Source organism: Quercus robur, chromosome 8 (genome assembly GCF_932294415.1).
Source record: "Quercus robur chromosome 8, dhQueRobu3.1, whole genome shotgun sequence".
Taxonomy (NCBI): Eukaryota; Viridiplantae; Streptophyta; class Magnoliopsida; order Fagales; family Fagaceae; genus Quercus; species Quercus robur.
Window position 1 is genome coordinate 67,076,449 of NC_065541.1, and position 52,504 is coordinate 67,128,952.

Sequence of the window (52,504 nt, forward strand, 5' to 3'; positions counted from 1 at the left end):
AATTTGCCTGCCGTTACACCGAATGCGCACTTTCCCGGATTGAGTTTCATGTTGTAGGATCGAAGTGTGCTGAATGTTTCCTTGAGATCTTCCAAGTGGTCTTCCTCCTTCCGGCTCTTCACCAGCATGTCGTCGACATAGACTTGGACATTCCTCCCGATTTGCTGTGCGAACATCTTGTTCATTAATCTCTGGTATGTTGCCCCTGCATTCTTCAGGCCGAATGGCATTACTTTGTAACAGAAGAGTCCTTGACTGGTTACAAACGAAGTCTTCTCCTGATCGTCCTCGTGCATGCGGATCTGGTTATAACCCGAGAAAGCATCCATGAAGCTTAGCAATTGGTGTTGAGCCGTCGAGTCTACTAGGATGTCGACCCTTGGAAGGGGATAGCTATCTTTGGGGCATGCTTTGTTAAGATCGGTGAAGTCTACGCACATCCGCCATTTGCCGCTCGTTTTCTTCACCATTACCACATTCGCCAGCCAATCGAGGTAGTAGACTTCCTTGATGAAGCTTGCCTCTTGGAGTTTGCGGACCTCTTCCGCTATTGCTTGGTCTCGTTCCGGGGCGAATACTCTTTTCTTTTGTCGGACGGGTGGAAACGAGGGCAACACATTCAACTTATGTACCATGACCGAGGGATCGATTCCTGGCATATCGTCATGGCTCCAGGCGAACACATCCTTATTGCTTCTCAAGAAAGCTACGAGCTCTTGACAGATTGCGGGTTTGGCAAGCGTTCCGATCTTGGTGGTTCGGTCTGGATTGGAACTGTCGAGAGTTATCTCCTCTAGCTTCTCTGTAGGTTCTGTCGTCGTTTGGTGTTCTTCTATGTTCAAGGCCTGGATCTGGTCTTCCACCTCCATCATAGCTACGTAGCATTCTCGTGCGGCAATTTGACTTCCGCGTAGCTCTCCTACCCCATACTTCGTTGGGAACTTGATCATCAGGTGGTAAGTTGATGTTGCCGCCTTCCACGAGTTGAGCGTGGGTCGTCCAATAATAGCATTGTAGGCTGACGAGCAATCGACCACCAAGAATGTTACGTCCTTGGTGATTTGTTAGGGGTAATCTCCTACTGTCACCGATAACGTGACTGCGCCCAAAGGGAATATCCTACTCCCTCCGAAACCAACGAGCGGGGCGTTTGTCGGTATTAGCTGCTCCCTGTCAATCCTCATTTGTTGGAACGCCGGATAATACAAGATGTCGGCCGAACTACCGTTGTCGACCAACACTCGGTGGATATTGTAGTCGCCTGCCCACAAGGTGACGACGAGGGCATCGTCGTGTGGATGGTGTAGGCGTCTTGCATCCTCTTCCGAGAACCCGATAATGGGGCCTTCCCTTCTTGCCATCTTTGGCACTGTACCCGCCAACTGGACATTCTGTACCATCCGAAGGTATGTTTTGCGAGCCTTTTTTGACGATCCGGCCGCGGCTGTTCCTCCAATTATCATACTTATTTCCCCTAATGGGGGCCTTGGTCGCTCATTTTCTCGACGGGGGTGTTGTTCTTGTGGGTGTTGCTCCGTTCTCTCCTTGCTGACGAACTTCTTCAGCTTCCCTTGTCGGATAAGGGCTTCGATTTGTTGCTTCAAGTCGTAGCAATCGGCCGTGTCGTGGCCATGGTCACGATGGAAGCGGCAATATTTGTCTCTGGACCTTTTGTTGGGATCACTCTTCAGCTTTCCCGGAAACGTCAGGGATCCTTCGTCCTTAATCTGCATTAGGACTTGGTCTATCGGAGCAGTCAACGGGGTGAAACTTGTGAACCTTGCGCCCATATGTTTTGGGCGTCTCTCCTCCCTTCGGTCTCCCATCCTTCCTTTCTTCCGCCCCTGGTCCTGTCGGGGATCCTCTTGTCTGTCTCTTTTCTTGGGTCTATCTTCTCGGGCTAATAGTGCGTCTTCAGCGTTCATATACTTGGTGGCCCTGTAAAGCACCTCCGACATGGTCTTTGGGTCATTTTTGTATAGGGAAAACAAAAACTTACCCCCCTTCAGCCCGTTCGTGAACGCTGCCACTAGTATCTTGTCATCGGCTTCGTCGATCGAGAGCGCTTTTTTATTGAAGCGTGATATGTAGGCCCGTAACGTCTCCTCCTCTCTCTGCTTGATGTTCATTAAACAAGCCGTGGATTTCTTATACCGATGTCCTCCGATGAAGTGCGTAGTGAATTGAGCGCTCAGCTCCTTGAAGGTGCCGATGGAGTTTGGTGTTAGCCGGCTGAACCAAATCCTTGCTGCGCCCTTTAGGGTTGTAGGGAACGCCCTGCACATAATTGCGTCTGCCACTCCCTGAAGGTGCATCAGGGTCTTGAAGGTCTCTAGGTGATCGAGAGGGTCCTTGATTCCGTCATAACTATCCATACTTGGCATGCAGAATTTACTTGGCAGGGGGAAGGAATTGACGGATGCTGTAAATGGCGAGTCAGTCCGGTTGACAAGGTCGTCAAGATCATTGGACACTCGCCCCTTGAGAGCGTTCATCAGTACTTCCATCTGTTCCTTCATCGCCTGCATCTCCGCGATGATGGGTTGTGGAGCTGTATCCGTCACTGAAGGGATGCTAGCGTCCCGTCGCACTTGTTTGCTTGGGGCGTTACTCTCCTGTGGTCCATCATGGTTCCTCCTTTCAGCGCTGGTTCCTTCTTGATCCGCTCCTTGGTTATTGACGGCCGCACTCTTTTGGTTCAGCTGCTCTTCTAGGTCGTGGTTTTGTTTTGTGAGGCGCTCCACGGCTGCGGCGAGCGTCCTGACCTGTCTCTCAAGGGCAGTCGTAGGGGCTTCCCCTTCCTGAACGTCGTTAGTGGTTGCCATCGAGCATGTGAGTACCATGTAACTCCTTTGTCTAGGAAGCGATAGTGCGCTATGTCACTTGATCCCCACAGACGGCGCCAACTGATGACGTCGAAAATTGTCACCAATGGGTCACACCGTACTCGTGACTCGAATCGAACCTGCACGACAGAAGCAATCGAAAGAATCCTTCAGAGAGCACTGGTGTGGTGCCGGCCAAAGGCTCTCCGACGATCAAGTTAGAATTCTTCTGTTTTACTTAGAGCGTTAGAGTGGGTCAATTAAAGCGTACCTCGATTTCTGAGGGTGGCAGGCCTTTTATAGTGATGAAGGGTTGACTTTTCTCATTGGTTTCCAAATCTTTTCAATGTGGGACTCTCATACAAATTCCCTTGAGCGTAGTGAGTCAAGATTTCCGTTTTCGGATCATAGGGCTTTTCTAGGCGATAGAGATTTTGGATCATGGGCCCTTACTGTGCCTGTCAGCGATGGGCCTTCAAAGCGCGTGGGATAATCCTTGCACAGGCCCAACAGTCCCAACCCGTCGCTTCAGGTAGGCCCGTCATACCCGTCAGGCAGGGCCGTCATGCCCGTCAGGGAGGCCCGTCAGGCCGTTCAGGTGGACCCGTCATGCCCATCAGGTGGGCCCGTCAGTCCCGTCAGGTGGGCCCGTAAGTCCCGTCAGGTAGGCCTTATATCTTACCATCTTCAGAAATAATTGCAATTTGAAACGCAAATTCGTTAATCATACTCTTATGTATATAGAATGAGTATCAAAACTACATTGTGAGGATAGTTCCTCGTATTTGAAGTTCAATTTCTGTGGTATTGTACTAAGTTGGATATGGGATTATTTCTGAAGAAGAAAATTCAAAAGGATATCTACCCATAGAATAAAGGAGATCAATCACTTTTCTATTTTATCTCAAATTACAGTGAATATCACTCACAGACTAATTTCATGAAAAATTTCACATGTCATTTTTTTTGAGAACCAGATTTTCAATGTCATTTGAGTTGCTCAAACCTCGCAGTCTTTAGCTTAGCATCCCAAAATTCATTTGATCTTTGCTTATAAGGAGCACATAAATCATTCTGCCAAACTTAAACTACTAGTATTTGCATAAATTGGGTGAGACATTCTGATCTATTAATATCAAGAATCATGGAAGGTTAATGCAGACATGTTGACATCCCAATCCCATACTTATTTGGGATTTGATTTGAAGAACATCAAACGCCAAAAAAAATTAAACAGAATAAATAAAAGACGAAAAGTTCTGCTTCTTACAATAGAATTTGTTAAAAAAAACAATTGAAATTGGATTGAGCATTTTCACCTTTGAGATACAGAAAACAATTAGAAAGCTCTAGGGCCCGTTTGATCATAGTTTTCAAAAATTGTTGTTTAAAAAGATGTGAAAACTGTAGTTTAAAAAGTGTTGTTAAAAAATGTGTTTTTAGTGTGAATAAAACAAAAAAATGTGTTTAATATCATGGTTTAAACAACATTTTTTAGTATTCAAAAAATATAAAATACGTGTTTGGTATATGTGTTTTAAATGATAAAAAAAGCTGACGAAAGTACAAAATAAATATATTTTAAATCAGGAGAGATAACATGGCTGACCAAAATATTTTTAAAAAAATTGACCAAAGTATGAAAAAGCTGACCTGAGCACTAGTGTTTGTTGTTTAATATAATTATGGAATTGCTATTGAGCAGTAGTATTTGTTGTTTAATATAATTATGGAATTGCTATTGAGCAGTAGTATTTGTTGTTTAAAAATTGTCCGGAGGTGATTTCAAAAATGGGTTTTTTGACATTGGTTTTTTGAACAATATTTTCCAAACAACAAGGAACAGGACTAATACACCAAACACAATTTTTTGGTTTTTAGACACTAGTGTTTAGTGTTTAAACACTAAACACTAGTGTTTAAACATGGTGACCAAACGGCGCCCTAGCCTCTAAAGCAGCAGCAAAGAAGTATGCATTATCCTATGTCTAGCTTGAACTGTAGGTGGCATGGTATATCATGATTCGGAGGATATAGGGGAGCCTGATTCATAGTTTTATCATGATTCGGAAGAGAGATGGAAGCCATTTTCATGGTTTGATTTCCCAGCCAATCTATATAAACATATTCTAAGTAATCATACCAAGAATTTTATAATTTAATTGATTGACACTTCTTAGTGTTTCCAATAGAGAAATTCATGATTTAAATCTCTCATTCTCCATTGTAACTACTGAATTATGAAAAAAAAAAAAAGTACTGTAAGTGGGTGGAATAAAAACAACCGATGGAATTGCAAAAGGAGATTGCCTCAATTTGTCTTGACAAAATAGCCTCTGCCTAATTATTGCCATTTCACAAGGAAGAGTAAAGCCCTTAGTGTAACTTGGGCCGACTTGGAATGTGGACTGGCTAAAGATACTTCTCTCTACAAACTTTTGTAGGTTCAAATTCTCATGGTAATCTTAATTTTAGACAAAAGATACATACGTTGACCAATGAAATTAATTGGTTTAAAAAATTTTATAGAGAAAAATGAGGCTAGTCATTTTAAGAGAATCATGCTTAAATCAGACTTTTCAATATGCTAGAGACTGATTACTTTAGTCAACTAATGAGATGTACTCCAAGGCTGCATGCCTTGGACTGCATATGAGGGACAAGTTTAATCTCATTAAAGTTTATGAGGTACAGTTAATGTTGATGTGAAGGATGCTAATATTGGTCGACAAGATCTAGGTTTGAAGAGAACGATATAGTCCGATTGTGTGAAGATTTTTGTTAGGTTCTAAGACTTTAGGATCTAAATGTATTAGAACTTCAATGTGTAATATTGGCAAACCATGATCAAAACATTAAGTCTAGATCTAGGCTGCTCAAAGTGTGGTTATGTGTAAAGTTGGAATCGAGTAATTGCAGGAAATTACTATTCAATTTCTGCAAGGCTTAATTAATCGAAAATTAGACTTAATCGATCGAAACTCGTGTAGATTTTTTTTTTTTTGCAGAATTTCCAACTCAGCCTAAGCCTATATGACGTGTAGGGTTTTATGTATTGTTTTAAGAATAAAAAGAAAAACCTTAGCCACGTTTTAGATGATGTTTATATGTTGTGTGTGTGAATCTCTTGTGAGATCTAAAGGTGTTTACCTTTATACACACTTAGGGTTATCAAGATCAAGATTAATGTCAAGAGCTTGGTGATCTCTTCGGTTGTTGTTTTCAAGAGCTTTGATAGGCCAAGAATGTATTGATCCCTTGTTATGAATTAATTGATTAATTAGCCAAGTTTATTAATTAATCAAATTAACATACAAAATGTGTGGTAGCATAAACAAATCACCAATTAACTAAAGTGCAACGGAAATTAAATTGACGTGGTGATATGTTTACGAATGGGGAAAACCTACACGACAAAAACCCCACCGGGTGATTTTAAGATCACCACTTCCGAGAATCCACTATTATCAAAACAAGCAGTTACAAGTAAAAGAATCCTAGTACCTTATACCAACTTACAGTTGAACCCTTACCCCAATACCTAATTGGACTTGTTTTGTAGTGACAATCTCTCATTTTCAATGTACGGCTCCCAATATGTGACTAACTAATAGATGTGCGGATCCTAGTACGTGACTTGATCACCAACTTAAGAAGGATGTTGGCTGCAAAGTTTTTCAGTTCATCACACGATGAAGATCACAAAGCTCCTTAGTAGCAGCTTCTTCAAGAAAAAGATGAACTAAGGCAAATTCTGTCTCCGGTTACAATTGGCATGAACACAACTTTGCTTCACACTTGTGTAATTGTGCAACCTTTGACGGCCCTCAAAATAATCCTTATATATGTTTAGGGTTGTGAGAAAAGAAAGTCTAAACACATATTCACGGATTGGATGAAAAACAGCTTTGAAAAATTGAGTTTCATAAACCACGATAGATAGCCATCTATCGAGCTAGCTATCAGGCCACGGGTTTCAGTAGATTTTAAACCTCGATAGTTTTTAACCTCGATAGATGCTAGCTGTCGAACTTTAAAATCCAACATTTCTTCACTTTTTTTCTGGGACAGACTTGCATGGTTTTAACACTTTGTGAGAGTGCTTTTTTCTTCAGCACACTGGCCTAAGGATCTTGGGCCAAATAGTTGTAATTTGGTGAACTGGGCTTGGTTCACCGCAGTTAAGGGGCTGTTTAAGAACCAAGTGGCGCACATGACATGTTTTCTACAATACACATAAGCTAGCAAAACGAGAATATTTGTATTGAACAACAATGAAAACAGCAAAGAAGTGCAAAGTAATCAGGAAATTCACAAAACAATTGTTAGGGATCCTTAAATTAATAAGAAATACTTCATTATTTTTTTCTTAATTATGGTTACAATATGCTCACTAAGACGTGATACGAGGTTCAAATAAGCTCAAAAATTACAGACTTTGATGGCTATCCAGGCCTCTAAGACTTGTAAAATTTGAACCCTTTTGAATCCAAGTATGTGCTATAGTGGCTGTTTCTGGGATACCGGGAGATATTTCACTATTTTCCCTTAAATTTGACAGAGTTCTCTTAATGGTTTCTTGTCGAGATTTTTTATTGCTTGCTCAAAAATTACTCCCTTTTGCTGGCTATTTTTTCCCCTTTTTATAGTGTAATTCTAGGGTCCCGGGGAACTATTGATTCCCCTATTTTGCTCCCTGGGTACTAGAGCCCATTTTGTGCCCATCACTTAGAAGGTTGAGCCTTTTCCTATTTCTCATATTTTCCTCCTTTTGGTGCTGTTTTTTTGAAAGCCTATGACTGACTTTCTATTCCGGAGTGTGCTTGTTCCTAATTTCATGTTCCTCAAAACCTCTTACCTTTTATGATTTAGCTTTTGGCTGTCCTTTCTCTTTGTCATTTTTCCCAAGTGAGCGGAATCCATCTCTTCTGGTTTGAAGGTCTTTGCTGCTACTTCCTTTTTTTATAGCTCCTCATTCTGGTTCCCCGAGGTACCGTTCCCTTGTATCGTGAGTGGTTACTCTAAGCTTTCTGCTTTTCTTGCTGCATCTCTGGTGCCTGAAAAGGACATTTTTGCCCTTCATTTCTTGTGTTTCTTTTGGTGTTTCCTTTGAGCTATCTTAATTCAATCTTAGCTGTGTTACACGTCTCGGGGATCCAAAGCCTTTGGTAGTCTTTGGGGATCCCGACTGAATGCTTTACACTGGTCTTTCTTCAATCTTCCGATCTTTGACAGACTGGGCCTTTTTTCTTTTTTTTCTTCCTTCTTTTCTCATAGGCTTTAAGGCTTGTCCTTTTATGGATTTTGGGCTTCAAGCCTTTTGGGCTTACCACCTTTTCTTAGGTTCACTTTCTATGGCCCTTTGTGTTATTTCTTTGGACCTAGGTGTTGTGATTTTTTATACCTCAACATTTAGCCCCTCGAGCTCGTGGGTTGCTTGAAGCCCACGCGTGAGTAATTCAGAGTTTTAGTTTCCGTAGGATTTCCTTCTTCACTATTTTGATTATCCCTGGGTTCCCTTTTTTCCTTCTTCAAGATCCTGGCCTTTCCGCTGCTTTTGGGGTATCTTGGTTTTTTTTGCGTGTTGTGCTTCCTTATTTTGTAATTTCTCCCTTTTGCACGGGACATGGCAGTTGATTTTTGGAGTAAAAACTTCCTCCACCCACTTTTTACGTTCCACGTAACTTCCATTAATATTTGCTAATAAATCTCTCCCTTAAAATTAATTTTTTTGGCAATTAGCGCGTCTTTCCATACATTGTCTTCTCGAAATGCTCTTTGTGTCTTTATTGCGGATGCTTCATATTATCTCTTTGCTTCCCTAAATCTTCTACTTTTAGGTCTCTTTTCTCTCTTTCAATCTGTCTGCTACTCCCTTTTCTTTTTCCATTCTTCCAATTCTCCTTACATACCCATTGTTTTGATGGCTTCTTTTTTTTCTCGAAAAAGAAGAGAGCGTACTCCCAGCCCCTCTAAGGGTGAAGGCTCTTCTAGTTCTGCTCAGGACGAGTCTCATGAGGTCATTGAGCACCCAGTCTTTCCCCTACGGGACCCCTGGTACACCCCTAGTCTATCTTTCCCTCAGGTGTCCCATAGTAAGGCCCCTCCATCCCCTCATGCTTGCGTATTCTTCGGTCAGGCATGTTTTGCTGGTTTCACTCAGGTTCTAGACCCTAGAGAGATTTTTGATCTTCAGATTAGGTAAGGACTTCGAGAGGCAGTTCCTATCTTCTTTGATTTCGTTTCTGGGAAGATCCAAGGTTGGCCTATCTAGGTGGATAGGGAACTCTCTAATGAAGAGTTTGTGAGTCGCTTGGAGCGTGATAGGATCCAGAAAGCAATGGTGATTTCCAGGAATCTTGAGGGTTTCAGAGACGCTAAGGGTCTCAGGCATCTGGTATGCCATTGGTACCCTTCTCTTCACACTTTTTTCTTCTTTGTTGGTGAGTTGACGATCACCCTGGAGGATGTGGTCAACAACTTCCTTCTCCCGGTGTTTGGGGATGAGAATCATTTTGATATTAATCTTTCTGAAGAGGATCTCAAGGTAGAAAACAAGTGATTCGGCCATTTTGGTGGGTGCACTGCTTCTCCTGATGGGAAGCCGGCTAAGATGGGGAGATGGGTTATGACCCTTTCGAGTGAGAAAGATAAGGAAGTCAGGCGAGCCGGTTTCCTGGCGTTCTGGCTTAGTAAGTTCTTATTTAGTGAGTTCCCCGGGTACGGGGTCAAGTCTACTTTCTTCCCATTGGCAATTAAGTTGGCCCAAGGCGCTCAGTATCCTTTAGCCCTCATGTTCTTGGGCCATGTCTATTCTTAACTGGACCAGCTTCATGGAGACAAAGCCGAAAACGACTCTTGTTATGTAATCACTTCATCTCTTCATTGTGCCATCCTTTAGATATTTATGTGGGATCATTCTTCAGCTACTTTAGCTAGGTGTAGAAATTTGAAGTTTGTGAAAGAAAAATTCCAGGGATCCCCTGATATAATTAAAGGTCTTTGTGGTAATTCAACTGATACTTTTCCTATCATCTTCCGCTGGATTAGTCTGAAAGGTGGCAATCTCAACTTGGTTGAGTTGTTTGATCAGGCAGGACATTTACATTGGCAGTCTCCCCAGGAGTTCAGCCCTGGCTTTGCTTGTGATTCTGTGTTGTCTTCTTTTCTTACTTTTACAGGAAACACTTTTGATTTGCGCTGTGGTGATGAAGGTAGTTTAGCCTACCTAGCTTGTATTAGTCCCTCTTGGCTTCCTGTGCCCTCTTCAAGCGGCCCCAAGTATACTCATTACTCAGCACACTAGGTACTCTGGCAATTTGGTTTTGATCAGGATATCCCTCCGATGTTTAAAGACATAGTACCATCTCTTCCTTCTTTGGACCCTTTTTTGAGACACTAGGCCTTCTCCTATTGGTCGCGGAGGAGCCCTCAGTTTTTAGTGCCCAATTCCCAGAAAGGAGTTTTTGCCTCCAATGGTTATGCTGGCTATTGGAGGAGAGTACAAAAATATTTTGTTGACTATGTTGGTTCCAGCACGATTAGGGAAGCGGGAAGCCCCCAATCCTAGCATTCTTCTGCTCCGACATCCAATAGGCGCCTATCTCTCCCTACTGCTGGAATTGTATCTACTGTTGTGAGTAGCAAGATAGGGTTTGCAGAATGGCATGCTTCTAGGGGAGGCTGGGTGATTTATGCACAGGATTTTCTAGAAACTTGGTCGGGATGTGACCTTATCATTGGTACTTCTTCCAGGGTACCCATTAAGAGGGGGGCAGTAGAGGCGATAGGTGCTGTCACTCCCGTAGGTAAAGGCAAGGAAAAAAGGATTAAGTAGGAAAAATTGAAAGAAGTTGAAGTTGAAGAAAGTGCAGAGGGCACAGAGGCTGGCCCCGAGGCAAAAAAGAGAAAGACTGGGAAATCCCAGAAGCAATTGGTGATTGTATCTCAGTCCATGGCCCTTTAGGATCCTCTGATTTTGTATCTCAGTCCATGGCCCTATAGAGTCTTCTTTTTTCCAAGTTCCTGTGACTTCTTCAGTCCATGGCCCTTTAGGATCCTCTGATTTTGTATCTCAGTCCCCCTTAGGACCCTCTGGGCATACCCATAGTAAACAAAAGACCATCAAAGAATCTGTAAAGAGAGAGAGAGAAGGGCAAGACCTCTTTCATTCTTCTCTCTTTTATGTTTGTCATTGTTGTTGCAGCCCTTTCCCCCTTTTAGCTGATGAGTGGCTGTTTTCTTTGGAGTCCAAACGTAAATCGAACTCCAAGAAAGGTAGAAGTCAGTCATTTGGTGATGATGTGGTATGACCTTTCCTCATTCATGCCTCTTTTTGCTTGCTTTCATTCCCTTCTCTGGTACTGTGTGTTTGTGACACCTCGTTACCTACACTTATTATTGCTTGTTTGTTTTTTTTTTAGGTGGAAGTACCTCCTCCCATGGCTGGTAGGACTCTGGAGGAGGAAACGGTTGCAGCCCTCTCTGTTGCATTTCCAAGTGTGGAAGAGGAGCCCTTTAGTGGTGGCATAGCTGAGGAGGCTAGGCAGCCAATGTAGGGTGTCCAAACTACCCAGGATCCTGAGGCTTCCCAACTTCCTGCGTCCCAAGGTCCTCAGCTTGAGCAAACTCCCAGTCCCATCAGAACTGTGTTCCTTCAGACGGTGTTAAGTACAGAAATTTTGGGAGGCCCGTCTCCGTCCAAACAAACGGGTGAGCCTTATTTTTCTTTATAATAGTGTTTAACTCTATTTCTCTTTTGTCCCCTTTCTCTCTCCTCCCCCTTTTGAGTTCTTTCTTTCCTTTCTCTTTTTAGGTCAAGCCAGTGTGAGGTCTGCTCCTGGCGCTACCTCTTCTTTGGAATCAGAGGATTCTGAAGGTGGGTGTAGATCATTCTTACAGTGTTCCCTTTTCTTTCATTCTTTTTATGCCTTTCCCCTGTCTTCTTCTCCTATGGCGAAGCCCCCTATGTCTCTACCTTCTTTTAACCGTTTTGTTAAGGTTTCCTCACCCTTTCTTCAACTTGCTATGTGTCTTTTCTCAGAGTCTTCTAAGAAGCCAGAGTAGCAAGAGGAGGAGGTTCCGCCCCAGGAGGCCGATACTAGTTTCCCTTTTTCCTCTTTCTATTTATTTTTTTTTTTTGCAGCCTTTTTTTTTTAACTAAGTTTGTTTCCTTTTTTTTTTTTTTTTTTTTTTTTTTTTGTGAGTGTTGATGTTAGGGATTCTGAGTTTGTGGTTCCTGAAGGGGTTGTGGGATCCGTTCAGGTTGCTGATCTTCAAACTACCCAAAAGGTTGAAGGTTCCCCAGCTCCTGCAGGTGGGGATACAACGATGAGGGACGCTCCAGGAGTAGTTGCTTCAGACCCTGATTCAAGGTTTTCCATCTTCCTGGCCCATTTTGATCTTCTGGAGTTCAACAGCGTCCCTACTAGCTACTTCCATTCCTTTGGGTCTTCTTATAGCAGTTTCTTGCGATTCTCCGTGCTTGTGGAGGGTCTGCCATTGCTAGAAGGGTTGCTCAAGAGTCATGGAGACTTTACCAGTAGTTTCAGGGGAGGTCTTTTTCTGGGCAACATCCTGATGGAGCTGCTGTGTGTTGTGCTGATTTCCTTGAGAGATTGTTCTATAGACTCCTTATCTGAAGAGAAGCTTTTGGAGTGGAGGGAAGTGGTACATGACCTTTTAGAGGCCAGGTTCAACCTGTCCTTCTTACTGGAGCATTTGCGTCTACTAGCCCATATGCTATTCTAGAGGCAGGCTTCTAGGAGTATAGATGCTGAGATTGTTGCTACTGAGGAAGCTCTAGCTCATGCTCACAAGGTCTTGCAAGATTTGAAAGTTAAAACGCAGAGGGTTCTCTCTTCTTCAGCTGTCCCTACTATTTCCCCAGATGGTTCCTTGTTGGCCGGCCTTATTCACTAGCTTTTCCCCTCTCCCTCTTTTTTTAGCTAGTTTAGATGTATATAAATAATTTGAGGTTGTATAAGTTTCTATTTTTTCTTCTGCTTGAACACTACTCCTGTTCTTTTTTATTTTTTTATTTTTTGCGTAGATCTGTATTTGTGTTTCGAGGCTGCTTCTAAGTGTTTGTGTTTCAAGACTGCTTCCAATTTTTCTTAATAGCGTGTGGATTTGTTTGTTTCCCTTTGGTACATTGATTTTTTTTTTTTTTTTTTTTTAAACAGAGTCCTGGGCCATGGTTCCTACAAGTTTTACTGTAGGTCCTGGATCAATTACCTTGGTGGTTATTTTGTTGCGCAAGTACTGAATTGGGTACATTGGGCCCTTTTTTTTTTTTTAGTCCCAATTCATGAACTTGATAGGTCCCCTTTTTGTCAAGTGCTGGGCTAGGTATCTTGAGAACTTATTTTTGCCTGTGATCCTAGACCATGCATTTGAAACTATCTGTGAGGTGGGTCCTAGGTCATGTGTCAAAAGGTTTTTTTTTTTTTTTTTTTTTTTTTTTTTTTTTTTGTCTTGGCCCAGATATCCTCCCTCAATTCTGTCCAGACTTGGACTTTGCAATATTTAGAACTTAAAGGCTGAAGGAGAAAAAGAGATTTCATTGAATTAAAATACGATTACCATTTAAGGAACACGGAAAAAAGTCATCAAAGATGGTAAGGATCATAGAGTGTCCTTCTATCATGGGTTCTTGAACAAAATCCCTTAAACAAGAATTCATAACAAAAGTAAAGAAATGATGAAAAACACTTAGAGAGTTGGCAAAAGGATCCTGGCGTATTGAGACCCCTTCTTTCTTATGCATAATATTGTTTTAGCCACTTCTCATTTATGGGTTCTGTTAGGACTATCCCATCTTCCTTTGTAAGGTAGTAATACCCACTTTCATGAGCTTTTCTGATAATGTAGGGTCCTTCCCATTTTGGGGCGAATTTGGAGGATCCTGGGAGGTTCCTTCTTACGTGCTCTGCTATCCTCAGTACCAGCTGCCCCTTAGTGAAAGCCCTTGGGCGTACTACTCTTGTGCATATGCTTTAATCATTCTTTGCTGGTACCTCTGGCTTCTCCTTTTGTCTAGTTCTCTTTCTTCCTCTACCCCTTCCAGATTTGCCAATCTCCTTTCATTGTTTGTGTCCTCGATATCCTCCTGGCTTTCTTCAAGTACTACTCTTGGTGTAGAAACAACTAATTCCACAGGACTGATAGCTTCTGTTCCATAGACTAGGGAAAACGGCGAGAATCTCGTGGCTATCTTTATAGAGCTCCTGCATGCCCAAAGTACATCTGCCAAATGGTCACTCCATTTTCCTCCATACTCATGCTTTATCTTTTTAAAGATCTTCAGCATCACCTTATTAGTGGCCTCAGCCTGGCCGTTTCCTTGTGGGCAGTATGGGGTAGACCTTCCATGTTTGATGTAATATGCCTCAATCAACCCCTTCATGTCTTTGTTTATGAACGGGGTCCCGTTGTCACTGATCAATCTCCTGGGGATCCCGAACCTTGTAATGATATGTTCTCGAATAAAGTTTGCTACGGTTGCTCCAGTAGCTTTTTTCAAAGAGATGACCTCTACTCATTTTGTAAAGTACTTTGTGGTTGTTAAGATTCATATGTAACCATTGGATGAGGGGTTTATAAGCCCTAAGAGATCAAGCCCCCAAGTGTGGAAAGCCCATGGTGTTGTCATATCCTGCAACACATTTGGGTGAGTATGGATCACATCTCCAAGGATTTGACAGACGTGGCAAGTTTTGACTAGTTTCTCAAAGTCCCTTTTCATTGTTGGCTAGTAGTACCCCAATAGTAGTAACTATTTATAGAGCCTTCTTTTTCTTAGGTGACTTCCATAATCACCAGAATGGACCTCCCTAACTATTTCCCTAGCTTCCCTTGGCCCTAGGCATCTTAGGGGATCCTCACTGTATCCCCTTTTGAATAGGATCTTGTTTTGCAAGAAGTACCTGTCCGCAAGTTTCTTGAGCTGGTGGGTTAGCGTCCTGTTAGTTGGTAGGATCCCTTGAGCCAAGTATTCCATGAAGGAAATTCTCTAATCTTCCGTAACAAATACAGCATAGCTTTCTTCTTTGTCTATCGAGAGTTGACATTCTTGACATTTTTCCTGTATAGTTGCTGCCTCTTTATTCATATTTGGCCAGTAGTATCCCATGCGTTGCATTATTCTATATAGGTTGATCTTTTCTGCGATCCCGCAGGCTTGGATATGTAACTCTTCTAATCTCAATTTTCCTTCCTTCTCGTTGATACACCTAGATAGGATCCCTCCAGGTAGCCTCCTGTATAGTTCCCCTTCTATCAGAGTGTAATCCCTCAACTCTTTGATACTCCCTCCGAGTACTGCCTCTTTCATTTTTTCTTTGACTTTGCTCCTTCAATCCCACTGCTTGGACTCTTCGAGGTACATCTTTTAGAGAATCCTTATGATAGAATGTTCCTGCTTTCCTATCCTTACCAGCATGTCCCTTCCTTTGAATGGTATTTGGGATCCCAGGGTGGTGAGTGTATTAGCAAACCTATTCTCACTCCTTTAAGTGTACTTTATGCTAAAGGTCTGGAATTCCTGCTCCAACCTTTGCGTCTAAGTCCTGTAGGCTGCTAAACTCTGTTCTCTTAGCACAAAGTCACATTTCACCTGGGAAACTACAAGATTGGAGTTCCCCAATACTCTCATATGCTTTACTCCTATATTGAGTGCTATAGTTAACCCGGTCAAATATGCCTCATATTCAGCTGCATTATTACGACTCCTACTCCATTTGAAGTCGTTGTAGTTGACCCATCGAATCTCATTGTCCATTTCTTTTTTGGGATCTCTGCCACTGCCACCTCACTCAAGATCTCTTCACTCAGTGAGCTTTCTTCCTTTCCTGGGAACTGTGCTAGTAGATCTAATACTCTCATATGCTTTACTCTTATATTGAGTGCTATAGTTAGTTAACCTGGTCAAATATGCCTCATATTTAGCTGCATTATTACGACTCTTATTCCATTTGAAGTCGTTGTAGTTGACCCATCGAATCTCATTGTCCATTTCTTTTTTGGGATCTCTGCCACTGCCACCTCACCCGGGATCTCTTCACTCAGTGAGTTTTCTTCCTTTCCTGGGAACTGTGCTAGTAGATCTACAATGGCTTGGCTTTTGACAGCCTTGGGGGTCCTGAGGCCTATGTCATATTGAGAGAGCAAGACCAGCTACTGTGCTATTCTTCCTGTTAGAAGGGGCTAATGTAGGAGTGCTTTTATGAGGTGGGACTTAGTCACCAAAAGGATCTGGTGAGCTAAGAAATACCTTTTCAACCTCTGGGACTCGTAGATAATCACTTGGCAAGCTTTCTCTATCTTGGTGTACCGGGTTTCAGCATCCTTGAGTGTCCTACTTACATAGTAAATAGGTTGCTCACTCCCGTCATCATCTTCCTGGTGCTTGGAGAGTGGGAAAATGATTCATGATCTGCTGAATCCTTTGGAAAGCCTTCTGTTGTTCCATTCCCCAGGTGAATTCAGTTCCCTTTTTCAACAGTTTGGATAAACCAGTTGTGACTGAAGCCAGCCCAGCCACAAATCTCCTAATATAGGAGACCCTCCCTAGGAAGCTTTTGAGCTCCTTTACCGTTGTCGATCTTTTCATTGTGGCAATGGCTGTGGCTTTGGCTGGATCTACACTTATGCATCTGTGATGTACCAAAAACCCAAGGAACTTTCTAGCAGACACCTCAAAGGCACATTTCATGGGGTTCATGTGTAGTTTGTACTTCCTGCATCTTTCGAAAACTTGCTCAAGCACCTGAAGGTGTCCTGTCCTAGTTTTCGATTTGACCACAATATCATCCACGTAGTCTTCCATCTCCTCATGCATCATGTCATGGAAGATAGCTATCATGGTCTGCTAGTATGTGGTCCCTGCATTTTTGAGGCCAAATGGCATTACAGTATAATAAAAATTCCCGATTGAAGTCCTGAATGCCGTTTTCTCTGCATCCTTGGCAGCCGTGCGAATTTGGTTGTACTCACTATACCCATCTATAAATGAGAACATAGAGTTTCCTGCAGCTGAATCTACAAGGAGGTCGATATTAAGCAGAGGGAACTCATCTTTTGGGCATGCCTTGTTTAGATTTAGAAAGTCCACACAGCAACGGATTTGCCCATTCTTCTTTTTCATAGGTACTATGTTAGAAAGCCATTTAGGGTGCTAGATGGGTTTGATAAAACCAGCTGCCAGCAGCTTCTTGACTTCTTGAATTATCTGAGTTTTTACCTCGGTGTGAAATACCCTAACTGGCTGGACTACTGGTCTGACTCCTGGGTCCACGTTGAGAGAATGAACCACCAATCCTGGGTCTAGACCAGGCATTTCATCATAGGTCCATGCGAACACGTCCCTATATTTCTAGAGTGAGGCCACTAATTGCTCCCTTTCTTGTGTCGTTAGTTGACTACTAATAAAAACAGGCTTCTGGGATCTGAGCTCGACTCCTAAGTTTATTTCCCTTAATTCTTCCTTAGGTTGAATCTGGACTTCCTTAACTGGTTCCTTTGGGATCTCCTCTTAGGCCATCATGCAATCTAGTGGTCCGGGACCTTTCTGTGTGATGCATCCAGGTCCCGCGCACCTTCACAAGCAATAAATCAACCTTCTCTTGGGTTCTCGCACCACCACGCAATCCTGGGACCTTGAGGAGTTAAGCTCTCTCTTTTGTTTTTTTATTTCCAAAAGGTTTCTCAGGTCATGGGTGCCCCCTCCTCCTTCTTCTTCTTCCAAGATAGGTGCTCCTGGGATCCCCGGCGTGGGGTTCTTATCATCTGGTTCTAACTCGTTATAAAAAAGTATTTCTATGAAGTTCACTTCTCCTTGGCTGAAAGAGTTATGGTTGGTAGGGATTCTCACGGGCCTCCCATTCAATCTCCCTTTAACACATTGGTGGTATGTAGATGGAATAAGGCAGTGTTTATAGAGCCACAAGCGTCCCAACAATACATGGTAGGACACTTCTGCATTAATTACATGAAACCTTGTTAGGACCACTATTGGTCCTACTCTTAAGGCTAGCTATACATACCCTTCAGTTGATTCTGCTGACCCTCTAAATCCTATTATTTTCATGGGAGCCCCCAGGATCCTCCTATCAACCAGGCCCACGACTTCCAAGGTACTCAAGACTATGAGGTTGAGTGTGCCCCTATGTCCACCAATGCTTTTCTGATTTGGACACCATTTATGGTGGCCATTAGATAAAGGGGGTCTACGGTGGTTTGAGTGCTCAACCTCCATATCCTCATCAGTGAATGTTATTGCATTAGTTATCTCCAAGAAAGCTCGACTAGCATGTGATTCTGCTGTGAAACATTCCATTCCCGAATTTGCTTCTATACTCATGAGAGACTTTGTGGCCACCCTTCTTGCTTCTAGTCCAAATCTCAACTGGTTGAATAGTGACCTGAACTTGGGATTCTTCTGGGGGGTCTTGATTGTGCTTGGGTGGAAGGATCCTTCAGATTTTTTTGCTTCTGTTGGATTCCCATGGATTACTACAGCTACCACCCCTTTCCCTTTGTGGTTGGGCAGGGGGTTCCTTTGCACTTTTGGCTCCTTTTGAGTGAGCTCTAGGGTTCCTTCTCTTAACTTTTTGTGAAAGAGCCTACGGATGGTCCAGCAATCCTTGGTGGAATGCTTGACATTATTATGGATTCTGCAAAACAAAAGGTTCTTCCTTTCTTCCTTAGTTGGTGGCCTGGACACAGTAAATGGCCTAACAACTCCATCCCTGATCTATTTGTTCAGGTCATGGTTTAACTCCTTTGCAGTACATAGGATCACCAGTGGTTCCTTGAACACCTTCCCGTTAGGCCTCTTCCTTTTCTCTCCTACTGATGCTGTCATGGCTTAGGATACTAGCATTATTTTTTTCCTCATAGTTTGTGCTGTCCTTTTAGTTCTCTGTAACAGGTCAGCAAACTGTGCGATGCATAGATTTTCAAGGTTGAGTCTGTAATTGAAAAGCATGTTGGATATGCAGGTTTCTACGAGTTCTTTTTCTTTGTGGTTCCCATAACAATCTGGGGACACATCTTCAAACCTCTTAATGAACTAGATGGGATCCTCCCCCGGCCTTTGCCTTACCATCTGAAAGTTTTGGAAAGTGATCTTGTCCTCATTGGGGTAATACTTCACACAAAATCTCTCCATCATTTCATCCCAGGTTATAATGGACCTAGGTCTTAGCGTGGTGTACCAAGTATATGCTCTGTCCACTAAAGATTTAGCAAATTCTCTTAGACACAATTCTCGGTCTCTTGCGTAGGGGCTCATAGTGTGAATGAACTTATTCACGTGTTCCACGACACTTCCATTTCTTCCATTGAAAGTATGGAACTTTGGGGGTTCATACCCTTTGGGGTATGGCTTGCCAAAGAGTTCTGGTGGAAATGGAGGATCTAGAGAGAATTGCTTGGGGATCCCCGAAAGTTTTTCCCTTTCTTGCTCTAGGAGGGAATTGATAACTGCCAGCGTTAGGTACTAGGGCTTGGCTCTCCCTCCCACTACTGACCCTCCTTTTGGTTGGGTTCTGTCTTGGTTGCCCACGGGGGGAACATTGTCTCTAATTTCCTGTGTCTTGCCTTCTTTGAGAAGGCGAACTTCTTGCTCCAAATCCTTTAACATCGCTGTCGTTCGAGCCATGGGGTCTGGCTTCTGCCTTGCGTGCCTTTGTTCTGACATGACCTCCTACTCCATCAGAGGCACCTTGCCCCTCTGTCTGGAAGCTACTTCATTTACTCCCACGGGCGCAGAGGCCGTGGGTGGCATATTAGTACCTTTGTTGTTCCTTTGTCTTGGAGGCATGCTCTGCGAAGGGATTGCTTATTCCCTCTTCTTTACCCAGTCCTCAGTGGAGTCGCCAAAATATGAGAATGCTTTTTTCTTAAGCACACTGGCCCAAGGATCCTGGGCCAAATAGTTGTAATTTAGTGGACTGGGCTTGGTTCACGCAGTTAAGGGGCTGTTTAAGAACCAAGTGGCACACATGGCATGTTTCCTACAATACACATAAGCTAGCAAAATGAGAATATTTGTATTGAACAACAATGAAAACAGCAAAGGAGTGCAAAGTAATCAGGAAATTTAGAAAACAATTGTTAGGGATCCTCAAATTAATAAGAAATACTTCATTAGTTTTTCCTTAATTATGGTTACAATGCGTTCACTAAGACGTGATACGAGGTTCAAATAAGCTCAAAAATTATAGACTTTGATGGCTATTCAGGCCTCTAAGACTTGTAAAATTTGAACCCTTTTGAATCCAAATATGTGTTATAGTGGTTGTTTCTGAGATACCGGGAGATATTTCACCGTTTTCCCTTAAATTTGATAGAGTTCTCTTAATGGTTTCTTGTCGAGATTTTTTATTGTTCGCTTAAAAATTACTCCCTTTTGCCGGTTGCTTTCCCCCTTTTTATAATGTCATTCTAGGGTCCCGGGGAACTATTGATTCCCCGTTTTGCTCCCTGGGTACCAGAGCCCGTTTTTTGTCCATCACCCAGAAGGTTGAGCCTTTCCTTGTTTCTCATATTTTCCTCCTTTTGGTGCTGTTTCTTTGAAAGCCCATAGCTGACTTTCCATTCCGGAGTGCGCTTGTTCCTAATTTCACGTTCCTTAAAACCTCTTACCCCTTATGATTTAGCTTTTAGTTGTCGTTCCTCTTTGTCATTTTTCCCAAGTGAGCGGAATCCATCTCTGCTGGTTCGAAGGTCTTTGCTACTACTTCCTTTTTTTATAACTCCTCATTCTGGTTTCTTGAGGTACCGTTCCCTTGCATCTTGAGTGGTTACTCTAAGTTTTCTGCTTTTCTTTCTGCATCTCTGATGCCTGAAAAGGACATTTTTACCCTTCGTTTCTTGTGTTTCTTTTGGCGTTTCCTTTGAGCTGTCTTAATCCTATCTTAGCTGTGTTACACGTCTCGGGGATCCCGAGCCTTTGGTAGCCTCTGGAGACCCCGACTCAGCTCTTTACACTGGTTTTTTTTTCAATCTTCCTATCTTTGACAGATTGGGTCTTTTTTCTTTTTTTTTTCTTCCTTCTTTTGTCATAAGCTTTAAGGCTTGTCCTTTTATGGCTTTGAGCTTCAAGCCTTTTGGGCTTACCACCTTTTCTTAGGTTCACTTTCTATGGCCCCTTGTGTTATTTTTTTGGGCCTGGGTGTTGTGATTTTTTAGACCTCAACACACTTGAACTTGAAACCTTATTCCTTGAAGTATTAAACTCATCCTAGATCTACCCAATTACAAGTAAAGTGTATTTTGTCAAAAGCTTAGTTAATTACAAAAAATAGTGACATATGTTCCTAACATTGAATCACATATATCCTAACAAGCTTAAAGAAAAACACAAGTGAGAGTACTTGTGGTTGCTGTGGATCAAAGAAAGAAGTAGTCTGTGGACTCGGAGCTGTCATGTGGTCGTGGTAGTAAGTTTTCTACTCGAGGTAGTGATAAGATGTTAGTGGTCTAAGTCGCTATTGTATAAACTTCAATTATTTCATAGTGGATCTATTTTACCTTGAGGATAGCTAGGTGTAATGGGCCTTTTTTTGGTTAAATTGGGCTGGGCTGCCTCCTGCGATACTGAGCCCAAATATTCTGAGTAAGGGAGTTGAGACCGGTCCAATTGCAACTTAATTTGATCCGGCTTGTGCGCAAAACTATGCCTCGTCTGCCAGGAGTACGCTTACGACGGGCAGAACTATTTCAGATGAGTTGTGGCTGACAGATATGATAATAATAAAATAAAAGAAAGTACTTTGACTTCTTTATTAAAGTAAATAGATAATCCATACTTAAGAAAAGATACTCACAGTTTAACAACAATTATTTTATAAGAAAAGTAAGGGAAACAAGTGGACAGTATATGGGTTGATTGAAAGAGGAAAGAAATCAGATTAAATCTGATCCGCAAGACTAAAACCAGAGAGGGAAGAACATTTCTTCTCAAAGTGAATAATCTCCTAGGGAGATCCTACTGTGGAAATTAATCACTTTGAGGGAAGCGGACCTGAATAGTTGGTGCACAAAAGAACCCTTTGTTTTCGGCAAAGAGCAGGACTTTGAGAGGGAGGGAGGGAATCAACCTATTGGTGCATGCTTGCCACTCTAACTCTCTATCTTTTTCTTTCCTTCTTTTCTAATGTTCCCCTTTCTTATCTTTTTTCTTTCTACATCTTTTTCTTAATACTTGTTTTCTATTTCTTGGTTTTCAAATTTCTAATGTTGTGGTATTTGTCCCCCCTCTTCCTGTACACGATAAGGGCCTCTTTATAGTGCCTGTCGTGACCGAATTTTACTATGTTAGCTCTTAACCACCTTTGTCTAGTCTGGGTGTACCTACCGACCACCATTGGTCCGTTTGTGTGCCACTCCCCATTGCCAGACAAAAGAAAACTATTTTTTTGTTTGTCTGCCGTGGTACCCTTTCCTGCTATGGTGTGGGTGCCTTTTCTCTCCTTATCCCTTATGGCATGTACCTAGTAGTTCCAACTCAGCTTTGCTCCTTTGGGTGGTATGTCATCCCAGCAGGACACTTCCTCCAAAAGAGCCCTAGCAGGAACCTCAAAATAGGTTTTTCCCCTCTCCTCACCACCAAACCATGCCCTCTTACCTTTGACCCATGACCTCATCGTGTCCTGTATTGGCTGGATACAGGCTATTGAGGTCTGGGCTTTGCACGTGCCTCTCTTCCATGTATGTCCAAAATCTGCCTGCCGCTCATGCGTTTACCGTGGTTGGCCTGCACAATCTACCGTCCGTCTTTGACTATTTTCTGGTTCCCCTTTTCTTTATGACTTAACCCATTTAGGGGCAGGGCCTTGCTTGACGATGGGCTTTGCTTTTCTTTAGCCCACTCTTTTTTCTGCTACTATCTCCTGTCATACTACTTTATCATTCCTGCTGCAAAGTCGTTTGTCTCAATCCTGTTGGGCCTTTTTGGGCCTGCCGTTTATTCTTTTCCCAATGGCCTAGTATGGCCATTGGTTCTTTTATTACATCACTAGTGGGCTCCTATGTCCCATTTGTTTTCCCCTTGGGCGTCCCGGGCCCATTTGCTTTCCTTGGGCTTCCTCGGTCTTTTTCTTTAACTTTGCATTCCCATGGGTTTTATTGAGATTTTTGGGCTTCCCTAGCCCAATTACATTATTCTTTATCCTTGGGATTCATGGGCTTGCCATCAACCCCTTACTTTCTTTACTTTCGTTACTTTGGGCTTACCATGACCCATTCTTACTTTTTCACATCATATACTGCCCATGATTTGCTTTTTTCCTCTCTTTTTGGGCTCCTTTAAGCCCATTTACACCTCAAGACCCATTTGTTTATCTCATGGGCCTGTGATTCATTATTCCTGCCGCTTGGGTTTAATGAGTTTCCTATCCATTTGTCAACTCTTTTCTGTCCGTGTTGATGGGCTTCTCCTTTCCACTTGGGCTTCCAAAATGGCCATCAACACTAGGTTAAATCCTTCCCAGGTTTTTTACCAGTTTGGTTTTCCTGGGTTATCATATCGTTGTGTTATTTACTTTTTCGTATTATTTACATGATATGATTTACTTGTGTTAACCTAGATCTGAATAATTTATCTAAGTAATCATTTGGCTAAATAATTAGGTTAAACAACTTGTATTTTAAGGGGTCTAAAAACGTACAATTTTCTTGGATGTTGGGTTAAGTTTTAGAGGAGTTTGGCTTATTGTCAAGAATAGAAAGATTGATCAGTCTAGACAGCTATCGAGACTTAGTATTGTATAGACTACTCCGATAGGGCACAAATTGGGTCTAATGATCAAGTACACTAAACTCGTTGCCATGATGTCATGTTGGTCCAGTGCCTCCTACTCCGATACTGCACTAATGTTATAATGTTATGTACATTCTATTACCGAACTTAATTCCTGTTTGACCTAGATCCTTAACTCGAGGACCGGAGTAAGGGTCCGGTTCTAAAACCTGCTAGATGGCTCCCTATATTAGGCCAGATGGGCTCAAATTTAGTTGTGAGGTTGCCAAGTTCTAGCCCCTCCATTTGCAATAGCAATATTGGGCATAGCTATTATTCTTATCTCAAAATGAATTTTAATTTTATTGGGATCACTGGAATGATTAGGTGAGAATTTATTTGTTAATTCAAAATATGCCCATGATATGGTAAATGGTAATGAGAAAGTGGAAAGAATTGACGTCAATTGGAACAATGTTTTGGTCAGAGCAGGCGGCCGAGTCTATTCTCTGGTGTGAAAGCAAAACCTGGGAATGAAACTGTCACTCGATTTTCACAATACATGCATGTAGCAAGTCATAAGAGCTTTTTGGTTATTGACCTTTTATCAAAGCAGTTGGAGGATTTTTGTCTTTTTGAACCAAGTGAAGAACAAAGTTTGAAGAATTCTGATGTTCTTCAATAGGAGCGAACCTTTGGTTGAAGAACCAGCGAATCTAATTGCCTTTTTGCCAACTCGCCTCAAGGGACCCGTGAAAAATGAGCAGGACCAGAACTTTGAAAGTCAATGGACTCAACCAGCTGCGAAAAGGCAAGGCACTAAAATAATCTGGTATTTAAAAAAATAATGGTTTGGAGTCTTGGAAAAAGTTTTATTTAAATTGATTTGCAGAAATGATCCCAAAGATCATCAATCACCTCGAAATGAGTTAAGAACAACTGTCTTTGTAAAAGTTTCCATGAATGTGAATAATTGGAAGCTACCATGTGTAAAGAGGATATTTTATATTTCGAATATATGTATCATCCATCCCATTACAAGTTAATTCCATATTTATGTGAGACTATTGCATAAGGAAGAAACAAGCTTTTTATATTGCCTATTTGACAAACAAAACAGAGATGGTCATGGTATACATTTTAATAAAATAAAGAAAATAAACCATATTCTATTAATGAAATAATAAAGAAAATCTAAAACATTGTAGAACCTGTATGTGTAATAAGTATTTTACATCATCCCAAGAAATTTTTTTTTTATCTATATATGTAATTAACTATGGAGTATATAAATACAAGCCAATATTATTCTTGACGATATTGAGCTCCAGCAGCAGAAGTCTGTGTAGTTCTCTAGTTTTTATTGTCGTGTATACCTGGGCTCGTTCCAGCTGGTGGAGTCTTTACCGCCGTGGGAAGAACACTAAGAAGCAATGGTCCATATTTCCCGGAAAGTCTTGGAGCCTTATAAGGGAAGCCTAGTTTGCTGGGCTTGCTGGGTTCCATGTCACATGGCAAAGCATGGTGTGAATCTTTGTCCAAAGAGTAGGCCACAACAACCACGTTTTCTTGAGGAAGCTCAAGCTCCAAAAGTGGTTCATTGGCTGCAAGGTTCAGTGGCTTGTTCAAGGGCCTAGCTGAAGAAGAAGATGGGAAAGATACGATGAGAGACATGAAGAAGAAGACTAGTATTGGTGTAAGATAGCAGCAAGGTTTTGCCATTTTGAGAGAGATCTGGTATGAACGCTTTGGTGGAATTCTTTGATGAATTGGGAGGAGAGGGATGAAAAAAATTTGTATTTGTGCTGTGGTTGAAATTTGAGGAGGTTTATGTGGGTTTTTATAAAGGATGCGAGCAAAAGGGTTGGGTTGGGTACGTCACCACGTTGACATGGTCGAAGGCTAAAAGAAAGACAGTCATAGGGCAATTAGCCATGACTCACGCACTCTCAATTTCAATTACTTGGAAATTAGCCAATTTACTCTTGACTTCTATCACAAGCTTGTGCTTGGGGCCGAAGACTTCTCGTATTTCTTTGTTCGTACATCGTACTCTATATGTTGTTAGACTAGACCGTAAAAAATTATTATACCAATCTCATGTATTTTCGATTTTAATCATAAAATGAAGCTTTCAATTAAAAGGGAGATATAAATAAATAATTAATCAGGTCCAAGAATTTTTATTACTATAAAATTAGAGTGAATTAACTTAATTTTTATTGAGTAGTTGAGCTTCAACGCATAGATGAGCAAAAGTTTATGAAATAAACAAATCAAGTCAACTCTTATTTAAGTACTAATGTAAATTTTGCTTTATCAATAGGAGCGAACCTTTGGTTGAAGAACCAGTGAAACTAATAGCCTTTTTGCCAATTCGCCTCAAGGTACCCGTGAAAATGAGCAGGACCAGAACTTTAAAAGCCAATGGACTCAACCAGCTGCTAAAAGACAAGGCACTAAAATAATCTGGTGTTTAAAAAAATAACTAGCTGATATCCCGCACGATGCATAGTGCATTTTGATAAATTTTGTAAGAAATTATTTATGACCTATTGATTTCACGAATACTATTGTTGTTAGTCACACTTAATCTATGAGGGTTTCTACTAAAACTAAATTCAAACTAAATACAATGGAGGGAAAATTCCTCTAATTCATGCAACTAAGAAATGTCACCATATCATAGTGAAATTATCTCTTACAAACCTGTTGGTTCCTAAGTGTTTTTTTTTTTTTTTTTGGTATTATTTATGTTTTATATATCAATTAGCTATAAAAACTTCTAAAATTTCATGAAACAATAATAGAAAAAATAATGTCATAGTGATGCAATAATATCATAATTTAATCTCCAAATTTTAATTGAACTAAAAGTAGCCAAAAAATATATCCTTATCGGGTATACGCATTATACAAAAAACCAAAAATATAAATTGGCACATAATATGAAAAAATAAGCCTAAATAAATTACAATGCTACATAAGTAAAACCATATACATAAAATTTAAACAAAATATTTAAGATGAATGTAATATTTTGAAGATTAACATACCTCTCAAAAAGAAAAACAAAGATATTGTGAGAAAATTATGAAAGTTTATTAAGTCCAATGGAAATGAAGATTTATATTGGACAAATGTGGAGAAAAATAATATTTGCGCAATTCATTGAATTCGCCTTTTGCAATTCTGCATTGAAGTTAGTCCTATGTAGAAAATTGATTTTTTTTTTTTTTTATTCCTACATTTTCCATGACTTTTTAGATCAATCTGTATCAATTCAAAACAAGTTATAAATGTATACAAATTCTTTGAATTTTATTCTTATATTTCCCATGACTTTTTAAATCCATCCATATCAATTTAAAGTATGTAAAGTTATAAATGTATACAAATTCTTTGAATTTTATTAATATATTGAAATAAATGCATTTATCATTACTTAATAGTTTGACATAAATGCTAAATTTAGATGAGGTGGAAGCTTAAATGAGAAGGATGTCATACAATGTACCACTTAGCAGAACATTATACTTTCCCACATGAGGTCTCTGCTTATATATATATATTGATTGATCGATCGATCTAGAGACAAATAATATTTGCCCTATTCATTGAATTCAACTCTTGCAATTTTGCATTGAAGTTAGTCTTATGTAGAAAATTGAAAAGTTTTTTTGATTCCTACATTTTCCATGACTTTTTAGATACATCCGTATCAATTCAAAGCATATAAAGTTTTAAATGTATGCAAATTCTTTGAATTTTATTATTACATTTCCTGTGACTTTTTAAATCCATCCGTATCAATTCAAAGTATGTAAAGTTATAAATATATACAAATTCTTTGAATTTTATTAATACATTGAAATAAATGCATTTGCCAGTACTTAATAGGTTAACATAAATGCTAAATTTAGATGAGATGGAAGCCTAAATGAGAAGGATGTTATACAATGTGCCACTTAGTAGAACTTCAGGCTTTTCCACATGAGATCTCTGCTTTTATATATATATATATATATATTGATTAATTGATATTGATTGATTTATATTAATTGATGGTTTGGAGTCCTGGACAATGTTTTATTTGAATTGATTTGCAGAAATGATCCCAAAGATCACCAATCACCTCGAAATGAGTTAAGAACAACTATCTTTATAAAAGTTTCTATGAATGTGAATAATTGGAAGCTACCATGTGTAAAGAGGATATTTTATATTTTTAGAATATATGTATCATCCATCCCATTACAAGTAAATTCCATATTTATTGTATAAGGAAGAAACAAGCTTTTTATATTGCCAATTTGACAAACATAACAGAGATGGTCACGGTATACATTTTAATAAAATAAAGAAAATAAACCATATTCTATTAATGAAATAATAAAGAAAATCTAAAACATTGTATAACCTGTATGTGTAATAACTATTTTAACATCCTAGAAAAAAAAAAATTATCTATATATGTAATTAACTATCGAGTATATAAATACAGGCCAATGTTATTCTTGATGATATTGAGCTCCGGCAGCAGAAGTCTGTGTAGTTCTCTAGTTGTTATCGTCGTTTAATTATTACCTGGGCTCGTTCCAGATGGTGGAGTCTTTACCTCCCTGGGAAGAGCACTAAAAAGCAATGGTCCATATTTCCCGGAAAGTCTTGGAGCCTTATAAGGGAAGGCTAGTTTGCTGGGCTTGCTGGGTTCCATGTCACATGGTAAAGCATGGTGTGAATCTTTGTCCAAAGAGTAGGCCACAACAACCACGTTTTCTTGAGGAAGTTCAAGCTCCAAAAGTGGTTCATTGGCTGCAAGGTTCAGTGGCTTGTTCAAGGGCCTAGCTGAAGAAGAAGATGGGAAAGATACGATGAGAGATATGAAGAAGAAGACTAGTATTGGTGTAAGATAGCAAGATTTTGCCATTTTGAGAGAGATCTAGTATGAACGCTTTGGTGGAATTCTTTGATGAATTGGGAGGAGAGGGATGAAAAAAATTTGTATTTGTGTTGTGTTTGAAATTTGAGGAGGTTTACGTGGGTTTTTATAAAGGATGCGAGCAAAAGGGTTGGGTTGGGTACGTCACTACGTTTTGTTTTTTTTTTTTATGGGAGGTACGTCACTACGTTGACATGGTCGACGGCTAAAAATAAAGTCATAGGACATTTAGCCATGACTCACGCGTTAGCGTCACACGCACTTATGACTCTCAATTTCAATTACCAGGGAATTAGCCAATTTACTCTTGACTTCTATTCTATCACAAGCTTGTGCTTGGGCCGAAGACTTCTCGTAATTCTTTGTTCTTACATCGTACTCTATACGTTGTTAGACTATAGACCTTAAAAATTATTAAACCAATCTCATGTATTTTTTATTTTAGAAAAATTATTGTGTATTTTCAGAATATCATAAATGTGTATTTCTTCATCTCATATGAATGGTGAGTTTTACTAATTAAATTCATGATGAAACCCTGTGATATAAGGGAGTACGCATTTATGATATTTCGGAGTACCTAATAATTTTCCTCGATTTTAATCATAAAATGAAGCTTTTAATTAAAAGGGAGATATAAATAAATAAATAAATAATCAGGTCCAACAATTTTTATTACTATAAAATAAAATAAGGGCGAATTAACTTAATTTTTATCGAGTAGTTGAGCTTCAACGCGTAGATGAGCCAAAGTTTATGAAATAAACAAATCAAGTCAACACTTATTTAAGAACTAATGTAAATTTTGCTTTATCAACAATTTTTTTTTTGAAACGTTTGCTTATTCAAGATTTGAACAATAATAATAACCCAAGTGAAGTTAGGCCTTATTTGTATTCCTAGATTTCTCCCTCACATAACCTTGGCTTTCAACTATATGAGAAAAAAATAAATCAAGTCAAATATCATTAAGAATGGAAAATCACTTTCTTGAAAATATTTTATATTTGTCATTGAAATTTATATTTCAGTAAATGATCAGTTTATCTTTGAATTAATTTTAAATGTATTAAAATTATATGAACTGAGTTTGTAATAATTTTAAAACATTGAGACACTTTTTTTTTTTTTTTACGTCTTTATTCTATAGATAGATAAAATTATATTTTAAAGTATTTTATATAGATACGTTTGAAATAACTTTAAATGTATTGAAAATTACTATTCTAGGATACCACAACTACAATGGTGGTGCTTGAGGGATTAACAGTAGCATCAACATTATATTTTAGGCGAAAAGTACATTTTAGTCCCTACATTTTTAGGCGATTCCTATTTTAGTCCCTACATTTTATTTTTACTGCTTTTAGTCTCCATCCTGAAAAACGCTTCCTGTTTTGGTCCCTGCTGTTACTCATTTAACAGAAATATTCTACGTGGCAAACGGTCCAACAGTAAATGCTGACGTATCTATTAAAATAATATTAAAAAAAAGCCACGTCAGATAAAAATAATATTAAAAAATGCCACGTCAGATATAAATAATATTAAAAAATGCCATGTCAGTAATTTAATTTTTGAAAAAAGCCACATCAGATAAAAATAATATAAAAATTTCTAACCTAATTATTTTAAAAAAAAAAAGAAAAGAAATTAGTTAAATTAATTTTTTTATCCTTTTTTTTTGGAAGAACATGAAGAACATGCCAAGAGCATGTTTCCCATTCCTCTTTCTCTATTCACAGTTCTCCATCTCTCCCTCTATATCTCTCTTCTACGTTTCCCATTCCTTTTTCTCTATTCACAGCATATTTCACTCATCTATCTCTTTTCATCTGACTAAGTTTTGGTTGGATCGAATCGGTGGTTGTTGGGTTTTAGTGGTGGTGTTTCGGTGGTGGGTTTCAGTTGTGGAGTTGAATCGGTGGCCGGCTTTGGTGGTGGGTTTTTTTTCGGTGTTTGCTGGATCCATTTGGTGGTGGGTTTCGGTGCTTACTGGATCCATTTGGTGGTGGGCTTCGGTGCTTGCTGGGTTTGTTTAGTGGCTGGGTTTCGTGATGGTCTTTTTGGTAGTTGGGTTTCGTTGGTAGCTGGGTTTTGGTGGTGGCTGGGTTCTGTTCAAAGTGGTGGTGGTCGTGCCTTTGGGTTTTGTTTGGGTGTTTGGTGATTTTTTGTTTAGGTGTTTGGTGAGTTAGGTATTGGGTTTGGGTTTGAATTGTTCGGCAGTGGGTGGTTTGATTTATGGGTTTGTGGTGTATGTTGTTTGAATCCAAATCAACTACTCATTTGGAGAAGATTTCGAATCCAGAGTGGAATCAGGTGTACGCTTTCTCTAAGATCTTATTTAGGCTTCGCTGGGTTTAGTTGTGCATGGAGGCCGAAAATCTAGGTTTGAGTTTTGTGTTTTTTGTGTTTGGTTTCAAAGCATAAGAAAATCTTGTTGAATGTTTGTGTTTTGTAAATTTTTATGGGCATCTCTTTTTATTTTGTAAATCTGAGTGATTTTATGGTTTTGGTTGCTAAGAAAATGCAAGAAAAGAAAAGTAAATTTTAATTTTAATTTTCTGGGCAAGCTTAGTTGGGGAAGAAAAATGAAGAACACGTTCTTCATGTTCTTCCAAAAAAAAGGAAAAAAAATTAATATAACTGTGGGGCCAGGGAACTTATGATCCAGCCCACGCTCTATTAGGGCTCGGGGCCCATGCCGAGGAGGGTGTGTGCCGAAGACGAATGGGGAAAGGCCGAAGTGTCGAGGGGAACAGCCGAGGACGACCCTGTCCTCGGCACTCCAGGACTTCAGGGGGAAGAGCAACGCCTTGATGAAGGCCACCCCCAAAAAGCCCCCTGAAGGAGATGCGAGTAGAATGAGACCCACGTAAGGGTACGGTGCAAAACTGGTTCAGGGTAAATACGTCCTCTTCGCATTAAATGCACCCGCCAGCGTCCTGACCATGTTAATGAGAAAAGACGCCTGGACAAGGCAACTTCGATCATCGCAACTAACAAAAAGTAAGGAGGGACAGCTGATGGGACAGGTACAGAAGTAGACACTTGCCTGACCAACAAGTGGAGGGCTAAGATCAACCAAGGAGGGCTATATAATGTGAAGGTTAATGCACAAAAAAAGAGGCTGGGAAAAATGGCCAAGAACCAGAGCCTCCCAGCCCACCTTCTGGAGAAAAACTCCTAGAGCGAACACGATTTAATTATGTATGAACACCACGAAAAATCCACCATCTGGTGACCAAGGCCTAGCTTTTCAAACCCACGCTCTACAAATGATATTGTTTGGGCCTTTTTATGTGTGAACCCAATATCGTGTTGGGTCGTTACAAATCGTGTCCTTACAATTGGTGCCGTCTATGGGAAAGGCTTGTGTCTTGGCACTGGTGGTGGGTTGATACAATCCTTCACATCATTTTTCAATAGCCGGATATAGTGTTTTAGAGTAAAGTCTCACTAGGGGCTACGTTTCTTCACTAGGGGCTGCGCTTTGTAGCGTCAGCAGCACGGATGGTTATAGGGGCTTGGCCGAGGAGCTAATCCCCTTAAACCAAGGTCCCACACCATAGCCGAGGGGATAATTCCGCCAACTTATCAAAATCAAAGTTTTGGACAGAACCAAGGTATTGCATGGTCCTCGGACTTAAACCTATGGGGAAACCAACTACTTATCAAAATCAAAGTTTTGGGCAGAACTAAGGTATTGCATGGTCCTCGGACTCAAACCTATGGGGAAACCAACTACTTATCAAAATCAAAGTTTTGGACAGAACCAAGGTATCGCATGGTCCTCGAACTCAAACTTATGGGGAAACCAACTACTTATCAAAATCAAGTCTTGGACGGAATCAAGGTATCGCATGGTCCTCGGACTCAAACCTATGGGGAAACCAACTACTTAAAAATCAAGTTTTGGATAGAACCAAGGTATTGCATGGTCCTCGGACTCAAACCTATGGGAAAACCAACTACTTATCAAAATCAAAGTTTTGGACAGAACCAAGGTATTGTATGGTCCTCGGACTCAAACCTATGGGGAAACTAACTACTTAAAAATCAAGTTTTGGACAGAACCAAGGTATTGCATGGTCCTCGGACTCAAACCTATGGGGAAACCAACTACTTATCAAAATCAAAGTTTTGGACAGAACCAAGGTATTGCATGGTCCTCGGACTCAAACCTATGGGGAAACCAACTACTTATCAAAATCAAGTTTTGGACAGAACCAAGGTATTGCATGGTCCTCGGACTCAAACCTATGGGGAAACCAACTACTTATCAAAATCAAGTTTTGGATAGAACCAAGGTATTGTATGGTCCTCGGACTCAAACCTATAGGGAACCAACTACTTTAAAGAAACCTGGATACTAAGCAGGACCTAACACTACACGTGACATCTCGAATGATGCCTATATCTCCATTGAATGAGGGTCATACATGAGTTCAAGGCTCTACAAGTGCAGGTAAGCTAACGTTCTGAAACATGATTTTAAATATATCGCATGCACAACTACTCATACGTGTTAAAATGATTAGTTCAAAATTCATAAATAATAGTAAGTATCGGCATGGGCAACTAACAAATAACCAAAAGGAAAAAGGAAGAAAAGAATTTCATATACGTGTTCAACAGGTTCAATCTACTAGCAGATTGCAAAGTTTTCAAAATGAAAAAGAAACAAGTTAATCGTTAAACTAAAAACAAGTATGAAGCCTAGCCGGGGTTTCTACTTCTTTAATTTTGCATCGGCCACGTCCTGGGAAGGAGGAACAGTTTCGGTGCCCTGGAGGACAGTCCCTTTTGGGGAAGGCTGAGTAGGATCGGCGTCAGTGCTTTGGGGGACCATAGGAAGGGGAATTGCCTGTAGGGGCTGGGCAGGTATGGCTGGCTCTTCGGCATTAGGCATCTGAGTGCCAACCACGGGCTCCGCAACCTCTTTGGGTACCTCGGGATCCGTACGCTGAGATGCTTCAATCACCTCCTGAAGCTCTCCCTCTTTGAGCGGCTCTCCAGGAGAGGCGCCGACCTATACGGTTTCCGACTGAGTGACCCCTTCCTCATGTTGTTCGCTCACAGTCATGGAGCTGGTGGAGGTGGCCTCACGGATGGCTGTAGGGTAGAATATGTTTTCCGTTTTCCATAAATCGGAAGAGGCATCCACCCCAGCTCACTTCAAGGCCTCTTCCCAAACCTGGGAGCAATAAAGCCTGCATACTCCAGGAATCTGGGCTTTGAGGGAGGCTTGGTTGTCAGCTACCCCCGTGTTGTAACCGTCATCCTCGGCCGTTTCCTTAGCAGCCTCAGCCTCATTTCTGGCAAACTCGGCCTCCCGCTTGGCCCTTATGGCTTCATCACGGGCATATTTCGCCACACCTTTGTCATGCTCTGCTGTGACTAGTCTTTTATTTAAATCCTTGATCAGCTCCTTAGCTATTTGCAACTGATCCTCGGTTTCTAGCAGACGTTTTGTTTGATCATCGGCCTGTTTTTGGGCGTTGGCTAAACTCGTCGAGGCGCTATCCTTGTCTCGGATAGCGTCTGTTAGGGCAGTCTTGGCCTTGGCGAGGTCGTCCTCGGAAGCTTTAAGAGTTTGCGCGGCCAGTAAGCGCTTGGAGCGTTCATTCTCGGCCGCCTTACTCTGATTGTTCACCTCCTCCTCCATCCTATAGGTGGCCTGGAGAGCCTGTCAAGGGAGATAAATACATCGTGAATGACAAATCGGGAGTGAGAGTTAATAAAATTTTAGGTTTCAAGAGCCTCCCAACCCGCCTCCTAGAGAAAAACTCCTAAAGCGAACACGATTTAATTATGTATGAAAACCACGAAAAATCCACCGTCTGGTGACCAAGGCCTAGCTTTTCAAACCCACGCTCTATAAATGATATTGTTTGGGCCTTTTTACGTGCGAACCCAGTATCGTGTTGAGTCGTTACAAATCGTGTCCTTACAATAACTAATTTCTTTTCTTTTTTTTTTTGAAATAATTAGGTTAGAAAATTTTATATTATTTTTATCTGATGTGGCTTTTTTCAAAAATTAAATTACTGACGTGGCATTTTTTAATATTATTTTTATCTGATGTGGCTTTTTAAAATATTATTTTAATATACACGTTAGCATTTACTGTTGGACCGTTTGCCACGTAGGATATTTCTATTAAATGAGTAACAGCAGGGACCAAAACGGGAAGCGTTTTTCAAGATAAAGACTAAGAGCGGTAAAAATAAAATATAAGGACTAAAATGGGAATCGCTTGAAAATGTAAGGACTAAAATGTGCTTTTCACCTATATTTTATTATACCTGGAGGGAGGTATTGCCAATGATCCACAATTCTCTCTTTTTGCCTTTTAGCAATAACTGCACAATTGGGTTCTTCTCCAATTCTCCATTCCAAGTTGCTTATGCTTATCTTCTGGTATTAGGGGCTCCATAACAACCTTGATGATGTCTATAGTGCTTGTAATGCCCAATCTATTTGATCTTATTATACCCACACTGACTTTCAACTATATATATGAGGAAAAATAAATCAAGTCAAATTTTATTTTAGCATTCATCACACTTTTTTTTTTTTAAGATAAAATGATTAATTAATGACTCCATTGTCTTGTTTTGGTTAAATTCATTGAAATTTATATTTGAGCTAATGATAAATTCATTTAGACATTTTGTTCAATAGATTAATAGTGGGGAAGGAGAGGTGAACTGGTGGAGTTTGAATCATAGACATGAGGCTCCTTAAAAAATGTTATTATCACTAAACTATTATTTAAAGAACAAAATTTAACTACAAAATTGGTTGTAACCTAAGGCAACAATCTTACTCAATATTTTTTTATTGGAGGTGAATTTTAACAAATCCACAATTGGATTACATTTTCATTTTATATCCTCTATACTTGCAAAATTTCAAGAAAATTAAATATCAATAGCTATGTCATCAATAAATTGTTTAAATTGCAAGTTTTTATAATTCAAAATTATGTATAAAATATAATATTATAAATTATATAGTAAATAATATCCGATTGACACAAAATTTGACCTACGTATTAAGCACATAAAGAATATGCAATTCAATGGTTAAATTTTCAAAATATGTAGTAATGTTAATAATATTGAGTAAAGTTGTAGCCTTACGCTACAACCAATTTTGTAATTAAATTTTATCCTTACTTAAATCTCAATTGTTGAGACACTCGACACAAAATTAAAGTGGAATTACAAAACTAATTTGAAACACTTAAAAAAAAAATAGAGCAAATCAACTGAATTTTTATTGAGAATGAAGGAAAGTTTATGAAATAAACAAACCAAGTCAAATCTTATTTAAGTACTAAAATATAAATTTTGTTAGTCAAGATTTGAGTCCCATCAAAAAAACAAGGCAGAGTCTTACTTAGATTTTTTCCCCCAAAGATAACTTTGACATTCAACTACGAGAAAGAAGAAATCAAAAGTCAAAATTTTTAAAACAATATTGATGAAACTTTGTTGGCTTGGTGGGGTACACGAACCACTGTTGTGAGGGAGGCGGTGTCTTGTAAAAGGTGGAATTGAGCGTGGGAAGAGGGGCAGCTGACATGAGCTGATTTGGGCAACACGTAACGGGTTTGACCATTTTACATTGCCAACTCCATATTTTTCGTATTTGAATTTGGACTTCCAAAGATCAATGAAACGAAACTACTATTGTTTGTTTTAGTACGCGGTGTGGAAATGACTTCTTGCTCACGTTACGTTAACTAAGTTCATCACACAAACTATCTAATCTAACAAGTAACAACACATCTTGTGTATTAGAAATTAGTTAAAAAAAAAAAAAAAAAATTAGTTAGAATCCCTCCATTTTCCTTTTAAATACTAATGGTTTATCAGCTAAGATATATTATTTTTGTATTGTTGCCATTTTGCTTTTTAAAATTTTTAAGTTTTCAATTATTTAAGTTCGTGAACTTTTGGATTATTGCCATTTTGTTTCCTCAAATTCATAATTTATAATTAACTTATTGAACTTTGAAATTAAAATGAACTTTAAAATTAATTTTTTTAATTTGACCTCTCTTGGGTTAATATTTTTTTTTAGGAAGTTAATGGACAATAGTTAACGGTGTTAATGTCAACTAATTCCTCTTAATGTTTTCAATTGAAATGTCTAATGTTCAAATCTCTCTCTCTCTCTCTATATATATATATATATGTGTGTGTATGTGAAACAATTGTAAAAAGATGCAATGTTATTATATTATTTTTTGTTTAGATAACACTAAACATAATTTAATCCAAAATTGTTGACGTTAATTTATTTTATGCTGATAAAAAAATCATCATAATTATCTTTTTAACTGATTTATAAAAAAAATAAAAACTAAAAAAAATAATGATGAAGTGAAAAAAATGTTAATATTATATGTGCTTAATGGAATTAAAAGATGTAAAATAATGCTACATCATTAAAAACTAATGAGATCAAATATATATATATAAAACTAAAACTAAAACTAATGAGATGGAATGAGTGACGGTGAGAATACTAATAAATATATGGATATTAATATATGTGTGTTACATGCATGCACCTGGGATGTAACATGAAACACACATGCTAGCATGCACTTGGATCGTGACGTGTCCACCCTCTTTTTGTGATAGAAAAAAAATATACATGAGATAAAAAAGTAGGATAGCGATGTTTTGTCATCCCTATATAAAATAGATATAATTTACATGAAAGTGAATTAAAAGGGTTATTTATTCTTCTTCCTCTTCCATCTTTTATATTTGAAGTAATTCTTTTTTCTGTTTTACCACCCTCTCTCAATATTGTGCGTGTTTCTTTTTATTTGTATTTTGGGTCAGATCGAGGGACCTTCAACCTATCTAGTGGTTGCTTGTAGAGTTTGGTTGTTGCTGAATTCATCAAGTGGCCACAGACTAGAAGAATTACTTAGATAGGCTTAATTTCGAATAATTCCTTTCCTAAAGTAATAAATAGAAAATAGAAATATAAACACGATTATTTCTTTTCTTTATATAATCTCTTTCTGACTTAACTTGGATCATTAGAATTGGATCAAAAGAATATAACAATATATTTTCTAATGATATACTTTACACAAGGAAATGTGTGGTTGGTAACACATGGTGATCGAGGCCGAAAACATTCAACAATGACAATGTAGAAAATGGAATGTACTTGGAAGGCCCAACTGGAATTTCTTGGCACCCCCTGTCAAAAATTGTGTTGTAATTTTCAAATGATACTCAATTGTATTGGACCAGGTCTGACCAATAACAGGTGTTTGAGGCACAGCCAGATGTAAAGAATGTAATAACCAAGAAGAAGAAGAAGAAGATAAATAATGGAAAAATAGTATATAAGTACTCACCTACCATATTAAATGAATTTGGACTAGACACAGCCACCGGCCCACCGGCTTGTTCAGCCGTGTTGATGTCAGATCTTCTCTGTCTTCCAAGAATTGACTCATAGAATTTTTTGGAAATAATTGCAATTGAAACGTAAATTCATTAATCATATATAGTATTATGTATATAGAATGAGTATCAAAACTATATTGTGAGGGTAGTTCCTCGTATTTTAAAGTTCAATTTCTGTGGTTGTACTAAGTTGGATATATAATATAGGATATTTCTGAAAAAGAAAGTTCAAAAGGATATCAAACTTGACACGCATAGGTGTCGGTGGGTAAAATATAATATGTATATATTTTTTTCCCAATTGAAAGATTGATTTGATTATTGATTAATTTTCTAACCAAATCCGCAATTAGTTTTTTGTTTACAAAACGTGTAGTGTTGGTGCTTTGACTTGTTAGTTATCCACAGTCAATAGTCTTGATTCCTAAATTCATTTTTAGTCGGAGGTCAAGCTGATTTGATTAATAACTAGTAACGACCAACCCAGCTATACGCCATTAATGGGCCATCATATTGTACATGTTTGAGACATTCTAACAAAAATGGCACAACCCACACTACTACAACTACCAATCTAAAATCATCATTCAAGAATCGATTTGTTCATACTAAGATCCCAGTCATTTAATTATTTTTTTAGTTAGTTAAGTAAGTTTTAGGTTAATGGGAAGTCTTGCGCTCTTTAAGTCATGAACTAATGAAAATGCAATTGCCCATTTCACACAAAAAAGGTAATTGCTATTGGAGAGAATTGAATTAAGTTATAGAGGAGAAACTGAGATTTTGAAGAATTGGGTAATATCATTAAACTACAAAAAACCCTAACCTTTAACGTTTGTTACTTGAACATTTCTTTTTCAAGGAATATTTTGATAATCTAAAAGTACTTAATTATAATGGTCTGATGGATCACGTCCACTAGATAAAATATCACTATTTTTTTCACATTGCAAAGTAATTAGATGATAAAATTGATGATTAGTTGAGATCGAGATAAGCACAGTAATCACTGATCCCTGCTTTTAATTTGTTTATGGGGTAAAGCCTTCTCAATTGGCGGTTCCATGCCCCACTATATTTGCCTATGATAACCGAAAGTGTATAAAAGATTGGGATTCCTCTCTCCTGATCTAATTTATTTCATAATATATCTCTTGTTTAGGTGAAGAAGTAAGAGACGCAAAGTCTCAAAAATCTGACATTTGGAGGAGACACCCAAAATGGCGACCCCACACAATCCTTTACCATGTGTTTCCATATGCTCTTATCCACTCCAGAAGGATCTCTTGAATACAAATTCTTCCAAATTTTCATTCATAAACCATTCTTTTATGATCGCTTACCCCACATCTTTATATTTTGCTTTTGACAATTGTGATATCATGTCGTAATATATTTTATCAAATATTTTCAAATCTTAATCAGAACCAAGTATCATTTTCACTTGTCTAATTAAACAACTGGACATATAATAATCGCATGCATTCTACAAATTAATGACAAATAATAATAAAAGAAAATTCTGCTAGATGAATATTCCGTATGCGTGTTCTCTTCTCCAAAAAGAAAAAAAGAATATGCGTGTTCTTCTCCTTTTTATTTTTTTGGCGGTCGAGACTTTTTTTTTTTTTTTTTTCTTTTTTGAGAGTAAACGGCAGAGCGGTCGAGACTTGAGAATACTAATTTCCGAGAGTGCTAGGCAGAAGCTTCATAGTTCATACAGACTTTAATTTATTGTTCTTCTTTGATGCGTAGAGATCAACCTGAAGAAGTCAAGAAACCATGTTTTTCACAATCTGACCCCCATGTGCCATGGAATTTTTCAACTAGTGAATAGTTGTTTCTATAAATATCTGACACTGCAGGCTTAGTGCCCCAACACATGCAGCTACGTTTAATTAATGAGAGCTCATAAAACCTAGTGTTCTTTTTTTTTTGAAAGGAAAACCTAGTGTTCTTGTTTTTTGTAATTCCTCTGCCGTTAATATGATTAAACAGCAACCTTGTACCCTCCACACAAAAAAAAAAAAAAAAAAAAAAAAAAAAAAAAAAAAAAGAAAAGAAGTCAGGTTAATGTGTGCCCTGCACACATTATGTTTTTTAAGTATTTTTGAAAATATTCGAGAATTAAAAAAGTTGTTGTTACTTTTTCAATTCCCAAGAAATTTTTTTCCAAAAATGGAAATTAATGTGGCACACATTAGTAAAATCCAAATAGTAAATGTTGTTAACAGTTTTTTATATTTCCCATAAAAGTGGTGTGCGTCAAATTTTTCCTATTATGGTTTATTAATAATGGGCATCCGCTAACATGATCCCAACAAAAAAAAGCTTATACCCAACCTGACAGACATAGTTTTTATATCTTACACACAAATTCATGAGTCAAGACAACATATATAGTTAATGCAAGGTTCATGGCACACCTGTACGTATGGCTGTAGGTCCACCAAGAGGACTGCTGACGTGGTCCTCCCTGACCTCCCAACCAATAAAATGTTATTATTTATGCAAATTTGATATCACTTGATAATTTTTATTTTCTATTCCTTGTGCTGATTAGGGAGCTCACTCACACATTTGTATAGATGGTTTTGTCTCATTGGTTAGAAGGACTACATTAGCAGTCCTCCTGGTGGATCTAATAATTTCTCATCATTGCATACATGGGATGTGTTTATTTTTGGAAAAAGTTAACAAATGACTTAAAGGTATTGACAAAATTTTTTTTAAATTTTTTTTTTTTTTTTTAATGTTTCTCATAGAAGTGATATTAAAACTTTTTAAAAATGATTAATTAACAAATCATCTATTAATCGGATTCTTTATTTTTTATAATGGATGTAAATTATATGGAAAATTATTCATTATTTTAGGAACAATGTTTATTCCTCTATTATATTAACGGTGAATTAATTTTACTATAAGTGTAGTAAGATTCATTATGAATTTTGTTAATAGATGTTCTAAATGCATTCGTTTAGGAAACATTTTTAAAAACCACTATTTGAGCAAAGTTAGATTGCACATTGCGAAGCATTCATTATTATGTAAAATAAGAGCATTAATTTGCTCTAGAAGTAATGAATAATTCACTCTAGTTTCTACTACATCACAACTCACAATGATTGATAAGCATAGACTATGGGCTTTGAGAATGAATATAGGAATAAGGGATGATGCTGGTACAGCCAATTTGGAGTCAATTTCGTGTTTTAATTTTTAATAAATTATAGAAAGCACTCCTCATCATAATCTACAATTCTCATACATATGAGGGGTCAAACCTCAAACTCTCTTCTTTTTAACAAAGAAAGTACTATTAAACCTCAAGGTTATTGGTAATTTGGAGGGTACTAGGTAACTTTGAATTATCTTGGACAACATAATACTTATAAGCTTTAGTGTAATAAGTGGCTTTACCAAAGCTTTATATATAGTATAGGTAATGACATCTTTACGTACATTGCAAGTGTCTAAACAAGTGAGCCTAATTTGACGCATGCATGATGTTGCCGAGTAATAAGTAATAACGGATAGATATATTAACAAGAAATAAAGTTAAGGGAGCGTATGGTGTGGTCAAAAGACTTTTTATAACATAAAAGTGATGAAATGAAATTTGGTCAATAACATTCGTTGATCATTACCAATAAAAAAACTGGAAATGCACTACATGAATTCTATATCATGCATGGCCCTCAGGCCTTATATACCTACCACTAGCTACTTTATCTTTTCCAAAATTCTATCACCATGATGATGCCGTATAAATAAGTCAAATTTGGTATTTGCCTAATATTAATTATAGATCTAGATCCTCCTTTTTAAACTTTGTTTTTACTTAATGTGAGACTTCTTCAATTGTGAAATGGCTAGGAGGGTGTTGATGAAGGCCATTGCTGTGCTACTTGTTTTGGTTGCTCTGTCTTTGACAATCCAAATAAGGATCACAGCTGCAACAAGGTATAGCAAAGTTTGCAGTCCAGCTTGCCATTTGGAAGTAAAGGCAACAAGGAAGGCTCTAGATATGGAGACTACTGATCCAGGAGATGATGCTGTGGGTGATGATTATGATTTTTCTAGACATTATGGTGATGTTCCTAGCCCTGGAGTTGGTCACTGAAGTGGGTGCTGGTTTTTCTTTTTCTTGTTTGATTCTCCTTTTTGTACATACTATAGATACATACTTCATCTTTTGGATGATTCCCTTCTTGATTTTGTTCTTCATCCATCAGTTTTATCCTTTGAATATGTGCTTAATATTGTCAAAAGTTCAAGGGAAATCCTGGCTAAAGCAATAGCATCATGCAAGCCATGCCATTGTGTTTTAGGCCAAATAAATAATGTTATGTGTAACATGTTTGTTAACAAATTAATAATACCCGCAGTGGATGCAATAAACATGTCAGAGGTATATTAATGGTGGCACGAGGCGTTAACGTCTCGGATTTAGACTTGATGGGTTGATGGGTTCATTAAGACTTAAGATGTAAGGGTCAAGTGGGCTTATGAGTGAGCTTTAAGACGGACTTAACTGTGGAAAGATGAGGGAGCAAGTTTTGTGATGAGCTTGGGTTAGTACTGTTTGGGCTAATACAAATTAATTAAGCTTAATTGGGTATGATCCTATATATAATATTGTTATGGCTTGAATTACATGCAACAGAACTTTCCTCAGAGATATATGGAGACTGATTTTCAAAAGTTTTTTGGGGGAATTCTGGCTAAAGCAATATATATAGCATCATGCCATGCCATTATGCTTTTAGGCCAAATAAATAATGTTATGACTTATGCGTAACATGTTGATGTTTGTTAACAAATAATACACGCGGTGGATGCAAAACATGTCTGGGTAATCGTGCTTTTGCTGAAACATCAATAATTAGTTTACCATAAGTGTTTTTTTTTTTTTTTTGATACCATAGTTCATGTGTTTCATAAGCAGTGAAAATTCTCTCTCTCTGATTTTGAGACTTGAGAGTACCAATTTCCGAGAGAGAGCATAGTTCATACAGTAGAAAAATTAAATTAAATTTTATTGTTCTTGGTTTGATCGATATGAATAAATCATGTTTTTCAGTTCTTGCCATGATTTTCACAAGACTCCTTGGCATGTTTTTCAGTTCTTGGTATGAATTTCACAAGACCCCCCTGTGCCATGCAAATTTCCAAGTAGTGAATAGTAGTTGCATGTTCCTTAGAATATCTGACACTGGCTTAGTTTACCGACACATGAAGACATGAAGCTACTTTTAATAAGCTCAGACCACCTTAATTAGAGCAAATTAAACCTTGTAACCGTTTTAACAGACATATATAGTTTTTAATTATATCTTACACAGAAACTCATCACCATGGCCACATATATAGTTAATATAAGGTTCCATGGAATTTCACCTCTATATAAATTATACAATATTTTTAAATTAATTTAAAACCACGTTAAATTAACCATTGCCTCAAAAGTTTATAATATTAAAATTTAATAAATTTAATCATTTAACTACACAATTCTAAGTTTCTAACAAATATAATAGCTTCATACCTCTCATCCCCTACAACATAACACTAGTTCATGTACTAGTTTGTAACTGTGAATTATTTTGGACAACATAATATTTTTAAGCTTTTGGTGTAATCAATGCCTTTACCAAAGCTTTCTGTATAGGCAAGGACATCTTTTCGTATATTGCAAGTGTCTAAACAAGTAGGCAAATCTCTTTTTAGTGAGCCTAATTTGAATTGGTTTGGCATTTCAAGCAATTTTAGAATTTTTATGATTTTTTCTATTTTTCAACTGTCAAAAATCATATGCATGATGTTGCCTAGTAGTAATGGATATACAAACAAGGAAAGGTAATGGAGTCTCTAGGAGAGTATATGGTGAAAGAATGTTACTTCCATAACATTTTCATAACAATTTTATAACAAATTCTAAGTATCAATTTTTTATTGATTTTAATATGGGTCAATTATTAAAATTATTTTTTTGTCCACTAGTAGTCATAACAATTTTACAACAAATCCCAAATATTGAGTTTTTATTGATTCTAATCTAGGTCCATTATTGAAATTATTTTTCTGTCTACTAGTAATTGAATTTGCCACATAAGATTTGTTGTTAAATTGTTATGCACGTAGCATTTCTCATACGTGATGTGGTCAAAGACTTTAAAGTATAAGGGAAAAACTAATGGATGTCCTAAGAGTATTAGTTTTGAGAATTTTTTATTGGGAAAGAAAAAAAATTAAAATTTTTGACTTCTTTTTTTTTATATTTTCTATAAAAATAGTGTTAAAACTTTCTTAAAATAATTTATTAATAATTAAGTCATATGTTAACATAACCAAAAACATAAATGCCTCTGAGTTGTCAGTGACATTCATTGCTCATTACCAAAAAATTAATAAACAAACTTCAAATGCATTTACTCCTTCATGAATTTTATGTCATGGCCCTCCAGGCCTTACTTTTACAAGCCTAATAAAACTACTTTATTTTTTTCAAAAGTTAATGCTATCACCATGATGATGCCCTATATAAAGAAGTCAAATTGGCATTTTCTGTTCAAGACCACCTTTTAAACTTTGTTTTACTAAATCTGAGACTAGTTAGTTTGTGAAATGTCTAGGTGGGCGTTGAAGGCCATTGCTGTGCTACTTGTGTTGGTTATTGTGTCTTTGACAATCCAAACAACTACAGCAACAGCGAGATACAGCAAAGTTTGTAGTAGTCCAGAGTGCCATTTGGAAGTATGGGCAACAAGGAAGCCTCTAACCATGGAGGCTGGTCCTGGAGATGATGCTGTGGGTGATGATTATGATGTTTATGGAAAGTATGAAAGTGCCCCTAGCCCTGGAGTTGGTCACTGAAGTGAGTGTTTTTCTTCTTCGTCTTTTCATTTTTTTTAACATGGTACAAGTGTTTCCAAAGCCATGAAAATTGTACCATTATAAACTATATTGTGATTTCTCTATAACATCAGTTTACTGAAAGTTTATACCATTATAATGGTCATACTTCAAGCCACTGACACGCTTCACAGACAACCTATTTTGGGCATCCCAACTCTCGCGCAAATGAGACTGCTGAAAAGATGTGGAATCCATCTTCATGGCATCACAGGCGTTCATTTTACAAAATTCAGTTTATTTCAGCTTTAATCACTCATTTTCTATTGTCCTCCTAATTTGAGATTGGCCACATCAAAATACTAATAGTTTAGTAGCTGGCTCATTCTATTCTAATGCTCAAGCAGGAAATTGGTATATAGATTACACAACGCGGCACTACTTTAATAATAATACTAGTAATAAGTAAAGGAACATGATCACTGGCTTCAAAGTCAAAAACAATTGGACCAAAACTTGTTTGTCCCAGTTGAGCCCACTTAGTTGTTGCCCTCCGGTAAGTTCTCACTTGTTAGCATAGTCTAGAGAGGCCTAATTATGTGAGTCTGATGTAAATCCACTAATGGGCCTTTGAAGGTTGCTCTATTTAATCATAGACCCAGTATTAAATCCACTAGTATCTTAAATTGGAAGGACGTATTAAGCCGCACTCACACTAATGTGTATAAATTAGCGTAAGATGTTAATTTTACACATTTTGAGCTCAAAATTTACCCACATAAGGCAGTTTAAAAGTATGGGAATCTACATTTTTTTTTTACAAAGTTTTAACCTATGATGTTCGTTCCTAATAATAGTTTTTTATTATCAGATCAAGACATTAATCGATTTTTTGTATAAATATATATAGTTACTATTCACTTGCAAAGCCAATTTTTAGTACTTCTTTACTCTGAGAGAGAGAGAGAGAGAGAGAGAGAGAGAGAGAGAGAGAGAGAGAGAGAGAGAGAGAGAGAGAGAGAGAGAGAGAGAGAGAGAGAGAGAGAGAGAGAGAGAATTGGTAAAAAATAATATTTTAATGAAATGTAGTGTAAAAGAGATAATTTGATGTTAATGCTTTTGAAATATGGTTGTGGAAAATAGTAAAAACAGGTTCTTATACTAAAATGGACATGAATTTTTGCACAAGCTGATATAAATGTTCTTACATTTCTAAAACCAATCTACACAACTATTGAACTACTGGCTAATCTGACTTTTTTGCAAACGTTATGGGACCAATTTTGAGTTAAGTTGAATATGATTAATGCTATGAGCCATACCTAGTTCATCTTGGCATAAAATGCAATAGGATACGGTAGTCCAGGTGCCAAATCTAACCAGAAAAGTAAAAGAAAGAAAGTTCCAAAATGGTCCTAACTCAGGACTTTCTAGATGTCAATTTAAAACAAAGATTAGATACCCTCTATAGTGGTGGGGTTGTATTATTCATGACCATTAGGATGGTGGCTGAACTTTGAGATTAATTAAGAGATGGTTTATCTATCATTATTTCAACACTGGGGTTTACTAATTTGATGGTTAAACTTGCATGATGTTTTAGTGATGGTTTCTTACTTAATTAAAGTGCATTATATCCTGGACTAATTAAGCCTACTTGTGGATGATTAAAGGTTTTTGTTGCAGGAGATTGCTCATACGGAACTACTCAAACATGCTTAGAAGAAAGTTAATAGATGTGTTTAGTACTGTTAATGCCTTGGTTGGTCTGGTATGAGGAAGAGTCTCGGTTGGAGGGTTTTGTTTTGTTCTCGTCTCCTCTTCCCCTATTGTAATGTTTTGTTGATTTTGATATTTCGGATGATGTTACTCTTTAGAGATTGACTAATTTTTGAAGTGATTGCAGTTCTCTCTTCCACACATATCGAATAATATATATGGAATAATCTGGTTGAGTAGAAATGAAATGAATATAACATTCCGTTCTTGGAATCTAAAGTAAAGATCAAAATTGTTTAAATATATACTAAGATTCAAATTATTCTCTTTTGAGAATTAAGTATTAATAAAATATAAAACAAATAAAAATACTAAAGTAAATGTTGCTGTTAATATTTTTAACACAATAATATATTTAAAAATATTTCGACGCCATTTTCAAAACGAAATTATCTATGATTGTTTTTGGTCTAAATTTTGTAATAAGTTTCCATTTTGTCATGAAGTCTAGTTTTTATTTTATTTTAGGAGTGAAGTTTAGTTTTAAAAATATTTATTGTTGGAAAAGTCAAATATTTAAGCTTATTTTCTCATTATTTAAAAATAAAATAAAAGTCATATTTATTATCTTATTATATGTCAAGTGTTTTTTTTTTTTTTTTTGCACTAAAAAATTAGTTAAAATAAAAATAAAAATAAATTCACCCAGTCATAGAATACAGAAGTTCGAAGCTAACCAATCTTTTATGGTCTACTTGGACGCTATTTATTTTACTGAAAATTAAAAATTTATTATTAAAAATACCGTAATAAAACATTTTTTTATTACTAAAAATATTATTCACGCATTTTTCATTACATGGTTGGTCTATAAACATTCAGCCAAGTGAAACGCAAACACGGACAAAACGCCACTCTGCCCCTACGCAAACGCTCACTTATTAGTCAACCAAACACGGCAACATTGATTTGAAAAAAATAAACAGTAATCCGAAATGGAGAAGTCAAACAAGTTCACTTCCCAATAACACTTAACTATTTATTATTTGTCTTTGTAAATAGGGATTTTTGTTTCTTTGCTTTGAGAGAATTACGGATCATTCAAAATTGAAATGGGCTGAATTGCCTTTTTCTTTTGTTCTTTTTCTTTTTAAATTTTGTGGAACCTAACCTAACCTAACTTAGTCTAATAAGACAATCACATTAGGTAGCGGCCCAACCCCCCCCGGGGCTGCCGCCTCTACTATAAGATTAATAGTCCCTATAAGATTAATGGTCTGTTTGGATAACTTATAAGATTAATGGTTTGTTTAGATTGAGGAAGAAAGAGAAGAGTAGAGTAGAATAAAATAGATTTAACACAAAATTAGTTTATTTTTAATCAACTCTACTATACTTCCCTTCACTCTCCCTCCATCCAAACAGGCCATAAGATAGGGTGATGGCTAAATTTGATGCTTAAGGTTTGTTTGGAATCCGTTTATTTTACTGAAACTAATTTTTTTTTTGTTAAAAATACTACAGATAAAGATAAAAATTAGTTAAAATAATACAATGAGACTTATAAATAGTACCAAAAAGTGCAGAAGAACCCATAAATAATAACAAAAATAAATTAAATAGTAAAATAAGCTGGTTTTATTTAATTTTTGCCAAACACACTTAATAATTATAAAATATTGGTGGTTTTGGTTTTGCATAGTAATAAGATTGAACTTCTTGTTCTTTCCAATATATAATTATTATATAGTTAGTGGTTGAATCTTAGTCCCAATTATGGGGTAACAAAATTCTGCGACTTACTCATACTAAACTATATGAAATGATGTTTCTCAAAAAAAAAAAAAAAAAAAAAAAACACACTATATGATATGATATTATATTTTCTCTTCCTTCAAATAGAAGTCCCACTAATGACTGAACTAGTTCAGTAGTGGAAACTTGCCCATATGATAGGCTTAGTGCTTACGCTGGGATTATTCTATTTTTGTACAGTACTTAAGGTTAGGTAAGATAATTTATGAGTGAAATCCTGTGTCACATTACCTTGCACGTCCTTTATGTTCTAAAGCCTACAAACCAACCACGTGTCTCTTCTTCTTTTTTCTTTTTTCTCTCATTAATTATTCCCTTCAAAGGATACAGGATTTTCTGTTGAAAATAAAATAAATAAAAATAGAGGATTTTGATCCACAAATGACGACAGATTGTCGTGGGCAGTCTAGTCTAGGACACATAATTGATTATTTACGCAAACTATACTCCTATTTATGTGGTTGGTTTTTAGGCATGGCACATAGAGTGAATGAATAGCAATGACACGAAGGATATATGGTCCAAGTTTTTTTTTTTTTTTTTTTTTTTAAATAAATAGTAATAAAACATATTCAGCAATAATAATAATAATAATAATAATAATAATAATAAAACATATTTTTCAGATTCATTATCAATGTACCATCATTAATTAGGAAACCATAAAAGTTTAAAAAAAAAATTGTACTTTTTCAATGAAAATAAGTTATAACAAACAAATATTAAAGATTAAAGATAAAAAGTTGTTATTGTTATTGTTATTGTTATTTTTATAAATAAAAAAAAAATCAATCAGAAGGAAAAAAAAAAAAAAAAAGTTTAGAAAAGACATTAAATATTTTAAAGTGCAATATTCCCCCTCATGTGAATGTGAATTATATTGCTAGCATTTTACACAAGGAATCAAAATCCTTGACTTATCCTCTTGCTCCCTCCTTTGTTGTTCAATTTTTAGTAAAACAATGTAATGATTTTTGCTTAGGACATCCAGTGCTGTCGGTTAGGTGGAGGACTATAAGTCATTCTCTGAACCGTTCATTTAATCTGCTACAAAATACAGCCAAAATTATCATTCTCCCCACTGTCTTTTAACTCTTAAACTATAGTATATCTAAAAAAACAAAAAGGTTAAAAAATTAAGCAGGCTCATGCTCATTCTCAGATCTTCAAGCTTACGTATATGAATTATATCTTAAAGCTTATCAAGGGGTCAGAGGATTGATCACTAAATAAATGTTGAGGTTGAACTTCCTCATGTTCACATATTCATGTTGATCTGAAAACATTCATTAATCAAAAGTCCAAGCAAGGAAGTACTAATATTGGTAACTTGTATAAATAAAATTAACTTATACTTGTGTAGTAATATCATAAGAGTGTCATACCATCTAAGAAATATGGACACTTCAAAATTACTAGTGTGTCCATGTTGAACACACCAAAATATCCAGCATGTGTGTAATAGGAGGAAACAATATATTCATTTATAAAATATTAAAAAAAAATTGATTTTATGAATGTATTTTAAAATTTTGAAAATTATTATTTATTTTGAAAACTTATAATATACAAAAAAAATATTTATAAAAAATATATATTTAAAGATATTAATTAATTGTCATATTCTCATTGGTCTTAAATTTTCAAGAATCATTGTGTTGTGTATCCTAACTTTTTTTTTGTTTTTGTTTTTGTTTTTATATATACGATAGAATTTCAATTTATGACGTTTACTCTTAATGATTGTTTTTTATTATCGGAACAAAATATCAATTAATTTTTTTATATAGGTAGAGATTGAATCCGAGATCTCTTATTTAAGAATAAAATATTTTACCTATTGAGCTAACAAAAACCCACTTGTATCCTTACTTTCTTAGTACCCATTATTTGTGTAATTCTTTTCATATTTATAATCTATAATAATACATATTGTGGGTCCGGGAAGTTTACAATCTGGCCCAAACTCTATCTGGGCCCAGGGCCCGTGCCGAGGACGAATGATCGAAGGCTGAGGTGTCAAGGGGAACGGCTGAGGACTACACTGTCCTCGGCACTCCAGGACTTCAATGGGAAGATCAACGTCTTGGTAAAGGCTATCTCCAAACAGCCCCCTGAAGGGGATGTGAGTGGAATGGGGCCCACAGGGAAGCAGGGTGCAAAATTGGATTAAGGAAAATGCGTCCCCTCCGCATTAAATGCACCTGCCAACGTCCAGATCCGGTTAATGAGAAAAGACGTTTGGACGGTGTAACTTCGATCTTCGCAACTAGCAGAAAGTAAGAGGGGACGGTTGATGGGATGGATACAGAAGTAAGCACCTGCCCAACCAACAAGTGGAGGGCTAGGATCAACCAAGAATGATTATATAATGAAAAGGTAGGTGCGCCAAAAGAGGAGGCTGGGAAAAATGGCCAAAAACCAGAGCCTCCCAGCCTGCCTCCTAGAGAAAGACTCCTAGGGCGAAAATGACCTAATCATGTATGAACACCACGAAAGACTCACCGCCTGGTGACTAAGACCTAACCTTTCAAACCCACGCTCTACAAATGATATTGTTTGGGCCTTTTTACGTGCGAACCCAACACTGTTGTGGTTCGATACGAATCGTGTCCTTACATATATAACCAAAAATATTGGACTTTTGATTGATCTTATAATATTTCGCCACATAAAATTTTGTGTCATCAAAATTTTACATGTCAATAGTTTAATATATGTTTTTACTTGGACTTAAATTCTATTCTAAATTTAATCCCTAAATTAAATGATAAAATAATAGTCTAATATACAAACACAATTGTTAATAAATATATATTAAAAAACCATAATTATTTATTAAATAGTTTCAAATAATAATAATAATAATAATAATAATAATAAATTCCAATTAATAACTATCATAATTCATATTTAATATTTAATAATTCATATAAAAATAAAATCAAAATAAATGTTCATTAATAATTGTCATAATTACCAAATTTTATGTTATAAAAAGATTTTGACTTTGAATTTTAATTTTTTTTTTTATTTTTTTAGAGATTTGCTTACTAGTATACATATAAAATGGTTTAATTTACCTTTAGTACTTTTTTAACTGGATATATATTTTTATTTTAAATATACAATAATAAGTGGTAGTGGGTTTTAATCTACACATTTTATTTAATTAGTGAATGATGGGACTGTCTTTCGTTAAAATAAAACTATATACCTTTGTAAAAAGTATAGGAGGTAAGCAACCCCATATAAAAAATGAATATAACCATAATTACGTTACTTTGGTATTAGATTGTTATTTGAGGAAAAAGATTTTCTTGGGTACCAACTTGGCCTGTTAATTTTTGTATGATGGAGTTCTTTTTCTCCTTTTTCTGGATTGACTTGGTTGGTGCTTCAAAATGTAAGGTGGAAATGGAAGGTATAGTAGTACAGAATTTGCTATAATAATGTGCTTGGGATTCTTCCAGATAAATGTGAAAAATTGAACGTCACTCCTCACTAGCCACTATATATCTAAATATCTATCTTCCAGCTCTGATCGAAATGATGAAAAAAATATGATAATGGAGTGGAGCCGAAAAGCTAAAAAGGACAAAGTGGGTCAGAAAGGGTAGGCCACTGGCAGAGGCAGTGGAAGGGGCAGGGCTTAATAAGCATAGAGAGATTTTTATGCATGTTGTGATAAAGGTTTTAGGAAAAGCTGGTGCTCAGTACATTTTGGTATGGAAACATGTTCAGCTCTCATGGCCTTTTGTGATTCACATGGTTTTGTCTGTAAGATAGTCCTACTCTTTTTTATTTTTTATGGACCCAATCTTTTATTTTTATTTTTTATTTTTTTATGGACCTAATCTTTTTTTTGGAAACGTTTATGGACCTAATCTTATTCTTCATTAATCACGCCATTTCAGACAAAATAAGCTTTGGTAAGTTTTCAAAGAAATATATGATTATGCTCTCTTTTAGACTTTAGCACGTTTCATGAAGCTGTTTTTTTTCCCACCTTTAACCACTCCTTTTAAGTTACTTAAATCTCATTTTTTCTTTTCTTTTTTTTTTTCTATTTCTTATCCACCCAAGAAGCTTTAGAGGAAAGAGAATGAAGATTGGTGGGTACGTGGAAAGTGATGTATCATCTTTCATT

General features: G+C 37.3%; 2 long non-coding RNA genes across 2 annotated transcripts; one reads left to right on the top strand and one right to left on the bottom strand.

The window, feature by feature from the left end:
* Window positions 1–24,720: 24,720 nt before the first annotated feature.
* On the bottom strand, window positions 24,721–28,503 carry LOC126697846 (uncharacterized). Its single transcript, XR_007646269.1, has 2 exons — window positions 27,992–28,503; window positions 24,721–24,782 (listed from the first exon to the last, which is right to left on the bottom strand). It is a non-coding gene; the product is annotated as an uncharacterized LOC126697846 (long non-coding RNA).
* Window positions 24,920–28,554, top strand: LOC126697847 (uncharacterized). Its single transcript, XR_007646270.1, has 2 exons — window positions 24,920–25,283; window positions 28,492–28,554. It is a non-coding gene; the product is annotated as an uncharacterized LOC126697847 (long non-coding RNA).
* The last annotated feature ends 23,950 nt before the right edge of the window (window positions 28,555–52,504 follow it).